The 60,948-nt window shown below is 35.0% G+C and overlaps 9 protein-coding genes across 12 annotated transcripts in view; 8 read left to right on the forward strand and 1 right to left on the reverse strand.

Annotated features, from left to right (window-relative positions):
- LOC119071297 (glutathione S-transferase-like) overlaps positions 1–519 on the forward strand; it is a 9,356-nt gene extending 8,837 nt beyond the window's left edge. For both annotated transcript variants that reach the window (XM_037176171.1, XM_037176172.1), the window contains exon 6: positions 260–519. In XM_037176171.1, coding sequence (XP_037032066.1) covers positions 260–427 — 168 coding nt within the window. In that variant the 3' untranslated portion in view covers positions 428–519. The remainder of the gene's footprint in view (positions 1–259) is intronic.
- Positions 520–6,781: 6,262 nt separating this feature from the next.
- Positions 6,782–7,680, forward strand: LOC119071315 (glutathione S-transferase-like). Its single transcript, XM_037176198.1, has 3 exons — positions 6,782–7,040; positions 7,107–7,274; positions 7,339–7,680. Exons 1-3 carry the CDS (start codon positions 6,905–6,907, stop codon positions 7,647–7,649), a joined length of 615 nt encoding a protein of 204 aa, XP_037032093.1. The 5' UTR covers positions 6,782–6,904; the 3' UTR covers positions 7,650–7,680.
- A 3,797-nt stretch (positions 7,681–11,477) lies between these two features.
- On the forward strand, positions 11,478–12,370 carry LOC119071313 (glutathione S-transferase-like). Its single transcript, XM_037176193.1, has 3 exons — positions 11,478–11,725; positions 11,789–11,956; positions 12,019–12,370. The coding sequence occupies exons 1-3, from the start codon at positions 11,575–11,577 to the stop codon at positions 12,327–12,329; spliced, it is 630 nt and encodes a 209-aa protein (XP_037032088.1). The 5' UTR covers positions 11,478–11,574; the 3' UTR covers positions 12,330–12,370.
- A 3,390-nt stretch (positions 12,371–15,760) lies between these two features.
- LOC119071414 lies at positions 15,761–20,529 on the forward strand. Its single transcript, XM_037176291.1, has 9 exons — positions 15,761–16,081; positions 16,143–16,310; positions 16,371–16,513; positions 16,572–16,732; positions 18,689–18,886; positions 19,703–19,800; positions 19,870–20,037; positions 20,096–20,238; positions 20,309–20,529. Exons 1-9 carry the CDS (start codon positions 15,931–15,933, stop codon positions 20,474–20,476), a joined length of 1,398 nt encoding a protein of 465 aa, XP_037032186.1. The 5' UTR covers positions 15,761–15,930; the 3' UTR covers positions 20,477–20,529.
- An 8,341-nt stretch (positions 20,530–28,870) lies between these two features.
- Positions 28,871–29,800, forward strand: LOC119071415 (glutathione S-transferase-like). Its single transcript, XM_037176292.1, has 4 exons — positions 28,871–29,021; positions 29,105–29,272; positions 29,374–29,516; positions 29,642–29,800. The coding sequence occupies exons 1-4, from the start codon at positions 28,871–28,873 to the stop codon at positions 29,798–29,800; spliced, it is 621 nt and encodes a 206-aa protein (XP_037032187.1).
- Positions 29,801–32,188: 2,388 nt separating this feature from the next.
- On the reverse strand, positions 32,189–46,018 carry LOC119071289. 2 transcript variants are annotated; one of them, XM_037176160.1, is made up of 6 exons: positions 45,740–45,951; positions 45,430–45,531; positions 45,109–45,255; positions 44,785–45,043; positions 44,322–44,722; positions 32,189–32,199 (listed from the first exon to the last, which is right to left on the reverse strand). In XM_037176160.1, the coding sequence occupies exons 2-5, from the start codon at positions 45,470–45,472 to the stop codon at positions 44,335–44,337; spliced, it is 837 nt and encodes a 278-aa protein (XP_037032055.1). In that variant the 5' UTR covers positions 45,473–45,531; positions 45,740–45,951; the 3' UTR covers positions 32,189–32,199; positions 44,322–44,334. The 2 variants fall into 2 exon arrangements, with proteins under 2 accessions (XP_037032055.1, XP_037032054.1); XM_037176159.1 differs by lacking the exon at positions 32,189–32,199 and having other exon boundaries at positions 44,220–44,722; positions 45,740–46,018.
- LOC119071333 (peptidyl-prolyl cis-trans isomerase FKBP2-like) lies at positions 35,331–36,257 on the forward strand. Its single transcript, XM_037176218.1, has 3 exons — positions 35,331–35,553; positions 35,606–35,686; positions 36,031–36,257. The coding sequence occupies exons 1-3, from the start codon at positions 35,383–35,385 to the stop codon at positions 36,205–36,207; spliced, it is 429 nt and encodes a 142-aa protein (XP_037032113.1). The 5' UTR covers positions 35,331–35,382; the 3' UTR covers positions 36,208–36,257.
- On the forward strand, positions 37,615–42,269 carry LOC119071312 (glutathione S-transferase-like). Of its 2 annotated transcripts, none has more exons than XM_037176191.1 (5): positions 37,615–37,711; positions 41,291–41,456; positions 41,518–41,685; positions 41,791–41,933; positions 42,059–42,269. In XM_037176191.1, the coding sequence occupies exons 2-5, from the start codon at positions 41,306–41,308 to the stop codon at positions 42,224–42,226; spliced, it is 630 nt and encodes a 209-aa protein (XP_037032086.1). In that variant the 5' UTR covers positions 37,615–37,711; positions 41,291–41,305; the 3' UTR covers positions 42,227–42,269. The 2 variants fall into 2 exon arrangements, with proteins under 2 accessions (XP_037032086.1, XP_037032087.1); XM_037176192.1 differs by lacking the exon at positions 37,615–37,711 and adding an exon at positions 37,738–37,786 and having other exon boundaries at positions 41,289–41,456.
- Positions 46,019–50,987: 4,969 nt separating the features above from the next.
- On the forward strand, positions 50,988–52,245 carry LOC119071320 (uncharacterized protein y4hQ-like). The gene is made up of 3 exons (XM_037176204.1): positions 50,988–51,484; positions 51,555–51,624; positions 51,686–52,245. Exons 1-3 carry the CDS (start codon positions 51,107–51,109, stop codon positions 51,817–51,819), a joined length of 582 nt encoding a protein of 193 aa, XP_037032099.1. The 5' UTR covers positions 50,988–51,106; the 3' UTR covers positions 51,820–52,245.
- Positions 52,246–60,948: the final 8,703 nt, after the last annotated feature.

The following is a 60,948-nucleotide window of genomic DNA, read 5'->3' on the forward strand; positions in this document are numbered from 1 at the left end:
ATAATATAGTTGTGAACGTAATTATTTTGCTATTTTCGTTCACAACCGTTTAACATGAACTTGACGTATTTTTCTGCTATATCCCATATCCACCGTTCATTATCTGCAGACGTGAATGTAGTTTCGTGTGATTGAGTGTTTGTGAGTGTTGCTTTGAAAATAAAATCGTTATTTTATACCCTCTCGTTCATATAACTCAATGTCCCAGATTCGGTTGATTCTTGAATGTTCTAATAATAAAATTGTTTTCTTTCAACAGCTAACCTGGGCCGACGTTTACCTTGCGGGTATCGTAGAATATTTGAACTACATGGTTAAAGGTGATATTTTGGAGAAGTATTCAGGACTTAAAGGGCTTGTACAAAGTGTATATGATTTGGAACCAATCAAAGCATGGTTGGAAAAGCGACCAGTTACTGATGTATAAAAAATTTCTTCTTCCTGTTTCTCTTTAGAGGAAAGAGAGAATTTTTTATTTTATTTTATGGATGCGTATATTTAATAAATGTTTAAAGTTTAGTCGTTGTTTCATTCACCTATTTTCTCTCTCTCTATCTATCTATCTCTCTTCACTTTACTCTCGATCAAATGTTGTCATTAATATATAGTTCTTAACTGTTTTACTACATTTCTGTATAATTTTTGAATTTTTGTCGAATCTGTTACTTCATTTGATGTTAGTTTCAACATAGCAAATCTTTAACTTGATTAGTTTTTACATCGTTTCACTATACTGGCCAGAATTAATTCTTGAATTGTTTTTTCGTCGGTACCGACAACAGATGTTCAATATGTATAGTGTTCAGCAATACAAGGACAACATTCCCAAAAATAAAACCTGCTTATGCACTTTTTCCGTTGAAACAATAAAAATCTTGTCTAGGCAAACTCAAGCAACTTTTGGAGAGTCTGCACCACAATGTCTATGCGAAAGGACGGTATCGGCGCTAGGGCTGAAATTTCAATACCAATGAGTCACTTTAAGTGTTAATGGCCCAAAATTATTATAATTCGTAGAGTAATCGTACCAATCCTCTAACAAGAATGAGTCGTTGGATAAAAATGTTTATGAATGAAAGAGAAATAGGTGTCCGAGTATTATCAGCTTACCCTATAAACAACTTAAATCTGTGGTTTACGCCTGCGACTCAACGAATAAGGTGATCAGTCTAATATCGTCACCAAATATTGACATTTTGACTTACTCATAATAATCAATCGGAAAACCAATTTTAATCAATATTTTGATCATGCACACCTGCGTCACTTAGACAGATAAAGCTACAAAGGAACACCAACTAAGTAAACAAGAGTATCGTTTATTACAAACTTTGCTTCTGTAATTACATAATTGCCTACATGCCTACATTTTTGTTTCAATGTATCCGTTAATATTGACCCAGTCTATTTTTGATAAAGAGATAACTTTTTATTGAAGCACACATCACAAAAGGTGTATAATAATTCCATTAAACAGTGTCGTCTTTTAACAGAATTATGGCAGCTCCTTAGTGGTTAAGTTTGTTTTCGTAACTGGAAATTTCTAAAGTAAATGGAGACACTAAAGAAATTACATTGACCTATTTATTTGTTTACTTACAAAATTATACCCAAACTAGCCACTTTGCTACACTTTTAATAGTCAGTCATATCTCAATAGCTTTATATATCGATCGTTTTAGTTATTTATGTAACAAGAATCGTATGAATGTGTATATTATCGCAGTAGATGTCAGATTGCCAGTCCGAGCCGAAGTCGAGGTTGGCAAGACATCGTGTGCGATAATATACCATCATACGATTTGTGTTGCATACAACAAGAAAATCGCATAAATACCGAAGGTAACCTTAGTGTGACTTCAGTAACACGTGGCTTTTATCGCACTAGTGCATACAACATTGCACACAGGCGGCCTAAGTTACAAATATCATTACTGAATTGCATAAAAATATAAATAGAACTATAGTGGTGACTAGCTACCTACTTTCAAGATTAAACATTTTTCGTTTAGCCCTTGTACGTCACATTGACATATTGGTTTCAATTTATCGTAGAATCGTATCCAGATGAGTAAAAGTATCCGAGGGCTTATTTCCGCTTTTTCACTGACAGAGTATGGTATTTTACTTACCGAGGGAGGTAATGGGTTTTCACCAGTGAGGGGAAAGGCCAATTACTTCACTAGTAAAGTAATACATATTATCGACCTCGATTGAGTAATAGTAGATAAAACAGCAAAGTAAAGGGTTGCGAATGGTAGAAACAAAGCAATTTGCTTGATTCGAGGTAAGATTTTCTTGAAAGCCAATTTTTGCCTCATTCAAAAGTTCAGGTGTGTCTCTTAGGGCATTGAAAATTACGTCTTGAAATGCTAGAAACATACAAAACGAAAAGTTTCAGTCTTCCCATGATTTTATTTGAATTAAACGAAAGATACATGTTATTGTTGTAGAATGGTTGTTTATTTAAAAAAAAAAACGGATCATAATCAACAAAACAATTGTCTACCCAGGGTAGCATGCCTAGGTGAATAAATAATAGCTCGTGTCTTCCTGATCACTATGCGTCGATTGCATCTTGGCACAATAATGATAGAACTCCTGGAATAGGTACGGAACAGCACATAGCCTTAGCTCCTTGCCTTGCACAGGCCGCTCTAAATTCTGCTGGATTCGAAACTGAGGATGTAGGCGGGGTGCAACGTAACTCTGTATAATAAAGAAATGGTTGATAATTATTCTACTACGTTTATATGGTAAAGAAAATTCGTTCATACCTAAAATACCTGTTGACATTGACATACGAATTTAGCACAATGTGAAAAAGTGATGTAATAGTATGTTGTGTTACAAGTATTGTAATGTTGATTTTTTCAGCACTAGACCCAAGTTTTCCTTACGAGCGGAGCGAGTAAGGAAAATTGGGTCGTGTGCTGAAAAAATCTCATTACAATACGTGTAACACATCATGCTTTGTGCCAACCGAGAATTGAAATAGACAAATGCACAAAAATTCAGAATTTTCATTGTAAACAATCACTCTTCGAATTTGATCGATCACGTTGCTTTGCATTTTTTTAAAACGAATGCTGTAATAACTCATACGAATTTCATTTCAACACTGGTTTGAGTGTTGTAATAAGCCATGAAAACGGGTGTTGTAATTTTGGACATTTCAATCTAGTTATCGATATTGAAATCCGTCGTATTTCAATTCTCGGTGGCACAAAATGTGTTTTCCAAATCAATATATAAAATATTACCTAAAACGCCTAATAGAGAGATAGAAAATCATTGCCACTTTTTCTAAGCAAAAGAAAATATTTAGATTCCAAGTAAAACTAAATATCGTTAAATTATTCGGAACTTGTAGTTCAGATGTTTCTAATGTAACCGGAATCGTATTTAAGGTAATATTTACACTTACCCATTATGCAGCAGGTAGGCTGAGTGTAAAGAAGTCCGGGTTGGCATAGTGGTTCACCTATACAAAAGAAAGGATAAATTCACTTTAATTAAATCTTGTGAAGCATAGTCAACACTTGTAATGAATACAACGTTAAAAACTGCCAAGGCTGTAAACTTTGGGGAGTCCCCAAAGTTTACAGTCTTGATTTTTTCTTCATTGTATTTTATTGTTTCAAAATTTGCAAAAAAGGTAATTTTTGACAACTTTTACAATGATAAAAAGCTTCAACTTTTCGAAATAAGTTTGACCAAAAACTTTAAAAATGTTCTCCATCCGGCACGTCTAGATCAAAACTACTTACCATAATTAATTATTTGAGAATGGTCGAATATAGACCGAAGCAGAAATATTTGAAATAAAATAAATTTTTTCAGACAATTTAAATTTGGTGGCTTTAATTAACTTTATACAATAACTAAATCTTGGCTGGAAATAGTTGATTCGTGGAAAATTACTTCTTACCTTGTGCGTTGGAGGTGACGGCGAACATTCCAATCAAGAAAATTGCTGATAAGATTTTCATCACTTGTACTTCGATTTCACTGTATTATTATTACAATCTGCTTATATTCTGATCAACCGTTGGAAAAGTTGCTCTATTTATATCAGTGCCACGCAATATTGGTAACATAAAATAATATTTGTTTCAAAGCACATGTTCACATGAAGACACCTATATTGGAACGAGGGGATGGCCAGGAGCATAATTATGGTATGCTTTCTATATTCTCTACTCTACCAAAATGACTATGAAATAGTCCCATATCACCCGCGTATCTGTATCAGCGTGACCTCCCCAAAGTTTACAGCCTTGAGTAAAAACGTCAAAAGAAGCAAAGTTGACGTTTTCGTGTTAGTGGTTTCATTTAAAATGCAGAAAATGCGACTATATAAATATTGCATGTAAAACAGTAAGAGATAGAGAGCTAAATCCGAAATATAACTCATATATACATTATTTTCACGACCTTGTAAACGTCAGACACGATACCAGCTGTCAGACATGTCGAAAAATATAGGCTACATCGCCGAATGGAACGCACTCACTAGCCGTGGGGTAAACCAAGGTTCTGAAAGAACAGGTTAAGACACGTCTGAGTTGATCACGAAGGCGGTGACAGACAAATTTTGACAAATAGATGCTTTTTCTTGAACACATTCACTACAGATTGTTTGAAATGTCAACTTGATAAAAACAATTTTTTTTCTTCAAGTTGACATTTCAAACAATCTGTAATGAGTGTGTTCAAGAAAATATATCTATTTGTCAAAATTTGTGTGTCAACCGCCTTCGTGGGTGTCTTAACCTGTTCTTTCAGAACCTTGGGGTAAACAAGCATTTGACTACGTGAGTGCGACGAAAAAGCATGACATATATTTTGATATATTTCTGTTGCTTCGCACTCACTCAGTCATAACCTCAACGCTTTTCCAAACATTTTCCAAACAAGATTGTTTGGTGATGTTGTCTGTGGATGACTATTGACATTTCGATGTTGCACTTGGAAGATACCTATTGAACGAACGATTTTCATGTAAAAACCAGGGAATCGGACAGTTCACGTCAATTAATTGAGGTTAAGGACTACTTGACGAAAAATTAAGTGTGGTTACGATGACGAGTACCGTATAATGAAAATGATATGGGATATCGAATACTTTTCGTTACTACTGTTTCTGAAATTGGCAATAGCAATTTCTTATTAGCAAAAAAATACTCATATCCTCAGAGTCTTTAACGCCTCTCACAAAATGTCTAACACAACTGACATTAATGATACATATTCCACATTACAATCTGAAAATAAAATCGTAAGCCCCCCAATTATCATGTGATCGTGGTGTAATATTTAATGTTCTGTATTGCGTAAATTTGGTACGTAAATTGTAGCAGAAATAAATAAAAGTTGGCCATGTAAATGCGTAAAAAATTAGTTAATAGGGGTATTCCCGACCTGAGATTTAACTTAATGAGGAATTTCGCACCGACGCGCAATCACTCAGAAAGTGACATTTTCCTTACAGGTTTGTTCCAAGTAACTGTCAACACGAATTTTGACTGGCCGAACGAACACGATTTCATCCATAGAGATCGGTTTTCATATAAATGTTGATAGATCATGTCTCTGTCTCTATGGATGAAACCTGACAGGAATTTGACAATTCCTATGGCCTTAGTACAGACCTATAAAAAATATGTCATTTTGTGTATCATTGTGAATAACTCCGACGCGAGATTCCCAGCAGCATAGCTCTGCTACTAGCATGAACATAAGAAATATTTGGAGGCTAATGCTATCTTAATAGGCGTTGCATTTCTTTCGTAAAGACAGGAGTCATGATTTGTTAGTGTGAATAAAAACGAACAGCACATGCAATCGTACACGCATACATCTTTGAAATTTGAAGGCTAACTTCATGCTAAAGGGACAATAAAATTACCTGTGCCACAAAATCGTACATTTTTATCCTGATGAACCATTTTACCTTTTTTCAAATTGAATGCTTAATATAATTGGCCCCCACAGTCAAAACCGAACTTCTATGCCTCTGTGAATATAATCTGTTTACCATTAAAATTTATCGTGTTCACTTATCTGAATGACATAATTCACATAGAATATTCCAGAAATGAACTCATTTTAACTTATTAATCGAAATCGATGTTCTGTTGTGGAAAATGTGCCCGGTCATCGTTAGAAGCAGGTAAATAACTTTTGTTTTCCCTCCATACAAAACAAATATTATAACAACACGAAACACGAAAGAGCTTATGATGCATCACCCACACCAATGTACACCTTGTGTTGAGAGTAATAGGAAAAACTGACCAAACGCTTGTTCATACTATATGTTATGCTTAATTTCTGCATCTGCAATGGTGTTTAAATTATTTTTTTTCTCCTGTTGAATGACAATGATTTGCCATTAGTTGCATATCGAATTCGACAAAATACAAATAAAATAAATAATTGAAAATTTGGATCGCATCATAGACATCTTATAAATATTTTTGTAAAAATTGCGCTGGAAAAAATAAATTCGATAATATTTATCGCTTCAAGTGTATGTCAGGTCTGCCAATAAGCAAGAAAAACCTAAAAATATTACCTATTTGAAGCCTAACACCTAACACATACATATTTACTCAATATCGTCTAAAATTAAAGTCATTCTATGTTAAACTCAAACTATAGGTACCTTCTAGAAGGAAGGCTTGAATAGTGCTATAGAGCTATATAGCGAGTATATACATTGTACACACCGCGATGTAAGAATCATGAAGAGAGTATATAATAAAAATGAAACGATTGTTCCCAGCAGTTGATTACAATACGTCGACATTGTCGGTCTCATAAACAACAGATTGTTTCATAAGTGGTTCGTTCTGAGAAATATTTTCTTAAAAATTGTGTTAATAAAATCGAAGTAAAAATGTCTCCTACTTACAAGTTGTACTATTTTAATATCAGAGCATTAGCCGAACCTATTCGGTATGCGTTAGCCTATGGTGGCATAACATATGAAGATGTTCGAGTGGAAAGAGAAGATTGGCCGAAACTGAAGCCGAGTAGGTTCAAAATACTCATTTTTAGTTAATGCAATGGGTCAGTAAAGCAAAATTCAATTGATATAGCAATGCCAATGGGACAAATGCCAGTCCTAGAGGTAGATGGCAAACGAGTGCATCAGAGCATTGCAATTTTGAGATATGTGGCCAAGATTGTTGGTTTAGCCGGTGCGGACGATTGGGAAAATCTACAAATCGACAGTGCTGTTGATACAATCAATGATTTGCGGCAAAGTAAATGTGATTCAAATTATTTGTTGTTCTCTTAGCTTGACTGTGCTTTAATATTGTTTCATAGAAATGGCTGCCGTTCATTTCGAAGCTGACGAGGCTGTTAAACTAAAGAAAAGGGAAACACTCCTTAACGAAACGGTTCCATTTTATCTGGGTAAACTGGAGGAGCTTGCTGTGAATAACAATGGTCATTTGGCAGCGTCGAAGTTAACCTGGGCTGATCTATTCTTCGCTTCACTGTTGGAACTGTTCAAAATTTGGACTGGACCGGACGTTTTAGCCAAATACCCGAACTTGGCTAAGACAGCCGAAAATGTTTACAATCTGGATTCTATTAAGGATTGGATCAAAAGACGACCAGTTACTGAGATGTAAACGAGGAAAAAATAAATTTAATTTAAATTCATTTGTTTCGTTTCGAATGGGAGGATTGAGAGATAGCATCAAAATCAAATCTCTTTATTCAGTTCCACTTCAGAAGTGTTGATTAATTATACCACGTAATACTTGCAAAGTCATGGTTGTTATTTTGTTCGTACAGTGAAAAATTACATCATTTTTTTTGGATAAAGAATACTCTCCCAAAGACGGTTTTAATGGTATAGAAAGTAGGTGTGTAGGTATGTTTTAACCGAAATATACACGCACATAATCTGTATATGCTCAGCTCACCATCACTTTGTTGAGAGATAAAAAAAATACAAAGAAACATTTATCATCCATTGCACTCAATCAAGTTTCGAAAAAGCCGGTTGTAAACAAGACTGAAAATGTTGAATGTTTATTTTCAGCGAAAAGATATTAGAAAGAATTTCAACCGAACAAAGCTGAAAACGTATCACCAAATTGAATTATTAACATGAAAATGTCGCTAGTTGAATATTTTGAATCAATGACTGAATTACACAAGCCAGGAAACACTAGCAAAAACAAGAAATGAGATCGTTTAGGTCTATAGAAGACGTCTGTATTGTTCTGGATTTATTGAATCATAACTATTTTATGTCTAAATCGGTTTAACTAAACACACAATTTGATATTGTTATCAGATAATACGTGTTTATGAATCGATAAACGGCTAGGGCTTATCATAAGTCAAATCGAAAAAAATTGGTCAAAATTCGTCCTACAAAGCGTACAGTGCTGAGCGAAGTGATTTCAATTTAACAAAAAAATAAACCAAGATTCATACGAAAATTTTCTTCAATTTGTAGTATGAACTCGTATACAATAGTTTTCGTCGGCTCTTATAGTGTATAATCTATACACTACACAATGTACATAACTCGTAATCTACATCATGCAATAATGTTCAAATTATTATTGATTTTTTCCTGTTGAATGATTTGCCATGGAAACTATAAAATTGAAAAATTACCAACAAATTGTGACTGTTGAATATTTGAAAAATGAGAATGGAAAACGCATCATGAAAATCCCACTTAAAGAAACGTGTTTTTAGTAAATCAATGAGAAACAGGTATGGTCAATGTCCCGCTACATCTTGAACAAACTCGCAAATTATTTCAGATTTGCATAAATTAAAATTTTCATCATAAATTCAGATCAGATCAAAAAATATCCGATCACATCACAGATCAAAATAATTCAGATTCATATTATCTGTTTCGAGTTCTAGACCTATTTTATCTTTCATGTTGTTACCAAAGTCCACGGTGGCGCTACAGTTTTGAAACAAAAAAAAACGGCTTTCGTCCTTAGAAATTAGAAAAATTGTAGTTACATCAATTCATATGCTGTCCCCTTGGTAAGATGTGGTAATAACATTATGCCCACACGTTAGTAAGCGGGCGTGGCGCAAGTCCACTACCAAAAATGTTTAAATGGTCCTTCGGCTCCAATGGCCCCTAATCTAGAATAGCTGGAATCTAGGAATCTATACGAGTTCAACGAGCTATTACACGTCACTGCAGCTTCAAAATTGGCCCAGATATTGAACTTCGAAATATTGATGTTTGTATGAAAATGAGCAAAATTTCGAATTTTCAGATAATGCAAATCGCCTAACGGTAGTTAGTTAAAAGAAAAAATGGAATTTTCAAAAGCTGGAAAAAACCCATATCTTGGAAGCTCAAGCTCTCCAAAGTCTCCATACAAATGCCATATAAAAGCCAATTTGTATATGTGTGTGTGTTGTATATTTTGTTGCATGATATGGATGGTAATGTGGTGAACACACCTGTTGTTTTAGGATTTGTTTCTTGTTGGAAATTACTGGAATCATTAAGTTTAAACTTCCACTAGGTTGGTTGCTAAATTTTGGGATGACAACTTATTCCTCCGGCACTTCCCAACTTCCATCGGATTTTTTGATGGATTTGGGTTATTATCGATATAAGTGAGGTGTTCCAAGGTTGGTTCCTAAATTTTGGGATGACAACTGATTCCTCTGGCAATTCCCAACTTTCATCGGATTTTATCATGGATTTGAGTTATTTTCGCCATGAGCGAGGTGTTCCAAGGTTGGTTCCTAAATTTTGGAATGACAGATGATTTCTCTGGCACTACCTAACTTCCATCGGATTTTTCGATGGAGTTGGGTTAGTTTCGACATGAGTAAGGTATTCCAAGGTTGGTTCGTAAATTTTGGGATGACAGATGATACCTCTGGCACTACCTAGCTTCGGTTTTTTGATGTATTTGGGTTATTTTCGATATAAGTGAAGTGTTTGGAAGTTGGTTCCTAAATTTTGGGATGACAGATGATACCTCTGGCACTACCTAACTTCGGTTTTTTGATGTATTTGGGTTATTTTCGATATAAGTGAAGTGTTTGGAAGTTGGTTCCTAAATTTTGGGATGACAGATGTTTCCTCTGGCACTAGCTAACTTCAATCGGATTTTTCGATAAATTTGAGTTATTTCCGACATGAGTGAGGTATTCCAAAGATTGGTTTTTGGGATTCAGGCTCATTTCTCTAGAATTTTTGAACTTCCACAAATTTTTTTTGATGCTGTCGAAATGACATACTTACATACTTACTATACGCAAGTCCTTTATCTTACTTACAAAATAACTGATATCGCTGAGGGTAACGCATTCAACAAAAAATTGACCCAAAAAATTTGTGAAAATTTTTTTTACAAAAAGTTTGCTTCACAAGTGGCAGGTGATACGGTTTTCTTACGTTTCAATTCTTACAGTACATTTTTTTAACCATTTTCCTAACAATAGTTTCCTCAACATCTGCCACTTGTTACGCAAATTTATTTTTGTAAAATTTTCTTTCACAAAATTTTTGTGTCAATTATTTGTTGAATGTGTAAGTAATAAGATAAAGGACTTGCGTCACATTTACCCTTTAGAGATGTCGAGGGTTCACTGTAACAGACAGGTACTGCTGAAAAAAAATCGATAAATTTGCTTCAATTTATTTTCTTTGTAGCTGTAAATCAGCAAAAACAGTTAGAAAAATATTTTAATTTGGAGCCTCACACGTGAACACAACGTGGCTAAAATCAAAGTGATTTTGACAAAACGATTATGTTAAACTAAAGGTAGGTACTCTAGAAGAAAAATAAATAAAATTTATTCGATTTTACTTTGATATCGATAATTTATAATTAATTAGCTGAAAATAAATTAAATTCGTTTTACGTTCCCACAGTACGGAAAACAAAATTGCACTAATAACAGTACCTACTTTATTTCAATCTGTGACACAGATTCTGTGTATAAATTTTGGGAATCAATTTGTAGGATGTTCGTAAATCGTTTATTAATTAATCAAACACAATTTTTTTTCAGAAACTCAGTGGTCGTCAGCATCGCTTACTTTCACCCAAAATTCCTGATTTCGCGTCTCAACCGGGTCAGAGTTTATATGTCTTAAAAAAATATGTAGAGTAATAGATAGAAATGTTAAAAAAATGAGTTTTTGCTTGAAGTTGATACGAAGCATGTAAAGTATATTTTCCTACAGCTTTTAATGAAACATTGAATCCTAAATATCGAATTGCAGCATGATGACATTGCAAGCAGTAATGCATGATTTGGGGATTATACACAGTAGCGATTAATGTATGATTTATCCACACGTCCACAAGCAAATGAGGAGACATAAACAAAAATTTTTGGTTTTTAATTAATTATAATTTTATTCATCTTTTTGGATTTTAATTAATATTAATACTCTCTTAAGAGAGTATATAAGAAAAATTAAGCGATTGTCGATTCAGTTGATAAGAATACCTCGACAAAGTCGGTCTCGGAAACACCAAGTTGTTTGTGCTGTGAAACATTTCCTGTTAACCTGTATTAGCAATTAACCGATTTAAAATGTCTGGTCCATCGAGCAATCCCAGTTACAAGCTGTACTATTTTAACTCCAGAGCATTAGCCGAGCCAATTCGGTATTTGTTTGCCTATGGTGGGATAGCATATGAAGATGTTCGAGTGGAAAGGGAAGACTGGTCGAAAGTGAAGCCGAGTAGGTTCAAAATTAACTTTTAGTTAATGTAATGGTTCAGTGAAAAAAATTTAATTGATATAGCAATGCCAATGGGACAAATGCCAGTCCTAGAGATAGATGGAAAACGAGTCTATCAAAGTATTGCAATTTCACGATATTTGGCCAAACAACTTGGTTTAACTGGCGCAAACGATTGGGAAAATCTACAAATCGATAGTGCTGTTGATACAGTTAATGATTTACGGAAATGTAATGTGATTCAAATTATATGTTGCCTTAGTTTCACTGAACTTTAATTTTAATTTTCATAGTTATGGCTGCCGCCCATTTCGAAGCTGATGAAGCTATTAAACAAAAGAAAAAGGAGACGCTCCTTAACGAAACGGTTCCATTTTATCTGAGTAAATTGGAAGCACTTGCAGAGGAAAACAATGGTCATTTAGCTGTGTCGAAGTTAACCTGGGCTGACGTGTACTTTGTTTCAATGATAGAACTGTTCAAAGTTTGGATTGGACCGGAATTATTAGCCAACCACCCGAACTTGACGAAAACAGTCGAAAATTTTCAAAATTTGGATTCTATTAGGGATTGGATAGAAAGACGACCAGTTTCTGAGATGTGAACGTTTATGTTGCTGAAATTAATAAACATTTAATTTACGTTGCTTTGTTTCGCTTTGAATGAAAATATTGAGTGGTCTTATGGGTTTGGACACAGCTCTACTACTAGCATGAACACAAGAAATATTTGGAGGCAGGAGGCGTGAAGACAGGAGTCATGATTTGTTAGTGTGAATAAAAACGCACAACACATGCATGTAATCGTACACGCAGGCTATTTTGACGTTGATATAATGAGTGTTCGAGCTAGAAGGGAAAAGGGGAACTGGTTGACACGTTATGTTATTTTTATTGGAAAATGATGGACATGTAAAAGTCCCGAAAAACGGTGGACGTAATTTATGGACAGCTTCTTACAAATGCTCAACATACCTTCGTCGAGACATAATACAAAGTTGCAAGCAGCTATCAACCATTTCTACCAAACAATCTTCGAAACGAGCCGTCAGAACAGTCGGAGCGTTTGCTGCGACTGAGCCCCGTACAAACCCGTACATCTATTGCGCACGTGACCCTACTTCGTCCGTCGCCCTACTCTTACCGTAAGCCTATTGCGCCCGTAAACGTCGTAAATTCTTATGCAATGTGTACGTCTTAAAAATTGCGCATAGCGCAATTACGAAGCCCCGTACGACGTTCCTTTCAAAAGTAACACAAACTACACTTCCCACTGATCAGTGATTTTGGAATTATCATTTTCACCTATTTATATTGATTTTACAAAAATCCAAAATGGCGGCCGACGGCCATTTTGTTAGGAGGTGGAAAGTACAACGGCTGCTTTACATTCGTTAGTACCTTTCAAACAAAAAAAAATTCATGAAATTCGGTTAAATTTTACTCGAGATATTAACAAAAAACACCACCTTCACTGTACGGCCGAGTAGCCACATATAAGCTCACTCCAAGAGACCTAGCTCACGCTCCGGTAAACCGAATTTCATAAACTTTTTTTTCCCTGATTGGTACGGTCAATACCTATCTAATAAATCAAAATCCATCTAAATCCGTTCAAATTTGACTAACCTACAAGCAAAAACGGATTGCCGCCCTGTACCTAGTTCACACCAAGGGGTCTAACTCACGAGTCGGTCATCCAATTTCCATAAACTTTTTTTTTTGGATAGGTATTGCAAATACCTTTCATTTGATGTATCACTTACAAGTGTAGCCTTTAAATGGCCAGAGACATCTTTGGAAAACGTTAAAGCACTTATGGGGCCCCAGCTCTGGAGGGGTCGACCCAAAATCGCCCATCTTCGAACTTAGCCTCACTATTTCAACTACCTTTCAGGGGAAAAAAAAATTTTGAAATCGGATTTGATTTACTCAAGATATCGACGTGACAGACGGACAGACGGACAGACAAAATTTTTATTGCGGATTCGTTATCTATGAACATAGGCAAACACTTTGCCCTTACCGTCTGCTTCGAATTCCATCAATTACACACGGCATCGTAATCCTATAAGCCCCTTCGTACTTCGTACGGGGCTAAAAAGCCGGTTCATTATAAATGAAATACTAAAATGTGAAATAAAATGTTAAAGAAATTCAACCAAACGAAACTGATACGCTGCCCTAAATTGAATTATTAACTAAAACTTTCGCTAGATGCGTATATTTGCTGCACACCTGCACTACAGAGTTTCACAGTTCTAGTAGCATAAAAATCTATTGCAATGATGCTACCAAAACTGTAAAGTTGTATCTCGAAACAAAGTCCGAGATCCGAGACAACGTCCTGTACTACAACGTATAAAATACTATTATTTGATATCTGATTTATATGTCTGATAATTTGCTAACTCTACTGCAAAGCACATAAAGATAATTCACAAAAATATTTTTCTGCAGAAATCTCTCGAAAGTGTTAATAATATATTGGAAGTTAAAGATTCAATACTACTCGACGCTGCAGAATCATGTACCATCTGTACAGTAGTAAGGTATTTCAGATTTTTATAATTTCTAAGACCTTATATAACACTCAGAGTTTTGATTGTCATTACACTCTAAATTTCGACCACAGGAACATTTTTGCAAAGGGGGAAGCAACAATGGAAAATCTTGTCCCACCATTCGACTATTCGTTAATTATTCACCCATTATTTTCCCTTCATTTGCTGACATTTCTCTTTTTTCGCCCGAGTCTGTCCCACAAAAATCGTACGAGGACAGTAATTTTTAATAATTTTCCATCTTTAAACTTCTTTTTTTGATAGCCCGAAATTATTAAGATTCGAAAAGAATTTTCCTCAAGTGTATTCAAACTTTTTAGAAAGCTTTTTAATTTTGTTCCTTACATCGTTCAATTAAACAAATTTTTGTTATATACTTTACCTCAGGTTCATACAATAACTGATACTTTACCAACCAACATCGAGCTGGAAGAGGTGCCAGCGACTTGTACCACATTTCTATCGGTATTTTATTATTTTTTATCTGTACTTCTTTTATCGGTAGTTTATTATTTTTTATCGGTAAAATTGAATTTTTCTATCGGTCGAATATAAATATCCCATACTTTACCCGCTTAAATTAAACACAATCCGCAATGGAAAAAGTTATGAACGTTAATCTAAGCGGTTCTTCCTAAAAAGTTCAAATAAAGCTGCAAAAAGAGTCTATAAAGTTGAAGCATTATAATTTGATCGATTCTATTCATTTTTAAATAATTGTAGTTTTTCAAGAAATCATTTCGAAAACATTACAGTATAAAAGCTTACACATGCGCATTAGAGCTGTTTACTCGCGGTATACCTGCGGGTAATCCGTTCAAATGCACGTGTCTAAGCTCTTATACTGTAATGTTTTCGAAATGATTTCTTCGAAAACTAAAATTATTTAAAAATGAATTAAATGAGTAGAATCGATCAAATTATAATGCTCCGACTTTACTTTTTTCAGAATGAAATTTCAGAATGATATTACCGTAACCAAATTTTCATATTCCTTTTATCAGTTTAAGTTTTAAAAGCATTGGATCAGACTAATAAAAAAAACGATTTTCCGAGAACTGTGTATAGTATGTAGCGAATGTGTGACATGAACAAAAGTGAAATTTGTGTATCAGCCTACGCAAAAATAGAGTTTTCCAGAATATTTGTCGATATATAAACTCAATAGTCATTGTGAATTAGACATGAGTATAGTCAGATTGCAAGTCATGCTTTAACACTACAACTACTAACATATGACTATGAAGCCAAATAAACCAGCTGCAGATTTAATTTTATAATCTTCAGTTTCTCGAACCAAACGTTTTCATAAAAATGTATGATTGTATTTAACTAAAGAAAGAGAGACACACACATTCATGGCACCCAGCAAATGTTCTATATCATCATTCTACCATACATAATACGTTCCAAAAAGATAAAATTTAAGCTCTAATATTAAAAATGTTTTTGATTATATGAAAACTTTATTATAGTTATAAAATCGGTATACAAGCACACACAAACTCAGTTGCTTGTTCATGTTCATCAACGTTGGAACATAATAGAATAATAATTCCGTTGGAGTGTTTCATTCTTTGTGTGATATAAAAATAATTCAGTTTTTAGTTCGAAAATTATAATTACCTGCAGTTCTTTCACAATGGCATCACCGTCAGCAAATCCAACATTTAAACTAAGCTATTTCAACATCAAAGGTCTAGGCGAACCCATACGATTTCTCTTTGCGTATGGTGGACAGAATTATGAAGATAACAGAGTGTCCCATGAAGATTGGCCAGCCATAAAATCAAGTACCTTTTTTGTGAAGAAACTTTTGAGTGAATGTTTATTCATAGAAATTTACAACCATAGCAACTCCAATGGGTCAAATGCCTGTCTTGGAAGTGGATGGAAACGTAGTTCACCAAACCGTGGCCATTTTGAGATATTTAGCCAGACGCTTCGGTTTGGCTGGAGGAAGTGATTGGGAATCGCTCTTAATCGACACTGTTGCCGATACGATCACAGACTTCCGACAAAGTATGAACAGTTTTCTTTTTCTTTATCAAATGAGTCTAATAAAAGGCAAACTTATTACAGAGCTTTCAGCACCTTTTTATGAAACAGATGAGGCTGTGAAGGCTAAGAAGAAGGCAAATATCCTTGCTGAAATTGTTCCATTTTTTCTAGGAAAACTGGAAGAAATTGCTAAAGAAAATGACGGTCACTTAGCATTATCCAAGGTATACTTGTAACTATGCCACTTTGTTGAAGATTTTAATAATTTTGTTCTTTCAACAGTTAACTTGGGCTGATTTATACTTTGCCTCATTGCATGATATGTTGGAGTACATGATTCAAAAGAATTTCTTGGAGAAATATCCTTACCTAAGAAAGGTGGTTGATAATGTCTATGCGGTTGACTCAATAAAATCGTGGATTGCAAAGCGACCAGTTTCGGAGTATTAATTTGTATTGTTAAGCGTTAAATGGCAACCCTCAATTGTTTGTTTTAATAAACTAATGCAAATCGAAATACTGTTTTAAATAACTATTATTCCTCGGGAAAAAGGGGAGATTGTATTTTTCGGGTAAGTTGGGACCAGAACATAGCGAGCAATATCCTCGAAAAACGATGTACAACTTTTTTCCATCGTTAACAAAAGCTTTTTCGGTATATGGGCAATTTCAGCTAATAAGTGGAAATTGCTATCAGATTTTTCTCGGTTCGCTCCTGGAGCTTTTTCATGTTCTAAAATGTTATTTAGGTATGAATGCGTTGCATGAAAAACGTTGTGTAATCTCTGATTGAGCGGCCTGCGATCCAAAAATATCAAAGTTTGAAAATAATGTAACGTAGACAACAAACAGTGGAAATTACCATATATATAAATTCCACAGTCGTGTGTAGTGTATAGTCAGAATGCAAGTCATCGTGTTTAATAAATATTTAGTTTAAGCCTACCTTAACACTACAACTACAAACATATGACTATGAATCAGTCATTTGAACCAGTAGCAAATTTTATTTGATAATCGCTAGTTTCACCGACGAAACGTTTTGATGAATATGTATGATTGTGTTTAAGTAATTAGAGAGAGAGAGAGAGAGAGAATTAACGTTGTATATTAACATACATAATACGTTCCAAAAATATTAAATCTAACTTTTTTTAGAGCTATCGGTATCATTTTATGAAACGAATGAGGCTGTTAAGGCTCAAAAAGAAGGCCAATGTTGAAGCTGGAGTTGTTCCACTTTATCTAGGAAAGCCAGAAGAAATCGCTAAAATACTGACGGTCATTTAGTGTTATGGAAGGTGATACAATTTGATGATATATGTCCTTTTGTTGACTATTAACAATTCTGTTCACTCAACATTTAACTTGGGCTGATTTATACTTCGCCTCTTATTGCATAATTATATTGGAGTACATGATTCAAAAGAATTTCTTGCAGAATAATGATATTTCTAAGAAAGGTGGTTGACGCAATTGACTCAATAAAATCGTAGATTGCGAAGCGGAGTGTTAATTTGCATATTAAAGTGTAAAACAGATATCGTCTGTCATCAATAACGACTCTAGGAATAGAGGACAAATATTAACTAACCCGTTCTTGTCGCAGAAAGTATATTCAAAAAAATGAAGTCAAATATTTGAAATTAATCTCTTGAAAATAGTTAGATCAAATGAAGTAATAGATCTGATAGTAGAATTGCTGATATTCTTGCCGGTTGTGAAATGAATTTTGTGCCACCGAGAATTGAAATACGACTCTTTTCAGCACTCATTTTAGTGTTGTAAAGTGACTTATTTCAGCACCCGTTTGATGGGATATTTCAACACTCAAAGCAGTGTTGTTATGGAATTTGTATGAGTTATTACAACATTCGTTTTAGAAAATGCAAAGCAATGTGATCGATCAAATTTGAAGAGTGATTGTTTACCCTGAAAATTATGATTTTTTGGGCATTTGTCTATTTCAATTCTCGGTTGGCGCAAAGCGCACAAAGCTTGATGTGTTACACGTATTGAAATGAGATTTTTCCAGCACACGACCCAATTTTCCTTACTCGCTCCGCTCGTAAGGAAAACTTGTGCTGAAAAAATCAACATTACAATACTTGTAACACAACATACTATTCTCTCCTACAACTCGGAACATGTTTCTTTTCTTAGTATTTTATATAAAATTACAAAATTGAAATATTTCATCATAATGTGAACTTTAATTTTCGTTGCATCGGTTCATTTTCAATATTAATTTCTCAGGAAAATTTGAACTCCCACAACGAGGTATATTTTGAGTTATTTTAGAAAGAAAAAAATTTACCGAAATAACTCACTCTCAGTCAAAAAAACATGTTTCGTTGAGAGAATTTATCAATAGATAAGAATATGTGTGCGGCGTAATACATTCACACATTTTGGAATATTTTGTGTTTAGAAGTCCATATATGGTTCGGAAAAATATTAAAATCAAGAGTCACTGTTCAATATCCCCATTTAACTTTCCTTTTGTTTGGAATAAACAAACGTCCAGTTGAAGTATATAAAAAGAGAATAAATCGGACCGCAGTTTATTTACTGTTTGATTCTCCGGACTCACTAATGTAAGTAGCTAATAATATTGCTAATGTAATTAGTTTGAACATTAAACACAGCATTTGATTGCGTGGTCAATGTAGTGGAAAGTAATTAGTGAATTTAAGAAATATGTCTTATATGTCGTTACTCGTAAATTAGTTGTTGCGAGTTTTTTGTGAACGAGTCGAATGCGAATGGTGTAGTCGCAGAGACCAAAACAATAATTTACAAGCAATTACGTATGTTATAATACAGTCTAGCTGAATATAAAAACGCTGTCTCACTGCTATGAATAATTTTTTACATGCTAACCGTCAACATGACATAATATTATTGAATGTATATAACCAAGTTGGCCTGCTCTGTTTCACAGGGGGGTCCAAAGTTCAGCTGGAGATGGGTTTTCCTGGTCCGGAAGGCTAAAATATTGGACCCGTATTTTTTTTTAGAATTATAAAAATTAATTTAGGCATGGGGAGCGAGGCATTTGTTCATATACACAAATACATTGGTTAGAGGAGAGAAGATATATAGTGTTTGTATAGTGCATATCTTCTTTACTCCTTTATTAACCAACGCACTTCAAGCAAAAGTGCTTCGAATGACAGCTGCCAAATAGACTATTATTTTGTGTGAAAAGTTTATCCAGATTTTTTACAGTACAAAAATTGATTTGATACACTGTCCAGTTTCAGTACTCTATTTAGAGTGCCACTCATGCTGGAAGTGCGTTGAAACAACCAAACGTTTAAACTGAAGATTTGATTAGAATATTTTTTTGAAATCATAGAGACAATGGACTCACCAAAATCGACTTTTAAGCTTCGATATTTCAATTTTAGAGGATTGGCAGAGCCAATTCGCTTTATTTTGGCTTATGTTGGACAAGAGTATGAGGATATTAGGGTACCGCAAGAAGATTGGCCTGCAATTAAACCAAGTAGGAAATTTTGTTTTTTAATGAAGTCATGTAGTTACATGTCGGATAATATTCTTTAAAAAAATATAGCTACACCATTTGGAAATATGCCAATTTTGGAAGTAGACGGTCAAGCTGCGGGACAGAGTATGGCAATTTTAAGGTATTTGGGTAAACGCTTCGGACTTACGGGCTCGAATGCTTGGGAAGAATTGTTGGTGGATGGAGTAGCTGACACTTTTGCTGATTTTCGTCAAAGTAATTTTCTACTTATCAATGAAATCACCGTTTAATATAAAGCGAAATTCGAAATCAGAGTTAATTGCTCCGTGGCAGGAAACCAATGAAGAAGTAAAAGCAAAGAAAAAAGCCACCCTCGAGTCTGAGACGATTCCATTTTATTTGGCGAAATTGGAAAATTGTGCTAAGCAAAATAATGGTCATTTGGCACTGTCGAAGGTATTATCATTATGCTTACAAATATGGTAAATTGTGTGGTCATATTCGTGAATCAATTTTCAATCCACAGTTGACTTATGCTGACTTCTATTTTGCATCGATGATAGAATCGCTGTATGTGATGATAAAACCAGATTTTTTGGACCAATATCCAAATCTAAAAAAAGTTGTCGAGAATGTACGCTCAATCGAATCCATAAAAGCTTGGATTGCTAAGAGGCCAGTGACTGAATTTTAATTTAATTACTTTTAAATCCATGGAACCACAAGATTTAAATAAATGTTTTTTAAACTAAAAAGTCCAATTGGTTTTACAACATCTCTCACCGATTTGAATACGATAAAATTTATTTAAAATTTTCCTGGAGCTATGACAGGCAGAAAATCGATATTAAATAAGTTTCGGTTTTAATTTGTATTTGCTGGAGCATGCAGTACGCTATCGCCTAATTGGTGATTTCTAGTGAGAATATTTACTCGGTATTGGCTTGGCATTTGTTTTGTGTTGACACGCCTCGGTGCAGGCGGAAATGTTGTCAAGTGTTCATATCCAAAATCAGGCGTCCCACTAAATTTCGGACAATTTTATAAAAATTTCGGACATTTCCTGCAAATATTTCGGACAATTTTTTTCCAATTTTTAATAAATCTTAAAAGAAAAAGTCTGTAAGTCCATCCCACTAAAAACCCCTGAGGTTTTATATGAGTTGATCAGGAAATACGTAAGTTGAAGTTCTCTAAACTAGAGAATTTTTTCGAAGTTTACTTTGATGTGACCTGCAGCTGTACTGATCAGAAACCTGAATAGAGATTCTGAAATATTTACGAATAAATCTAACCAGGTTTAAAACGGGATGGGTTTCTTCCTTAATACTTTCAGGCGAAACAGTTTTTACCGCATTGGTTCCGTTAGGTAGAGTTTCCATTCCTCAAATTTTATACGAACATTAAACTTGACACACTGACCTCTCAAACATCAGTCGCATGTATTTCATGGAAGCAATAATAGGGAGATTGCGATTTTTACTTTTCGTTACAAGTTAAAATTATAAGTTGACCCTTCATATACTTTGTATGGAGATGTTACTTATAATTTCTGCTCTCTACGTCAACATTTAAATTTTGATTCCAGATGTTCGATGCGCCGATGAGGCTTTGTAATTGATTTGAAGTAAATCTATCTGGAATTTATACATACTTTCCTACTCTTGCATTAAAAATTCGAAAGCATACTCGCATCTATTGATGTAATTGAAACTGTTCAGTTGTGCCCATACTGAATAAATGCTTTAAAAAGATATTGGAGTCAGCCAATATGTGATGCAGGGGAGTTAAAGCTTCTTATTGAAATATTTGATCGGATAAAAGCTTAATAACTACTTAATTAGGGACAAAGTATTGATGGAATGAAACTGCAATTAAAAGTACTATGAAGAGCGCCGCAGGCGATTTTTTTATTTAGGGGCTTTTATAGTTTCAATATTTAATTCTGATCAAATCTTAAAGAAAATTTCGGACATTTCGGACAATTTCGGACAAATGTGTGAAATTTCGGACATTTCGGACAAGTGGGACGCCTGATTTGATTTCAGAGTTTTGACAAGCAATGATTAATATTATCGAATCTATTACTTGAGTTGATCCAAATATTTTCGACTAACTGAAATAAAATCTTTCACTTGATTTGTTTATTGATTCGCGTGTGCAGATTATGTTTTCTTCCCGGTATCCAAGTCAACATTTCACTGATTTCGCGGTATCCAAAAATGTAAAAGTGACTTTCCGCTACATACATTTCCAGAGGTTTGTGCAGCTATGATTCGATTTCCCGGTATCCTAAAAAAATTTTCAGAAATTTCCCGGTATACTGGATACCACGGATACACATAATTTGGTTTAATAAAAACAAATTACATTTTGATTATTGAAACATCCTTATAACTATATAAAATTTAGGTTACCAATTGTTATTGTTGATATTAACTCTGACTAAACCGTATTACTTTCTCCATATTTGACCATATACCACAATGTTTATAAGTACCACGTAGCTTTAAAATATCAAATGAAAATTGCAAACTCTTCAGTCAACAGTTAAACCATATTCATTTTAATTACATTACCGTTATTATGATGGGAAAAGTTGACTTTATTTAGCGTAATATCCTTTAAAAGGAAAGTTATCACTGAGAAACCAAGCGTTAAATTTGAAAAATAAAACAAACAGAAAATCGGTCAAGAGAAGTAGTGAATGCTAAAAGTGAATAGATCTCTTCAGTTGACAAAACTAATGAAAGTACCTAGTTCAGTTTGACTATTTTGTGTTCTAACTAAATTACAGTCAACCTCACAAAAGTGGATTATTTTTCAAATTCTGAGAAATTCAACATATCATTTTTCGGAACAATTTAGTCATTTCATTGTGCTTAACTTGAAATATAAACATTTCTTGGTTACTTCAAATTGTTCAATTAACTTTTTAGTCAGAATTTACAGTTTATTCGTTTTCGCAACAAAGAATTCAAATATTACCCCATTTCGTGAAGTTTGTTGTTTTTTAGTTAGCACACAAAGTTTGGCATGCGATCAGTGGTCAAAATTTTGATCTACGGGTAATATAAAAGTTTTTTTTGTGCTTGAAGACTGAAATTCGACGGATTTCGACACGCATTGTACGATTGAAAAGTTCAATTTTTCTGTACTTCTCACAGAGAGGTATTTGCGGCCAAGAATAGTTACTTTCCTAACACATGCTAAAATTAGCATAAGTTAGGAACAAAGTTTTTCCTAAACGACGTGAAGAATAAGCGACGAAGTCGCGATATTTCAACACTAGTTAGGAAAAGTACTTTCTCGGACGCTCTCTACGGCCGAAAATGGATTTTCATACATATTTTTCCGGCCGCGATGAAGTGTGAATGCTTTGTTGTTGAAATGGCTGTAGATTGATTTCTATGATAAGGGTGTTGTTTGTGGTTTCGTATCATTTCAGTTTTCAAGCACAAAAATCGTCGTTCGTGAGGAAAGCTGAATTTTTCGGTACTCAGCTCCGCCTCGTTAGGACAAGCTTACGCCTCACCAATGTATTATGTTTTTTCGTGACCTTCCTATCAAAAACTTAAATTTGGTAACACTACGCCTGGCAACGTGTAAAAACAGAAATCAAAACCAACTGAAAATCTGTGGCGATCCACTTGTCAAACGGATTTTAAATAAATAAATGTCAAACGGAATGTACATGAACAAGTGCTTTGCCTTAATCTATTGATTGTAGGTTGCACTTCGATGACATAGCCACTTAAAGGTTCACAAATTGTTTACAAACAAAAACAAAGAAAACTTTTCGAAATCGTCAAATATACTTCAGAAATGAAGTCAAATGAAAGACAACAATGATTATGTGAACATAATTTAATTCAAGTGCAATAATTTTTTCGCGGCAAGTGACGAAAAGTAGGACTTTCCGTTGCCTTTATCGCGAAAAACGTTTTGTCACATCTAGTGCCTAAAAAAGCATTTATCACTCGGTTGTATGAATAACTATTATCATCGAGTTGTAAACAACGTTTTTAGCAATAAAGAGAACGGAAAGTCCTAATTTTCGTCACTTGTTGCGAAAACGTGTTCAAAAGCAACACCCACATATCGTTGGCCTACTTCGACCTTTAAAAAAATTCCACACATTCTTTCTGAAACAGGTTCAAGAAACCCGCCATCCTCGTCTTCACTGGTATTGAATTCCAATCGTTTATTCCTTGTACGAACAAAGTCCGCTTTCCCATCAAATGCTCAGCTCGAGGCATTGAGGTACATTGAATGACAAGGGGCGAAAGTAAAAAAACCCGCGCCGAAGGCAAGGGCCTCAATCGCACAGGTTGAATTTTTTTACTTTTGCCCCGAGTCGTTCATACTATTTTTTTTTATACCAACATCGAAAGTTGATACGTATCGCAAACAGCAGAACAAAATGTTGAAATATGAAGGCATTTAGCCAGAAAATTTAATTATTTAGCCATCACAACAATAACACACACAAAAATTAACAAATAACTAACAAATCATTCAGCAACAAAAAGTATCAACTTCGTATGTTAATTTTCATGCTTCGGGGCCGAAAATGAGGGCAATTTTTCGAATTTTCTCGGGTTTCCGGCCCTCTGCATGAAATAGTTATTTACGTATCTGTTGTGGACGGTATATTTTAGGCAATTTCGCGAGTTGTAGCCCGAACGAAGTGAGGGCGACTAGCGAAAGTGCCTAAAATAAACCGTCCACAACAGATGCGTATACAACTTTTCATGCCGAGGGCCCAAATTACGAGAAAAATTCCGTAATTTTTGCCCAAGGCATGAAAACTCACATGTGCACCTGTTTGGGACGGTTGATTTAAGGCACTTTCGCTTGTAGACCTCACTTCGTTCGGCCTACAATCCGCGAAATTGCCTAAAATCAATCGTCCAAAACAGGTACACAAATGACTATTCAATAAGAGCACTGGAGCACGCTTTATTTCAATTTTGATCGCAGTACACTTATTGACAAGAGTAGACTATTACATTATGTAGTCGACTTTCGCATTATGTATATTGACTTTCGCTTTATGTATTCTTTCTTTCTCCCCGCTCAAACACATAACTTGTATTTTTTTACTTTCGCCCCGAATTTCGAGGGCGAAAGTATCAACTTTCGATGTTGGTATCAAAAAATTGTACATTGAATGACAAGGGGCGAAAGTAAAAAAATTCAACCGTGTGCGAGAGTTGGAGCCCGCGCCGAAGGCAAGGGCTCTAATCGCACAGGTTGAATTTTTTTACTTTTGGCCCGAGTCGTTCATACTATTTTTTTTGATACCAACATTGAAAATTGATACGTATCGCAAACATCGCAACAAAATGTTGAAATAAAAAGGCATTTAGCCAGAAAATGCGGGGGTCCAGGGGGCGGCAGCCCCCTGGTATATGAAAAATTTAATAATTTAGCCATCACAACAATAACACACACAAAAATTAAGATATAACTAACAAATCATTCAGTAACAAAAAGTATCAACTTTGTATGCTAATTTCAATAAGAACACTGGCGCACAGTGTTTTACAATTTTGATCAAAGTATTCTGCATAATATGAGCGGATTTTGTTGACAACTCGACTCATTTCTCTCATTTTCTGTGACGTCAGTCACTTTCGCTGTTCGTTCAGTTGCGTTCGCTCTTCGTTAAGTACTTTCTCCCCGTGGGATGCATTTTTTTACTTTCGCCCCTCATATGCGGGGCGAAAGTATCATTTTTCAATGTTGGTATCAAAAAAATGACTATTTCATGTGTCGGGGCCGAAAATGAGGGAGTTTCGATATTTTTCTAAGTTTTCGACCCCTTACATGAAAAATTTTTTGAGTATCTGTTTTGGACGATTGATTTTAGGCATTTTCGCATGTAGCCCTCACTTCGTTCGGGCAAGCGAAATTGCCTAAAAACAATCGTCCAAAACAGATACACAAATAACTAATGCTTTGTACGAGTTGACCGAAGGTACATGTCGTTGGCACCCCCACCATTTAGTGCTGCGTAAGGATTAGGCCTATCATTTAGTGCTCGTTTAGTGCTGTCGAATGAGCCCTCACTCGAGTTTGGTCTGGTACTATTCAATGTGTGCAGTCACATATCTCAAACTTTTAAACTTTTTTGATTTGTTTGAAATATGTCAGGAATTTAGTGCTTGTTCAGTATTGGCGAATAGTACCACTTATAAGACTTACCAGACTCTCCTATCAGAGAAAAACATAGTTCTAGGCCATAAATATGTCATTGGAATAGGCTGAGAGTGAATGGACTCGCAACATGTTACACGTTAGGTTTATAGTTTAGTGCTCATTTAGTGCTGGCAAATGAGACCAGTCCCGAGTTTGGTGCTGTGTGTTGAGAGAAGTTATCAAACTTTTTGTTAAAAAAGCATGTCGTTTCAGGGGTTTTGGCTCGAAATTTAAAATATTTTAATTTTATATTTGCGGCTCAATAAAGTACGCATTTAGTGCTGGCGAATGAGCCTTCACTCTAGTTTGGTGCTGCCATCTGACCTGAGATATTTAATTTTTCAAGATTACGGTAAAAGTGTAACATCTCAGGTCAGGTGGCAGCACCAAACTCGAGTGAGGGCTCGCTCATTCGCAAGCACTATATGAGTACATTATCGAGCCCAAATTATAAAATTAAAATATTTTTGATTTCGAGCCAAAACTCCCAAAACAACATGCTTTTTTAACAAAATACTTGATAACTTCTCTCAACATGCAGCACCGAACTCGGGACCGGTTTCATTAGCCAGCACTAAATGAGCACTAAATTATAGGCATAGATTCCAATATGTTAAGTACCCATCCTGAGTCCGATGTAAAAAGTGACATATGTCATACTTTCAAATACATTTTTCTCTGGTCCCTGAACAGCACCAAACTCGAGTGAGGGCAAGCACAACAAAGCGAATTCATTGTCAACGATAACAACTCACCATTGTGAAAATGGCGTCGAAGTGCAAATTCGTGCAACGTTTCTATATTGAATGCCGATTACTTGCGGCGAATATTTCCATATTAAGTGCGTTGCCTTTAACAAATCAATGCTAGCTGCTGTCACGAATTCCCCGAACATACATTTGTGTTGCCACAAGTGCAACGATGGCAACAGAAACATTTCATCGGCGATAAATAGCATCAACTAAGCGTTGCACCATTCGTCTTGTTCAATGTCGGAAGAATTGCTTAGATTCCTGAATGGATTACAGTTACTAATGAGTCGGGTCTTTCAGAGCGTAGGAACTACGAAGAGTGATCAGAGCCATGCTAACACACCAGGATTATCTGATCAAAGCCCAGAACGAGAAGAAAGTTTCGAGAGTGCCGATTGTCATACGTTTGTCTCTGGGTCTATCAAAGATGCCCTACAGTTGCACCATCTTCTGTCACATCACATCGAAATTGTCATCAGGACTTGAAAATTGTTGTTATTTCGAATATTGGAAAGGACGTCAATGTAGACTATTTGGCGGACAAACTGAAGTTGGAGAACACCTAAATCTGTGTATCGCTTTTGTTGCCTAGTGCCTAGTTGACTGTGGCCGACATGAGTTTACAAATACAAAAGCATACGCACCACCGGTAAACTAACGTACCCTGTCTGTCAGCCATTTTGGACGTCTAACAGGTATACTTATACGTCCAGCACTCTCAATTTTCCATCAGTGTGTATATACTTCAGCTAAAAAAAATGAGATGATTCGAACATTCTGATAACAGCCAGAGGTTGTATGGTTGTAATATCGTATAAAATGTCTGTGAGAAAACTATTGTTTTCTATAAGTAATTGGAAAAACGTTAGTACTCTACAAGTTAGTTAGTTTCAATTAAGGTTTCGATTTTGAATATTTTCATAGCAAAAGTAGTGAGTTGTCACCATCTGTGGTTTTTCTTTGTTATATATCATTTATATTACGTTGTGTTAATTCTATCAATTTTTGAATAAATATTTCATTGGTTTTTCATCAGTAGGTAGCACCATTGTAGAATTTCCTGGTGTTCATATCGTGCGGGCAACATCACTAAAGGGCGTATCTCTGATATATCAGGAACTACTGAACCGATTTTGAAAAACTCTATTTACCTGAAAGACAGAACAAAGTAATGCATTTTGAGCCCGACATAAATCAATCGACATCGACTGGTTCGGAAGATAATGTAGAAAAACTGAAAAGCATCTAGAGAATACGCCGAAAAATGCCAATTTCACTAATATTTGTGTTGGGCTCAAAATTCATTACTTTTTACTGTCTTTCAGGGGAAAAAAGTTTATTAAAGTCGGTTCACTAGTTCTTGAGATATCGGAGATACGCCCTTTAGTGATGTTCCCTTCGATATATCCCAAATCCTAAATTTTCAAGATTTGACCTAAATTTGATGATGCTTTAGAGAAATGGAACATTTTAAACTGTCACGAACCTTCCTTGAAGTCATGTGACATAATTTCCTAATTAACATTAGATTACACCTGGTTGCTGGTGGAAGATCTCCGAATGTGGAAAAAGAGTGTTTTTCAACCTCATTTTTTGGCCGCTAAATGTGAGCGATGCAGATGAGAGTGGGCTCGTTGGAAAGCTGAGGTCAAATACTTTTGAGGTCATGGCAGGTTTGAGAACATCCATTGATATTATGTTAAAAAAATGTACAACAAAAATTTTCGAAATCCGTGTGAGCTTCAGACAGGTCTGGGCTGGTACTGATGACGGTTTTTGTGAACCTAACATGCTAGTTGTAACGTACATTATCTACTAACATAAAAATCTGTTATGTGGGCAATCACCGGCACTGCAAATGAGGTATCAATGGAAAGCTTAGAACCTTTGGAAGAAATCTTTTACCCTTTTCTCGACAGAACATTTGCGTGTAAAACAAAAACTTTAAAAGTTGAATTAAACAATTATGCATCCAGTTATGTAGCTTATTAAGCAAACAACTAGTCATTTACCAAAGAAGAGACTATAGAAGATTGAAACAATTTGTCCATTACACCACACAACAACATCGAATAGCTAAGAAATTAACCAGCCAATTGTATAACAAACCTATTGTTTCAGTCAACTCCGATATGGCTTTCCCATCAGAAAATCCAAAATTCAAATTAAGCTACTTCAATGTGGGGGCGATAGCTGAACCAATCCGCCTATTGTTTGCATATGGTGGTGTCGATTATGAGGATATTCGAGTAAGCCATGAAGAATGGACAGTGCTTAAGCCGAGTATGATAATATTTCTCTTAGCCTGCATTAGCCTTAGCCTTAGTTTGCATTTATTCATTTTAATTAACAAATTCTAACATAAGCCATGCCAATGGGTCAAATGCCGGTTCTCGAAGTCGATGGAAAACGCGTACATCAAAGCGTTTCGATTGCGCAGTACGTTGCTAAACGAGTTAATTTGTCCGGAGCTAATGATTGGGAAAATTTACTAATTGATGCAGCTGTGGATACTATAAATGACTTTAGAGCGAGTGTGTAACTTTCATTTTACCTGAAAGTATCTTAAAATGGAATTTGTGGAAATGCATTTTTTTTTCTTTTTTTCAATTTGTGTGTCACAATCATCACACAGAAATAGTAGCCGTTCAATATGAACGGGATGAAGCAGTTAAGGAAAAGAAAATGGTTACATTGAATGCAAAAACCATTCCATTTTACTTGACGAAATTAGATGACATTGCTAAGGAAAATAATGGTCATTTGGCTCTTGGAAAGGTACAGATTTCAATTTAATTTTCTTTAAGTATATATTTCAGTTTGCTACGTCAATGCACTTTATTATACATAAGATGTTTTATTGTTGTTTGCTAACGTGTGTGCAATTGTTCAATGCGTTTCACTTGACATGGGCTGACTTCTATTTTGTCGGCATTATTGATTATCTCAACTACATGGTTAAGCTCAATCTACTCGACGCCTATCCGAATTTAAAAGCAGTTGTCGACAACGTCAGTTCTTTGGATGCTGTTAAGACTTATCAATACAAAAGTAAATTGTAACTCTGCATCCGCGTCCTTTCTGGAAAAAGTGGGAACACCGTTTTGTGTCCAAATGTACCGGATTTGAGTAAAAATAATAAATGTTTGTGGCGGGATTATCTACTACGAGAAAACTCAATCGTTTACGAAAATTGGCACAAATTATGAGTTTTCTAGTAGTAGGCTATATACATATCATTACTTGAAGATTAACACTTCTTGACACAAAACGATGATCACATAGAATTGCAGATTGTATCCCGTAAAGCTGCTTCAAATAAAAAATCTCTTAACTCATTAAATGCTTTGAATTTGATTTTTAAAATTGTGAGCACCTCAAATAGTCAGCCGCCCTTCGGGCGACTCTTGATCGTCCAGTATGGCCTTAACCCCATAACCAGTTCTGGTCTCGCATTCCGGTTATAATTGCTAAAAAAAACAACAACTGAGTCACGGTGTGAGTGAACAGCATTATTTTGAAAAGTGATGGACCATCGCTGCTTTTGCATGAAATCATGTGGGGATCTCCACAAGTAGTTTTGACGTAAATTGAAATATTTTACTTGGCAGTTTTTGAAAAAGTTGATATTAAAGGTTGTACCATAGCAACAGTGCGTTGGTAGTACAGTCCCTAAAAGGTATAGTGTTTTGCAGAAAGTTTTTTAATTTTAAACCTCCAGATCTGCCAGATGTGCCATCTAGAACTAACCCCTGATTACGAATCTGCTAATATTTTTTTTTTAAAGTTCGAAAACTCGGCTTTCATCACAACAGAGTAAAATAAATCAGGCAGGAGTACTTGATTTGACTAGGATCTGAATTATCTAATAGCCTTGCATTTTGGGAATAAAATTAATTCATGTCAGCGTTCATTTGAGTTCTTTTCGATACAGTGTATTAGGTCATATATTTGACGTTTCAAAAATGAACCGCTCCTGCCTGGCTCATAGAGTTATACTCTATGGCTAACACATTCGTGGTCGTTATTGCGGTCCTATATTTTTGAAAAATGATTCTGATGGAAAGATATCATCAAGCAAAATAAAATCCAGTATTTGAAAAACTCCCAAACTTTCGCGCTTTTTATCTTAATTTAAAAAATTTTGCGTTAAAGCTCTATGATTTATTTTTCGATGATGCTATTCTTCCTCAGATATGTCAAATATCTTAGACTCTGTCTGCGATTGTTCTTTTTTCTTGAATGCTACGAATACGTTTTGGCTCTAGGTATTCCTAAGGAGTGAAGTAAAATCGCCTGTCAATCATATCATCTGTCATTACTTGTGCCATTTGCTCAGCTGATAACTTATTTTTGGTTTTATCAACGCACTGCTCCTAGCATGAACATAAGAAATATTTGGAGGCTGATGAAGTCACAGTAGGCACTGCGTTTCTTTCGTGAGGTGACTTGTTTTAGTTGTGTGAGTTCAAACACACAATACAATCAATCTTAAAGGGTAGCTCTCATCACAAAAGCCTCCAAATTCGACGTTTGTCAAAGTAGTGTTCATGCTAGGAGCAGTGCGTTGGTTTTATCCAACTATCTTAAAAAACCGTTCAACGATTTTTGTTTTTGTTTTTCAGAGAATCTGGAAATTTATATCATTTTTCGGGCCCACCCTGAAGTATGTTTGGGAAAGAAAGTATCATCTTCCACTTAATCGACACCCGAGTTTCTCCTTCAGACTGTACAAAGTTTCAAAAATGAATCGACCTTCTCATTTTTTATAATTAACATTAACACAAAACTGGATCCTGTCAGCCCTGTCAGCTCACTAGAACGTCATTCTACTGGATACACCAGGTCTCGCCAAATTCAGTCCGATTTGTGGCGTGTTACAACTCCAAATTCCGTCACCATTCAACACTTTAAATCAATTGATGGTATTTTAAACGTCAAAATTCGCGTGGAAGTCCTGAAACGTTCACCTGTAATTCAATGCAAAAATTGTCAGCTATTTTTCCATTCAGCAGCCGGTTGTCATCGTAAGTACCGATGTGTTAAATGCGATAAGGACCATCCACCTTCAGCCTGCCCCCGCAACACGAACAAAAGTCTACCAGTTGTATGTTGCAACTGTCACCAAAATCATTCTGCAAATGACCTTCATCACTGTACGTTTTTCATCAAACACATCAAGCCCATCATTGATAAACGAACAAAGGAGCGGAGCGAATCAGCAACTATCCAAACCAAAACATTCAATTGCAAAGCAGCAGTCAATGCAAGCAAAACGCCTTCTGAAATTAAACGCAATGTCTCTTTCAGCAGCGTTGTTGCCAACAATCAGGTATCCGACACCAAATCCAGCGCAATTAACAATCAAAAATCCAAGAAAGGTTCAAACCAGAAGACAGCATCAGTAACAGACAAATTATCAACCTCCGACCTTAGAAATCTACTTTGGCAGAATATGCAACTAATGTCAGCGCAACACGAACTTTTTCAAAAACTATCATGTCTGGTCGAATAGTGGCCTTCAATATCAATGCTCTGGGTCCACAGCACAAGCAAAAACTACTCATTCACCATCTTAACTACTACAAGCCTGCAATTGCATTTATCACAGAAACGAAGCTAAAACCGCACATTCGAGTTTCAATACCCAATTACCAAGTGTTTCGGTGCGACAGAATGGATAACGCTGGTGGTGGTACGATGGTCGTTTTAGAGAAAAGTATTAACGCCAAACAGGTTCGTGTACAATCAAATTTCTTTGAAACTTGTGTTGTCAAGTGTTTTTCCAATGGTCACCCGATCACACTCATCGCAGCTTATGTTCCAGTCGAGTGCAAAGCGAAGTATCAACACTTCAATGATTTCTTAGATCAATTCGATGGCAGTGTTATAGTTGGTGGAGATCTAAACGCTCGCCACACCCAACTTGGAGACGTCAAATGTAACACCAATGGCATCAACATCTACCCATTACACGCTTCTGGTGATTTTCGAATTATACATGCCAAATATCCAACTTGCCACAGAGCGTCTTCCGGCTCACTGATTGATCACTTTATTGTCAGTTCAGACCTCGCCGATGTTGTTAGTCGCACAGCCGAAAACATCGTCAAATTATCCGATCACACCGGCATTGCAATAGAAACCACCATCAGCTTCGAAGAAAGTCAATCCCAGTCGAAGTACGTTCGAAAGTTATTTGATCAAGCAGATTTCGATGCAATTAATGAGGAAATTGGCAGGAAACTCGACGAGGTTTGTATTCCCACCACGTCAAATATTCAACGAGGCGAAATCGATGCCATGATCAACTGTGTACACGAAATTTTTCAATCCGTTATAGCCAAGCATGTTCCATCGACCTCTTCACAGGCCAGCATTCGAATTTCAAGCCGGTCAATGTGTCTCCTCAAAGAGAAACGACGTTTATGCAGATTACTAAATAGGCGAGTCAACAATCAAAGAGCTCAAGAACAAGAATTAGCTCGTATACATAGCTCAATCAGTCAAATTGGAGTAATGATCAAAAACTCATTACGAGACGACTTCAGTCAATTCTATCATCGGAGACTTAAACAAGTTCGATCAAGCAAGGACGCTTTCAACGTAGTAAGACAATTCTCGCAATACAAGAGAAAACCTGGTTTTATCGACAACATTTTTCTAGACGAAGACAAGCTTGTTTCGGTTTCAAATTCTGACGAAATTGCAAACGAATTCGCTGCCCATTTCTTCCCAATTTCACTGCTGAACACGATTTCTAAGATATATGAAATCATCCTCAAGAGAAGAATTCGAAGACATTTTGTTTGCAATGGTATCTGGACTAACGATCAATTTGGATTCCGTCCCAAGCGATCCGCTCTACACGCGTTAGCCCAGTTCAACGATAACGTTATGGCAGGACTAAACAATGGGAAAATTACAACAGCTGTTCTGCTTGACATCCGAGCTGCTTTCGATACAGTATGGCATAATGGACTGATACACAAATTAATGAATCTTGGGCTGTCTATGCTACTATGCAAAATTGTGCAAAGCTTTCTGGAAAATCGTTCAATGTCGGTCAGAACGAATGGTGTGTTGTCACGTCGACAAAGAATTCCAGCTGGCGTTCCTCAGGGTAGCTGTGTTTCAGATGTGTTGTTTCTCGCTTTCATTAATGACATGCCAACTCATCCAGGTATCAACAAATCACAATTTGCAGACGACTCGCTGTTCTATCGAACACATAAGGATTGTGAGCTCGCATCGAAAACTTTCAATTCATTTCTTCGTCGTATATCCGAATATTTCAAATGCTGGAAGTTGGTTATCTGTGAGAAGAAAAGCCAAATGCTAAATGTCATCGGTCGCTGTACGGACACCTCTCGTCAACTTAGATCCAACGCTAAGAAGATGAACATCAGTATTAACAACAAGAAAATCGAAAACGTTGATTCTATGCGATACTTGGGACAATGGTTCTCAAAGAATGCTTCAGCAAAGTGTCACATTGATAAGGTGATCAACAAGTCTAACATTATATCGAGTAAAATACGGCACCTGCTGCGAAGCAACAAGATTTCATGCAACGTCAAAACAATGTTTTACAAATCGATAATTAGGCCTATCGTATGCTACGCTGCACCAATTTGGGCCAATCCTTCGATCACGTCGTCAGCACAAATGGAACGAATTCGGTTGTCAGAGAGAAAAATCCTTCGATCCACCACAAATACCAAACGCGAACAAGGCAGTTTTTTGTATGCGAATAATTCCACCTTGTATCGCAAAGCGAGAACGGCTAGAGTGGACAAATTTATCACGGATCAAGCATTACATTTCATCAAACGGTGTGCTGATAGTGACGACCCTATTATCAAAAACATAGCTACGTTTCATCATGGGGTGGACCCTAAATACCTGCCGGTTGCCTTCTGGTCCAAATGGGAAACCGATGAATCTATCGGAGACAACAACCATCCGATTACGATTTTCAATAAAAGCCAACGCGGTATACCTCGTCAAGTGTATAGTTTGAACCAGTGAATTTGGTCATTTCTCGAGCTAGTTTTGGGATCTGCGTTTCTCTGGCTAAACTTGAAATTTTCTAATGTTCTAGTTCTTCAAGTTTGCTTATTGCCGTTAAAGCCTGTCTTTTTGATTTAATTTTTGTTTCGGGAGTCCTTTGATGCCAGTTGTTTGTTTTTCTTTCACGCGCGATGCTTTGTAATGAATTTGTCAATGTAAAGCAGTAGGATTTGTATCCGCTATTTTTGTTTTAAGATTTTCCTGTGTTTGTTCTTTTAAACAAATAAAGAAACTTTAAAAAAAAAAAAACAAAACTGGATCCTAACTTAACCTAAAACGACCAGACACGCCTTCATAACGTGAGAGATCAGGATTAGAAATATGCTCTAGGCATCTAGAGTAGAGAATGAGTAGGTTTGTACAGAAATAATTCCAATAGGATCCAATAAAACCCATAAATTTTCCACTAAAATTTGTGAATTCAGTGAATTTTCCATAATTTGCTGCTGTCCACTGTACTACTGTTATTATCTTAAGCATGCTTTATCTTCTATAAGTTTATAAACACCTGTATGTATATTGATCTTCTATTGACCAGAATCTAGTCAGTTGTTCACGTTTCAAAAACGGGATGAAATATTCAATAATCGTAATTTGTTGGATAGCCTTTCTTTGTGCGAATGGCGCGAATGGAGGAAGGATTGATGTAAAACAACCGCCACAACTGAAAGTGGAAATAACGCATCAAGTGGAGTGTTACAAAAAAAGCAAATATGGAGATTTATTGCACATCCACTATAAGGTTTTAATAAATAAATTTTTTTAATGAAAATCTAACTTCCGGGCATTTTAAGGGATACTTGGCTAATGGAACTGAATTCGACAACACCTACAAACGCGGTCATATGGTTATATTTACTATTGGAGCCAATAATGTAAGAACACGTTTCGATAAGCTACAGAGATAATTTCGTAAATATCGTAAATACTCGTAATTATGCGAGGTGAATTGAATGTGAAGTGTTTCACTGTACAGATAAGATTGAATGTTAGGTGCGCTATAGGTCATGATTTTCGTCTCGATGCACCTAATAAATAAGTAGAAGTAGAAGGAAAAGTAGAAGATGGGTAAGCTGAACACTGTGTTACCACCCACCTTCTACCTCCGTCATTTCCTTTATTGAATTTAGTCTACGATTTCTATTATAACGCACATTTCTCAATCGATCATACAAAAATTTAAATTTACGTTGGCTCTGTTGTTTCTTCTTTAAAATAGGTCATCAAGGGCTGGGATCAAGGACTGTTAGGAATGTGCCAAGGTGAAAAACGCCGGCTAGTTGTTCCTCCAGAACTGGCATACGGAGATGAAGGCTTTAGTACATTAGTTCCACCTGGTGAAACGTTAACATTTGATTGTGAACTACTACACATCAACCTAAGAGACGAACTCTGAAGTTGTTGTTTTTCTTATGTAAGAGTCAATAAAGTGATATCTAGCGCGGCTAGGGCGATTTTTTAATGATTTTAAAATGCACTTCTCCGTTTAATACTACTGTTACGTAAAGTGTTTTTATTGGCCAATTTTAATTGCTCAGGTAATGTAACCTTTAAGGGCGGTACTAGACTTACCCAAGTAGAATTAACTCTTACCTTTGCTTTTGTGGATTATTTTGTTAATCTTCAAATGACTTATAATCAAGCAATTTATTGACAGTGAAGGTAAGTGATATTTGTATAGAAACTTGATTCAGCTGTTTGCCAGCTGGAGGAATATTGTAAATGTTAACAGAGTAACAACTACATGTTTCAGAGAGAGTTTCAGAGAGAGAGAGAGAGTTTCAGAGAGAGAGAGAGAGTTTCAGAGAGAGAGAGAGAGAGAGAGAGAAGAGAGAGAGAGAAACAAAAACTCGGGCCAGAAAGCGACTCTGTTATTCTTTTAACATTTACTAGGAATATTCCAGCTGGTTCACTTATACAAACAAAACTGGTTATACGTCTTTATAAGGTTTACTACTACCACGTGCGTGCTTGTAAATGTTCCACCTGTGTTAAGACGTATACGTAGTCATGTTTGTATGAGTGAACCAGCTGAATCAAATCTCTATACAAATATCACTGACGTCCACTGTATGAAGTGTTGTTTCATAATACGCGGGCAATTCTTTTAGTTTATAGAACCACTTTACTAGTTACGATACTTACGCAAAAATTGGTACAATTACGCTACTTATTATGTATTTTATGTGCTAACAACTAAAGGCGAACATTTGTCGTTTCTTCTCTCTTCGTGACGCGAGGATATTTTTCCATCCTCAACACCGATATAACCATTTAGAGTTTGAGGATAAATATATATGCCAGATGTCTATAGACATCATGTAACGTTGTCGTCGTTCTATGCCAATTCAATAATAAATTTATAAGCCTCAACTGTGTTAGTGTATGAGAATATATCATAATTTCGTCAAGATCAAGGTTGTACATACACGCAATGTTTGATTGAATTAACATGAAAATATCTCCGCTCGTGGATACTTCATAAAAAAATCACTCTAAAAAAACGTATATAATTCGTTTGGAGGTTCCATTTATTATTGTGCGTTATACTCAACACGAAAAAATATATAAAAACGCACTATCTATGTTTGAGCCGGCCGGCCGGCACATAAAATTCTCGTACTCATATGTGTGTGTGTGCGACTCTTGAAAACACATAAAATTGTTTTGGCCTTGACGTATAAAATTCTAAATAACTCTAACTATACGCTTCTCACATATATTCTAATATACACTTCAGCTTAAAGGTAAAAATGAGATGAAGCGAACATTCTGGCCGTTATGGGTATGGGTGTAATATCGTATAAAATGTCTGTGAGAAAAATGTTGTTTTCCACAAGTAATTGAAAAAATGTTAGTACTCTGCGATACTTTTAACAAGTTAGTTAGTTTCAATTAAGGTATGGATTTTGATTATTTTGATAGCAGAAGTAGTGAGTTGTCACCATCTGTGGTTTTTCTTTAAATGATATATTACGATGTGTGAATTCTATACATTTTTGAATAAAAATTCCATTGGGTTTCTCTTTATCTCAAACGTTTTTCATCAGTAGGTAGCGCCATTGTAGAATTTCCTGGTGTATATAGATTATAGATGTGAATAGTTTTCACATACAGTCCCTGAATGAAGTTCATTTATTCCTTCTCATATCACATAATTGCAAAATGTTTTCCAACTTAAATGGAATGTACATTTCAAATGCGCTTGTGAATATTTAAACGAATTTAATGAAATGTCAACACTAGACAAATAAAAATGATTAGTGATTCGTTTCGAGTGTTGTTTTTTCAGTCGACATTAGTCTACGTCAAATAGTTATGGGCATGAATTTGTGCATAATTGAATCCAATTCAAATAAAATAATTGCCGTTCCACTGTAAGCGGTGATGTTGATGAATTACTATTTTTATGTGTTTGTACAGTTACGGTTCATCTTGTCCATTAGGTTGAAATAATAATAAAAAAAAGAAGAAATAATCATTTTTGACCTTTCCTAGCTGATCTTTTAATTAACTGACGTCCGTTGAAATTATAAAAATATTTACCAAATCGATTTCTATTTGTGTTTGTGTAGCTAATGGACGTTTACTAATGAAGGGTAGTCATGAACGGATATAATGTCGAATAGAAAATGAATTGGATGTTTTCTTGACCTTTCGGTAGTGTTGTATTTGTTGGAGTAATGAGGAAATCATTTCGATTGTATTTGTGTACTGATTTTCCGTGGAAAGTTTCAACAATTTTTCACATATCTCATTCTTATAAATCTATGGTCTACACTCTTCACATTATACACCTACACTACATTCATTTTTATCGTAGTACGTGTTTCTGTAGATTCATTGTAAGATAGTTTTTAAAGCATCGCGTAAAGTTTGATGTAAGATCTTTTCACTTATTTGATTTTAAATATTTTCGGTTTTTTTATATAACATATAAGAGAACACTAGACAAACAAAGTTCATTGTTTATTTTGCAATGTTGTCGAAAACAGATGAATTATATTACCGTTTCTAAAACAAACGGATTTAAAGAAATTTGAGTTCGTCTAGAAGTTTATTGCTGCGGGAATCTTAATTTTAGAAATTGTAAAGAATGAACACGGCCTTGACGAAGTCAGACCGATTTTTTCCCCGGGGTTGATTTATGTATGAGTGAAATGGGAAAGTTATGGGTTTTTTTTATACATTTTTGCGGCACAAGAGAGGAGGGATCTGGATATGAGGTACCATGAATTCATTATGTAGCTTAGGTAGAGTAGAAACGGAGTAAGGACAGTTTAAAAAAAATGTTTTTTTGTTCAACGAAGCAAAAAAAAGTGGAAATTTCCTTTCGAAAGCGCAGCGAGGGCGACAAGACACCCGAGAAAATTAAATTTGCTTCTTTTTACGGAGGTCAACACAACGCTTTTCACAACAAAAACTTTCGAAGTTTCAGTTGAGGTGAGAAAATTAATATTTTCCCAACTCAGTGACGAAAAGTAAAACTTTCGTTGCCTTTTTTGAGAAAAACGTTGTATACAACTCGGTGATACATGATTTTTTAGGCACACGATGTGTATTGTTACACATCTAGTGCCTAAAAAAGCATTTATCACTCGGTTGTATTAATTACTATTTCTTGCCTGAGTCGAAAAAGAATCTATTTATGTCCAGAAATTCGGACAATCAGTACTTGGAAGAGGATATGGAAAATTTTAATGACATTTTTTAGTTTTTAGCGTCTAACTCTGGTATCAGCATACGTATACGTATACTATACAATGTTGACACACTATATTTGCCTCAAACAAAATACATTACTTATCTTATCACAAAATGGTTATCAGATAATTTAATTAGGAAACAGGTGGTGTGATACCTTAAAATTATAATCGACGAACCCTATGTTGAGCACAGTCTAAGAAATGATTGCGTATAGTTGTAGGCTTTTTATTATCACTTTGACATGTTGAAAACAATGCTGTAAGCGTACATCATATAATGACGTATGAGTAAGGACAGATAAAATATTTATTGAATTTATTTTACGAATAGAAATCGATACTTTGCTAAGTATAATCAAAACCCAATTTTCGAATAAAGTTACCGAAATTTCCTTTCGATTTGGGGATGAAATAGGGAATGAATGGAGACAACGTTGATGGAGAACATAAATTATTATTGATCCAAGAAACATTTGAGGTTGACATAACATGCTTGGTGACGGAACGCAGAAGAGTTTAAAATAGCGAATCTTCTATAACCTCTCGGTCGCCGACGAAGAAAAAAACAATGAGTTCTGTCTAAAGGTAAAGGTGGTCACATTTTTTAAGACTCAGAACAGGTCATGTATCCCTTGATCTCAACATGATTTTCAGGTCGAACTGAAAATAATTGAATCTGAACTGACCTGACCAGAAATTACTTGAAATCTGAAAATCCGTAATATTCAGATAAAGTAGGTCAAACTTCAGGTATAACTTGACCTGATTTACCTGATTTTCAAGTCAGATAAGTTTTTTTAATTCAGGTTTAGTTCTAATCAGATTCAGATAATCTGAGCTTCAGATTTCAGACTACATTTTTTATCGATTTTATGGCCCACAAATGCAGTGACCAGTATTCCTGAACTTTTCCTGAACTGCATTTTAGCATGAAATTGTATGCTGTTCCATTTGTATGATGACCATACCTTCGTAATATATTTTCAGTGTACTAATGTGATTAAAATCAATGAAATGAACGATTACGTTGGAATCTGGTGAAAAAAAAACTTTGATTCAAACAGGTAAAAGATTGGACCTCTATCCCCGGTTATATGCTTGCCACCTGTGAAATTATTGTTCAAAAACTACTCCTCAGTTCCAATAGCATGAAGTCACCCTCTACGAATAAAACAAGAAAATAAATCAACCATCAATGAAAGCTAATAAATCAACTGTTGCACAATGCAATTTTCCTTTCATAAAATAGAAATTTCGTCGGAAGTAAAAATATATAAATCGTAGGACAAAATAATATTACAAGTTACTGTAAAAGCAACTGTTGAAAATTTTTTGTTTTGACTATTACGGATTTTGCTGCTAAAAGCAAAAAGGGAAAATTGCAATTTTGCACTTCTATCTATGAGTTGAATGAAACAATTACGCAACCAGTTATTTAGCTTATTTTACATGTATCGAATTCGTCATTTACCAAACAAGAGAGACGATAGAAGATTTTGTTCTCTTGCGGTCAGAAAATCCTGTCTTGCTCAAATCCGGTTTTTTGCTTTTTCTGGTCACCAGACAACAAAGCACTGTACTGTCTTGCATTCGCCTCACCTCGCCGTCGGCTCGAAATACGACTTTCCCACACCCCTGAACAAAAAATGTCCCAGCAAGACAGTAATGTATTATTCTTTGATTCAACCAAGTTATGTTGTCCATGACTAACACCACACATCTAATAGCTAAGAAATTAACCAGCCAATTGTATAACAAACTCGATTATTTCAGTGAACAACTTCCGCAATGGCTTTCCCATCGGAAAATCCAAAATTCAAATTAAGCTACTTCAATGTGAAAGCGTTAGCTGAACCAATCCGTCTATTGTTTGCATATGGTGGTGTCGATTATGAGGATATTCGAGTAAGCCAAGAAGAATGGGCAGTGCTTAAGCCAAGTATGATAATATTTCTCTTAGTTTGCATTTATTCATTTTAATTAACAAATTCTCACATAAGCCATGCCAATGGGTCAAATGCCTGTTCTTGAAGTCGATGGACAACGCGTACATCAAAGCGTATCGATGGCGCGGTACGTTGCTAAACGAGTTAATTTGTCCGGAGCTAATGATTGGGAAAATTTACTGATTGACACAGCTGTGGACACTGTAAATGATTTCAGAGCGAGTACGTAACATTCGATTTATCCGAAAGTATCTTAAAATGGAATTTCTGGCAAATAAATTGCATTTTTTTCCTTTTTCTATTTGTGTGACATCACACACACCACAGAAATAGCAACCGTTCAATATGAACCGGATGAAGCAGTTAAGGAAAAGAAAAGAGTTACATTGAATGCAGAAACCATTCCATTTTACTTGACGAAATTAGATGCCATTGCTAAGGAAAATAATGGTCATTTGGCTCTTGGAAAGGTACAGATTTCAATTTAATTTACTTTAAGTATATATTTCAGTTTGCTACGTCAATGCACTTTATTATACATAAGATGTTTTATTGTTGTTTGCTAACGTGTGTGCAATTGTTCAATTCGTTTCAGTTGACATGGGCTGACTTCTATCTTACCGGCATTATTGATTATCTCAACTACATGGTTAAGTTCGATCTACTCGCCGCGTATCCGAATTTAAAAGCAGTTGTCGAGAACGTCAATGCTTTGGATGCTGTTAAAGCGTGGGTTGCCAAACGACCGGTTACAGACTTGTAAATTGTATCCCATAAAGCTAATTCAAATAAAAATCTATGATTGAGTGTTGCGTTTCTCATTTTGGTAAGATGTCTCAAAGGAACGCGATGAAGATGTAGATGATAGATAACATTCCGCAGAGACGGACTGGCTAACAAGCTCCTTGTTGGGAACTTTTTATTTTGCCAACTGTGGCGTTTGCAACCCCACAAGGCAATACACAAAGTTCCAAACAATTTTTATTTTTAAGGCTCGGAATAGGTTGGGCTTAGGTCGACAAATGATCTGAAAATCGAAAACCTGACCTGACCTGAAATGTGCGTCGTACGTGACCTGTTTTAAATGTGGACTGATCTGAGCTGACTTGTTTCAAATTTAACTTGACCTAACCTGACCTGTTTCAGCTTTAACCTGAAATGACCTAATTCAATTTGCATATTCTTTTTGATTTTTGTTGCCACGTACTTCTAAAATTATGGTTTTCGTCTCGTAGTTTCGTGCAGTTTATTTGTATGTTAAAAGTTACACGTTTGTCAAAAGTTGTAGTAGAAATTGGTAAAATTGGTTCAGACTTTCAGGTCAAAATCTATCAAATCAGGTTCAGGTCGAATCAGGTTTTCCGAGAAATCAGGTTTCAGGTTGACCTGACCTGTTCCGAGCCTTACTTATTTTACTCACTACGCCCCGAGGAAATGAGTTCATACCGGAGGCTTAGTGAGCAAAATTGTTTTTTTTTTTAATTTTAAACTGCCCTTCGGGCGACGCCCGATCGCCTAGTTCGGATCTGACATTCCGGCTAAAATGAATTTAAAAAAAACAACAACTGAGCATCATGAACAAGAACACAAAATCGAAAACCGTTCAAAGCAATTCAAAATATACAACCAAACGTTGAATTAAAATAACGACCCCGAAAACGACTTGGTATATTTGCAACTTAAAATAAATTGCAGTAATTTACCAGATAACAGAAAAGCATATTTTGTGTCAGTGGTACGAGATGATTGGTTAACAAATTTGAATCACGTAAATTTCATTATTACATCTAAATACTTTTTCGAATTTCTTTTTTTTTCATGTTTTCACCATTTTACGTATATATAAAAAACGCATTGAGGTAAGAATAACCAACGGAAATTGTACATCAAAAATAGATATTGGCAACCCTCTTCCGTAGAAGAGACTAGAAATCCATATCGTAAAGATACCCTTGCCCGAAAAAAACCCCTTAAAGTTTATGATCCATTCAGAGTAAGAACTTTTAAAATTTCTGTTTGTATATCTACAATCGAATAAAGAAAAGCAATTTCAAAACTTTCCAAATGATGGTCAAATATTATCTAACTGTATCGTCCCGGAAGTACACTCCGTTTCGGTTCGAAAGGAAAGCACCTTCAACAAGCCAATTAATATTCATTTATTGATACCTTATGTGCCTTGAAGTGTAAAACAATTGGTTGTTACTTTAAAAGGAAACACGATGAGAACAAAAAAAAAATTGGGAAGAAGAAGAACAATTCAGGAAACCACCAATCAATGGATGAAATGGAGGAACCATGTAAACGTGCAAACGAGCATTTTTGGTGAAAATATCAAAGAAAATATTGATTTATTTATTATTGTTATTACCATCCAATGTAGCGTGGTATACACACACACACCGCAACCGCAAAAAATGTGTGTAACAAGAAAAACCTATATCGAAAATGAAAACTTGAAAGGAAAATCAAATCCCATTGCACGTGGTTTGAATATACATTGCCGGTATAAAAGCGTACAATACGAATATATAGATATTCTCTCACCTTGGGTAATAGGCGATATGGTCGTTTGGATACATTTTTCATGATAGAAAACCTAATTTTCAATATGGGACATTTATTAGTAATGCCACAAGCTCGCATTGCCTTTCGCCCAAATTATGATTGAATTTTGTGGTTACACGAACAGATTCTCATTTCAGGTTTGATGAACGTAGAATAATTCGATCAGTCAATTGATAAATGAAACGGCCGTGTACGTAGGATTTACAAATGTGACAAAAAACCAAATTTATTTCGAAAGTTCAATAATTATCAGATTGCTAACTAGATCATAAACAGAAGAGGGCACTTACCTCTACAAATTATTCAAGTGACAACTTCTTCACTTTCATCATCATCCGATTCAGGAGTCGAATCAGCCTTAAAATGCTGGATCATTTCATCAGCCTCAGCAGAACTATAGCCGTGCGATTTAAAAAATTCAGCCAAATGTTGTTTGTGGACTTCGGCAGCGTAATGATAATGTGCGTTCACAACTTTCCCCATCATACAAGCAATCTTCTTAGCAATAGCATAGAACCAGTTAAACCATCCGCCTGCAAATTGCCAAGGCGTAACCAACATACTTGAATTGATTACATTTAGAAGTTCAACGACAGTTTTGTTATTTAAATCTTCAACCACCGGACGCATCATTTCGGGTGCAGATTTCGGTTGCAATGCGGAACCCGATACAACGGCTCTGAATGTCATTCTGTTGTATGTTGAATTTCATTACAATCAAGTGAAGGAAACGTTGCGAAATTTTTAAGTTACCCGTATCGCTCGAAATGTTGTTGGTTCTCATTCCACCAAGTTCCTGGTACCGTTTCCATTTCGCAGTGGGTAATGACAAGAACAACCGGAACATTTTTCATACAAAGTCCGTCGACGAATAGGTTGTAATTTTTGTTCAAACTTTTCTTGATTCTTCCCTTTTGTATAACAAAGATCAACAGAGCTACGCCATGGTGTAAGCTTTGAAGCAAATGCATCAATTCTTTGATTGCCAAATCTGGTCTCACTGTTCCGCTCACTAAAAACAATGAAAACGATGAGTCAAAAACGAGATTTCAGTTTCCAAAATTTCAATCAGCTTACTTCCTTCAGAGAGACCAACAGTATCGTACACATTGAAATTTGGAGTCGCGTATTCTTGAAAATTGAACGTACAGCCGACAGCTTTGTCTGAGACATTGGCTCTCTCTTGTCCAAGTAAAAGATTCACAAGAGAACTCTTTCCACTTCCTAAGCAAATTGATTTTTAAATCGAATGTTTTCAATTCAACCTTTTACGGATGGCAATATCATCTTTTATTGACAAAATCATCAAAGTCATGATGTAGAAGATTGTTTCGCTTTGGATATGTTTGCCGTCTGTGAAAGGTTGACATATAATTCCATGTTTGAAACTTTATTTACCAGATTCGCCGAAAATAATAACGTTTCTGTTACTTTTATTCATAATTCAGCACAACCACTGGCTGGTTAGAGATAGCACAAATACGGGCCGTGATAATTCACCTAGAATAATTTAGAAATTTGGAAATGATTTAGTCGAAGGATCTATTTTTGAGTCAGAGAAAATAGAAACCAGGTCAAAATAAACACGTCAGAAGCCGGTTGAAATTGTAAGGTGAGATCAATTTTTAATGAATATAAAGGTCAAGTAAGTGCGAGCTTCATATATTGATTGAAGCTTGATCACTGGAATCTCCATCTAAAATCTTACCGAAAACTGCAAATTAATAATAATAATAATTCCTAAAGCACTATTGAGCACACACGCCAGGTGAAATAACAAGAAAATATTATAACTTATTCCGCAAGTCAAAGTTTAAACCTGACTTCACAAATTTTAATAAAAATGTTTTCGAACTGATGATTAACTTAAAATGAGTACAAAATATGTTCCTCGATTGCGTGAATGCTGCAGTCAGAATAACCATGCACACATTGGACAAAAAAAAATCATTTCAAACGAAGTTTGTTGCAAATTAAATCTCCACAAGATCTCGAGGGTTGTCCATTAGTAAAATGTAAACCAATATCTCACCAACGAAGGACAAGTTATTCGAGTTCTCAGTGCTTTGAACTTAGTGTTCCAATTTCCCAATTTGAAAAGAAAACATTTGGTCGAAAATAGATTCTTAATATAGATTAGGCTTATTAGCTTCATCATGCTTGAAACATGGATAGTACGTTTTTCGACGCATGTGGCATGTAAAGTACTATTGTCTCGACTATTGCTCATCGAGGGAAAAAAATTGGAAATTCTAACTCACACGAGAAATTGAATATTCCTACTTTTTCCGATGTGAAAACAACGTTTTTCACAGCAAAGACTTTTGAAGTTTCAACTGAGGTGAGAAAATGACTATTTTGTAATTTCTCGCCTCTGTCTCGAACTGGAAACATCTCAAACTCTAAAAAAGCCCTTTAGCTAATAACTATTATCAACGCACTTCAAGCAAAAGAGATCATAGTCGACAGCTGCCAAATAGAGTATTATTTTGTATGAAATGATTCTTTACAGTGTTTTACAATTGTTTGACACACTGTCAAGTTTCAGTAACCTATTTAGAGTACCACTCATGCTTGAAGTGCGTTGCTATTATGTTTCAAGGGGATAATGATTTTTGATGTATGTTTTGCAGTGTGTGCATACTTACATAACTACGGATTATGAGAATGCAGACACGTTTATGTGTAATAATTGATCTCATTAACGCAGTTCAAGCATGAGTAATAGTAGTGATGAAAAAGTAGTTGTATGAAAAAAAGATCCACTCTCTCATTAACTGTGTCAAAATTGGTATGACACTCCGTTCAGTATCAGTACATTTAGTGTACTAATCATGATTGAAGTGTGTTGATCTTATGTAAATTTTTTTCATCGTTTCGTTTTCATTGAGGAGATTTATGGAAACAATAGATCAGTGTCAAATAACGGTTTCTTCTATCAAATGAGTTGTCAATTTCACAAAGCTAACCTCAAACAATGACAGCTCCATATACATGTTTGTAACATTGTGGTCAGCTTTGTGAAAATGACAGCTAATTTGACATCTCAAACGACATTGACAATGATCTATAGTGTAAAGACTAGATGTATCCAGACTATAACAAAAATCAACCAATTCACGCCGTAAGTGCGGTCGAAATTCAAAATGGAAAGTGCGGAGGTCTTTTTAACGTAGCGTCACTTTAAATTCAAATTTTAGGCACACTTACGGCGTGAATTACAATTGAAAAGCGTATAATAAATAATAGATTCCGTATCTATGGGAGAAAGGACAACAGTGTGCTTCACCCTCAAATTCACATAGGTACGTTATTTTACTCATAGGCTATTTTGGCTGCATAAAATTATATCCAATTTATCTTCCTAGTGAAACACTACAGTGAGAAAAGACTCATTAGTTTCAGCATACGCTTACCGTTAGCTAGATCTCGTTATTTTTTTAATTGTTTCTGTCAATTACAAATGACGGATCGTTTTAAAACGTTTTCCGGTGTTGTCAACTGTTGCAAACTAATATTGCAAAATGTCGTTGAGTGAATGGGTTCTACCCATATATGCATTTACTGAATTATACATCCTAGCGAAAAAGCAATATTTCCTTAAACAGAAGATGCCGTTCCAAGTCGTACCACAGAAACACGTGAAACGTAAAACTTTCATTTCCGGCAATAATAATATGCCAATCAATCATTTATTTTGTTTAACGTTAGATATGCTTCGGTGAAAGAATCGGATAAATAATAAAAAGAAGTTACGTAAACGAAGCATCGATTTAAAAGTACATTAATCATGATGGATGCGGAAAACACGTCGACCCACAAAGTCTACAGTTCGGTTCTAAGGAGACGGTCATTTCTTGTGAATTCCTCCGTACCAGGCGGAAAACAAATATATATTTTTACACCATGTATTTCATCAGTAAAACTATATATATCGATGTACATCTAGAACCGGTAACGTTGGAATTGAGAACAAAAGACATGTTGTTCCGTTGGGTGAAATGATTCATCATTTTTCCGTGTAAAAATCTAATGGTATTATACAGCCAGCTAACGCTTCCACTTTATATATGATTAAAACAAAGCTTGTAATGATGAATAAAATGTGTTGTCGTCACATTGATTGTCATCTCATCTAGGGGGATCATTCGTTTGGGGACGAAAAACAACCACATCAAATATACATAGAGCAATTAGATGGGGGAGCAAAAAATATATGTTCGCTGTCTGAAGTTTTGTGACATTCATTATATCGAAGCGTGGAGATTGTAATTTTTCATTGAAAGAAAAACTTTTTGTTGCGGTAAAACAGGAAAGAATAAAAGAAGAAAATAATCTTTATGAAGATTTGATGGTTAATTGAAATATAATTCATGAATGGATTTGCACACACACCCAAATCACCCAAATATACAGAAGCGAAGTGAAATGTGAAATAAATGAAAAATTGACCTTGGGGTTCGTTGCGTGACGGTCCGTGCCCACAATCTATTGTATATATTTGGTGAAAAATCTTTCTATTTCCATAATTCGAAATATATTTTAAATACGAAGGGACACCCGACTACTAAATAGTACATACTAAAATGCTATTCGCACAATGACCTATTAGTATTAGACTGGCCATCCATACAAAAATTTTGTTTTCTATTTAGTCCAAAGTGCAAATGCCAACAGTATACTTTATCCAGCGCTTGTGGTACACTCTGACTTAGCAGGCTCTTGAAACATTCTGTTCATCTTTCCATGCACTGTCCCGACTCTCCTAATACCACATCATCTTTGTATCATTGCACAATTAGTGCTGTTGACTGCAAGGCTATAGACTGTTGGAAAGGTCACGCAGACCTCCATTTTATTAGATACGCGGGACACACAAAACAGAATTCACCTGCTATGAAATAGACCGTGTGAAGTATAAATAACGTATTTTTAATTGATGTAAGTTATTATTCTGTAGAACAAACGTGTAAACAGAATATCTGAAAAATGTCTGCTTGATTTTATATCTCACTTTAAAAGCTCAAGCTGTAATTTGAATGAGACTAAAAGGATATCTCGATCCATTCTATTTTTTCATTTTCTCAATAATTTCTATAAAAAATGTAAATATTTTTTTTCAATGGTATTCACAGTAAATCCTCTTTTTATTGAAATGTGAAACTTTTTTGTCAAAATCGCACACAGTCTATTGTCAAACTTGAAATCCACTATGTTATCATCAAGTGTGGTGTGTCACCCCGAATTGGCAACGGATTATTAGAATATTAGAATATCTATGAGTCAGTCTTATATAGAAAGCGAATGAGTGCGTACAATTTTATTTTGTTCGGCTATTTTTTATATGGCTGAAAAGAATACATTTTACTGACGCGGCGCGGTCAGTTTCAATTTTCTTTAACGAAACTTGCAATCTATGACAAGAAATTAATTGAACCAACTCGACCAACTCCTCATTTTAATCAACATTAGAAAAAATAGATCTCCTCGGTTTGTGCAAGGCGTGGTGAATTTTTTGTATGAAACGTGGTGTTTGACGATTTTTTGTGCAAAGTAATCATTGCAAACCTTACAAAAGCGGAATAATATTTAAATTACTGACAAATGCAGCAACAAATTCTAGACATTCTTTCGAACAATTCAATGCTTTTATTTTCCTTGACTTCAAATAAGCGTTTCACAGGTTACTAAAAGTGTTTTATCTACTGTAAGTTGAAAAAATTCATAATTTTCAGCATGAATCTAGTTAGCAAAGACAAAGATAAAGAATGACGTTTCAGGTCTATGACGCTCAGTAAATAAATTTGTGAAACTATTTATGTTTCAGGCATGTAGTATACGTTGAATAAATTGGTTTATTGAGTCTATATCTCTATTTCAATAGATCATTGAAATGAAAAATCAAAAAGAAAATGTTGACATTGGCGCTGGCGATTAGTTTCGACGGTCAAACCATGAACTTTCATCACAACCCATTACGGCAGTTTAATTGAAGTATGTGAATATTTCCATATCTTTTTTTTCCTAATGTCATTGCAAAATTATTATTAATAATGGTATTATTGGTATCAAAATACTACTCTATTTGATGTGTAAAAACCTCTATTACCCTGCTAGGTGCTTTGGTTTATATGCTTTATGCATATAACCAATATAGCAACTTATACGCAGTAACAGTAGATAAAATCTTGTTGCTAACACGTTACTAGATGGGGTCTTGCGCTCCGCTCGTATCGGCAAACTCACATCTAGTGCGCAAAACAAGCCCATTTACTAACTAGTCTAGTTGGCAAAATAGCTATAATTCAATTTTCCACCAAATATTTCAAAAACTACCCCTCTTTGCGAAGTTGGCTGTGTTTTATTTGCACACAAATTTTGGCATGCGATCGCACCGATAGCACTGACAGTTAGGCATGGGCGATAATGAAAATGATTATCGATAATTATCAATTATCGATAATCGATAATTATCGACTTTTTTTTATCGAAAATTATCAAAAAAATATCGAAAATCGATAATTATTGATATTTTGATAATTATCAAGATATCGATAATTCGATATATCGATATTTCGGTCCGAAAATCCGATATTTATCGATATATTCCGATATATCGGTATATTATCATGAATTTTCAGATAAATATCAAAATATCGATATTTCGATAATTATCGAATTTCGATATTTTGATAATTATCGATAATTATTAAATTATCGATAACGATATGATTAATCGATTATCGATAATTATTAAATTATCGATAACGATATGATTAATCGATTATCGATAATTTCTTTCGATTGATATTATCGATAATTTTGAACGCCTCCCATCCCTACTGACAGTGGTCAACCGACGAGATCTATTATTTCTCGAAAGAACCATTCGCACTATTTACTTTGATAGTAAAGTCTCAATATTTAGTTTTACCAAAGGCTCTATATAAAGGTATAGAGCCTTTGGTTTTACACGTTTTATTGTTTCGATTCGTCCTAACACCTTGTTTGTGCGTTGAGCGTTGACGTGTGTCCAGTTAATTTAATTAAATATTTATTTAATTAATCTCAAATAATGGCTGCATCTACGGATGAACAGACAATTTTCGAATTGAAAGTTGCCTTAAAATACACCAAGCCGCCAATATGGCGTCGAATACAAGTGCCGGCAAATTGTTCCTTCTTCGATTTGCATGTGGCAATTCAAGATTTATTTCAATGGTCGGATGAACATTTGCACAAATTTGAAATGGTCAAACCCAAACGTGACGTGTTCGCAATGCTAATGTCTGGTGATTTTGAACTTGATGAGTATATTGGCATTCCGGATCGATCAATGGAACATGACTTCAACATTATTCCCGAAAAGGAAACCAAAATTCGTGATCAATTCGCTCTAGACGAAGCCAACAAGAACAAGTGTGTTTACACCTACGATTTTGGATCTGAATGGGTGAGTATACGGATGATGTTCAAGTTGAAAGCTAACAAAATGTATTTTGACCGAATTGTCTTCGCTTTAGCGACACGATATTCTCTTGGAACGTATAGTGCCGGCTGTTCCAAATGTTTTGTATCCAAGATGTATCGCGGGTAAATTTTAATTAGAAAATCCATTTCGAACACTTTCCGATTTTGTTTGATATCAATTTAGGTCGACGACAATCGCCACCGGAATATCCTTCGGATGACTGGCCATACCCCAATGAACCACCGTTCTCTCCAGGCGATATAAAATTTCGAGATCCGCAAGTTGTGTGGATCGATTATCCGTACAAATGCTTCTGATTTGGAAATGCTGAAATTTTCCATTTTTTTTTGTAATTTTACCGTCGTCATCGATTTATTTTAATTTTTTACGATACTTAGAATTTAGTGTCTCTCTCTGTTCTTGATTTGGTGACAAGAATATATTCAGTTAATATGAAATAATTAAATCGAAAGTCTTCACGTTTTCATTGTCTTGTTCAAAGTGGTTGTTCACATAATATTAGGGAAAGGATTTCGGTATAAACGATTTCGGTAGTACCGGTAATACCGGGATCCCGATTGCCGGTTTCAGAGCTAACGATACCGGTTTTTACTGAAAAAATAAATTTTCAAAAATCGATAAATATTCACATGAAATGATACGAAAATTCAAGCATATTTGGTTTCAAAATCAAAATTGCTAGATATAAGCAAAATTTGTGTCTGCATGACGTACAATACAATTAAAGAAGACCATAAATAAAGCACGATTTTGTCTCTAACCTAATTGTCGTAGTCGTTATAATGGAACCAAGTAAATCGGAGAACGTTTTAATTCTTAAAGAAGCAAAAAGTCATTGGATGAAGTTGTAGCTACGTTGGTGGCGAAAGACGGTCTGACGTTCAACGTTTTCGAAAAATCTGAAGAACTGCGCGAATCGTTGAAAGCTCGGGGCTACATTCTTCCGAAGACTGCCAAATCATTCAAAAAGTTGACAATCGACTGCTCTAAAAAATTTCGTCAACATCAGAAGCAAGTTATAAAGGGTTTGGTAGCGAAAAGCGAAAGATTTTGTACGATGTTTGACGAGTGGACGTCACTAAGGAATAGAAGATATATCAATCTCATTCTTCACGGGAAGAATTCCGAATCTTGGTATAATACGCATCCGAAAGTCATTAACATGAGAAAAGTGTTTGGAATTGGTCGGAAATACGACGTTGAGTGTGAGCGAGCGTTATCGGCTGCTGGTTACTTTTGCAGTAAACTACGATCAAGATTAAATGACGACATAATCGATCATTTATGTTCATTACGTAGTTTCTTTCAAAACAAAAAATAAATTTACAAAATTCATAAGAAGCAACAACAATAAGTTAAACTAAATTTTAAACATTTTTTTTTGAAATCCAAGAATCTAAATTTGATTAATAAAATCAGAAAATCATTTTTTTTTATTTAAAAGCGAAAAAAGGCTGCAACCAGTAAAGAACGATCTTTTCAAAAACAAATATTTACAATAAATACAAATCATCAACTCTGATACGTCCCAAAGTCCCCAAAATGCAACTAGCATTTCTCCGTCAGAAAATCAGAAAATTGTGCATTATTAAATTTTGGATTTTTAAACAAAAAAACCGGTAATACCGATATTACAGTGTCCGGTATTACCGAAAACCGGAATCGCCAAAAGCCTTCCGGTTTCCTTTCCCTACATAATATGTGGTCCAACTTCGAGGGACCAAATAGGGTCTTATTGGGGTTTGGAAGCATCTACGACTAATTATGTGAAGTTGAAATGTTTAAGTGCTTATATCGAATCGAAGACGCTACCAAACTTCCGTAAGCTCTAGTTTTCCTGAAAGTACATAAAATTACCTTTCTAATGACATCCCACACCACCATGTTTCGTGTACCTCGAAGTGTACGTTTTCAGTCTTTTTTCGGTTGAAAACTTCAACTGCACGTGTCTCAGTGTAGATGAATTTTAAACCCAATAAGATCCTATTTGCCCCGGAAGTATATGCAATTACCTTTCTAATGACACCCCGCACGACCCTGTACGGCTCGTGTAACTGCAGAAATTTTTGTAAGAAAAGTGCTGGTTTTCGGTTTTTTTTTGTTGACCAGCCACAAAAGCTTCGAAGAATTTTTTTTGAAAGTGGTTTTGGCTTCTGGGGTCGAATACCTTACTGGGCATATATAAACAATTCCAATAGAAAATGCGTCCGATTTCGGTCTTCTGTTTTTCAGAAGAATCCCTCTATAGAAATTCTGAACGACTTCAGATGTATGAACTTTAAAAATTTGAAAATCTGATTTTCATTCAGTAGCTTACCACTCTCGGCTCCACGGCAACGTTTTTGTTGAGGTATAAAGGGATGATCTAACTGTCAATAAACGCTGAGAGACATTTGCACACTGAATAGATTGTATAATGAGCTAGGTAGAAATTGTTGATTAATAAATCATACATCGGTCACATATTAATCTTCTGTAAACGGGAAGCGTTGCGCCATTAATTACGGGTGAATTACATGTGACATGTATCGAGAGAACGGAAGTGTCTAAGTATAAAACTTTAAAAAGAGCTCTTAGTGCACCTAGTGTGAGCTATTTTTTGTCGTAATAAAATCTGGTACTTAGTTTAATAAACGTATCGTTTTATGCCAATTTATAATACTTTGGCTTCTCATTAACATTTTATAAGATGTTTGATCCTATTGAATTTATCCTTTGACCAAATACCACTAGAATGTCAATAAACGACGTCACTTTTTCGCCAGTACATTTAAATCATCAATGACTCGAAAAATATCCTTTGTATTGAGTCAACTGCGTCTATTGGGGGTCGGTCATACATTTGACTTCATAAAGGTGCGTTGTTCTTGGGTTATCGAAGATTTAAAGTTGCTGACACCACTCAAAAAGTAGGCAGAACATTCCCTAAGCGTTTGGTTCGACTTTGAGATGTTCCAATAGCCGGAGTATTATAGAATGACTATTCGCGCAATGTGCGAATACTACTTACCATAATGTATGATATGTATATATATATGAGGACGAATGTTTCTATCGAAATTCCTTACACAGTCTAATTTTACTGTTAGAAAATTTTAATTTTTTTATTCATTCCACAACCGTGAGAATAACATTACGACGCGACATACTTATGAGTATGTACGGTAACGTCTAAATGTTAAGGCGTGAATTAGATTGAAATGTCGGTTCATCCCAGTATCCAGTTTCGTGTCTTGTTCATCATTGGATTTCGCATTTTGAAGAAAAAATCAGCTCAAACATCTACGAAAGTTATCCTAGGGTTTATAGCTGTGATAGTTGCATGTTACATGTTAAGTTCATTTTCGAAAAGTCTGTTTTTCGCAGACGAATGAATCACTTTTGTTCATTAAATTTTGTACTTTGAATAGTTATTTTCCTAACGAATGCTAAAACGTATTTTTAGCGAATGAGAGGTTTCCAGGAGGCGAGTCCCGATATTTTAACATTAGTTAGGAAAATGATTGTCTGACAGGGCTTGTTTTAGAGAATTTTGATCCGAAAAGAAATAGAAGAATTTTTCGAAATAAGCGCTGCATTCTGTAGCTTTTTCTACATGGAACATCTCATTTTATAACAAGGAAAATATTTTGTGTGGATATTTACAAACATTACACTTAGATCGTAAGCTCTCCGAGGAGTGTGGGTGTCGGTTATATTTTAGTTTGTGTGTAGCTGTGTGTAAATATCTGTTTTTAGTCAAATAAATTTATTATTAAATTGACAAAAAACGTGTGGCAAAGCACATCTGCAATCGCAATGTGATATTAAAACTTTCCTTCTTTTTCGGCATACATAAAACTACCTTTTGTCCAAGTTTACAACTTTGTTTCACTCACCATATCCACTAGCTAAATCGTTTTCTGTATAATAAAATCGAGATTATGCGGATTAACAACAATTTTTATCTTTTCGAACAACTTCCCAACAAAATTATACATTTTGCATAGACAAACAGATCATCGAAAATAAATGCAGTTTAACATGAAATTTGAAACGGAGAGAAAATTTTTGCAGAAAAGAACGTTTTCCATAATACGAATATTATGTATTAATGTGATCATGAAACCGTAGGAAGAGTCGCCTTGGAATTGTGAAAAACGTCTATATTTATATTCAATAATACACAGCATAAACTATGTTGTGAGTTGAGGATAAGCACTTTACAAGTTTACATTTTGATATTCTGCAAACCAGATTTACATTTTTATTTGGAAATAAATTTCAACCAAATAAATAAAACATTTATCTGGGCTCAGAGTCAATATATACGACTAAAAAATATAAAAAGGGGGACACAGATTCACTCACAAGCAACATTAAATCAATTTATAAATTTTAACACATCATCGTGCCAGACTCTTTCTGTATTCTGTTTTACAAACACAAATGTTTTGGGTGCCCAAAAAAATATAAAATGAAAAATCACGACGGTCTAAAACAAATCGAACAAAAGTTTTCATATAATTCACCGAATATACGTCCTCGTGTATTTATATCCTCTCGGGCCATTTGTTAATGAAAAGTGCTGAACATTTTACATCTGCGAATTTTTTTTTCAACAATAATTGAACAAATTTTTTGAATATTTCTGAAATTCATTTATAATAATTCTCCAGGCGTGGACGATTTATTTTTAACACTAAAACAATCATCACCATAAAAAATAGGAAACTGAATTTGTTACTGGTGTTGTATTTTTACAATGCGCTCATAACGACAAGCTCTAAAACGATTTGAAAAATCAGTTGATGTGGCAAAACTAACAAAACAGGACTCTAATGTCATACGACACCTTTTTCCGTTCTTTTATCACAAAACGGGCTTGCATTGGGTATCTGACCATATATTGTAGAAGTTTTAAAACATTATAACTCTAAAGTTCGAAACAGGTCAGGTTTACCTGAAATCTGAACCTGTCAATCAATTTTGACTTGACCTAAATCCTAAATCCTAAATCTACCTGAAACATGACAGGTATACCTGAAAATTTGTATGAAAATTCCAGATCAACCTGAAACCTGCGACCTGACAGGTTTCAGAACTTCAGGTTACAGTCAGGTTTCTTCGAAATAAAAACCTGACCTGATCTGAAGTTTAAGTAATTTTTTTAACCTCGGTCGACCGATTCCGAGCCTTAAGCTCTACTATGTCCACATCTACGAAAAATAAGTCTATTTTTGAGATACAGTGTGTTCAAACTAAATTCGAACACCGTAAGATTTTTAGAGTTTCTAAAGTCATTAATGTCAAATAGCAAAAATGCGTCCGTTTCAGCCTTTTTCTCAGGCGCACTTTTTATTTTGAATTTGAATTTTTCATCTTTTTCAATTTTTCGTTGTTTTGCTACAGAAAGTGTTCAATTTTAGGTTTTATTATTTTATTTTATAATTTGGAGGCTCAATACTGTAATTTACGTCCGGGCAAATAAAAGAATCAATAGAAATAAGTAACTTTTTTTAAAAGTTTTATCAGATTTTTGTCGTATAGTGGCCGACTTTTAATTTTTTGGTATAGTGGCCGCGCGACTTTCAATTTTGTGGACTATTTCGATTCAGCTGTTTGACAGTCTGGTCCATGTAAACAGGGAAAGTCAGTTAATTTTATAATCAGTTGTAGATGAAAGTAGCAACAGTGGTTTGTTTATTATCGTTAACAATACGACTAAAGATAGTGTATTCGTTGTTTTTAGAAGATATTTTTTTGCATGGAAAATATGTTTCGCATGGAAAACATATTTCAGATGGGAAACATATTTCAGATAGAAAACATGTTTCACATAGGAAACATATTTCAGATATTAAACAAATTTCAGATGGAAAGAATGTTTCAAATTGAAAACATGTTCCAAATGGAGAACATGTTTCAAACGGAAAACATTTTTCTGATAGTAAACATATTTCCAATAGAAAAATATTTTAGGTAGAAAACATGTTTCAGATAAGAACATGTTTTAGATAAGGAACATGTTTCAGGCAAGGAACATGTTTCAGATAAGGAACGTGTTTCAGACAAGGAACATGTTTAAGATAAGAACATGTTTAAGATAAGGAACATGTTTCAGATAAGGAACATGTTTCAGATAAGTAACATGTTCCAAATGGAAAACATTAAAATGTCAAACATTTTTCAGATATAAAACATGTTTCAGATTCGAAACATGCTTCTGATGGGAAACATATTTCAGATAGAAAACATGTTTCAAATGGGAAACATGGTTCAGATAAGAAATGTGTTTCGTATGGAAAAACATGTTCTGTGTGGAAAACATTGTCGAAATAGTATATTATCAGACGGAGAAAAAGTGCGCACTTTTTTGGTCCTAGGTATGAAAAGTTTTGTTTTTGACCCAGGTGGTGAAAACGTCCGAAAATGACATGAGTGGGTACGAAAATTGATGTCACTGGAAACGAAAAGTGATGCCACTGTAACGAAAAGTAGAAGAAAAGGTGAGAGAAAAAGTTGTTGTTTTGGCTCTCTACCTGGTGAGGGAATGTGAAGTTTTTTTCCGCCTGAATGAAAACTTTTTTCTAATTTGAGCTGAATATTGGAACTTCATAAAGTACTTCATAAAACTTCGAACAGTTCTTTTTGTCTCTTTTACACATGTTTTTTCTTACAAATTACGGCATATTGGCTCTTCCTTTTCCTTTGAATTTCGATGAATCTAGAGCTTTTGTTTCATAACCCAGCTTTAGGCATTTCGTCAGAAAATTTTCGAATGTTTGTATTAACCTTTACGAAGATTTTTTTATGCGATATTCCAAAGTATTAGCATCTAAATTATTCTAATAAGACTTTCCTCTTCGTCTAAAATGATTTTAGTTTTAGTTGAAACAAATGTCAGAGTTTACCGCCATTGATAAACTTACCTTTCGCGATTAAATTTAATTCAAGAAACTTCTAAGCTAGGCTCAATAGAAGCCACACACACTGAACGGTCCTTTATAGTCCGTAGAATAAGAATGTGTGTTCTTAGTATTGAATCGACAATTGTGTCGTAAATTCTTTGAATTACCAAATCTGAAAAATTTTAATCAGTAGGGTAAAGGTTAGTCGTGCTTCTATACATTGACGCTGCCTTGTAACGTGTGTATAACCTTGAAAATGTCAATAAATGTTAGTTACCGAAGAACTATACTAATACTATTCATCTATGAAAAATTTACGACAAAAATCTGATAAAACTTCAAAATAAGTTATTTATATTAATTCTGTTATTCGCACAGTCTCAAATTAGAGTATCGAACCTCCAAATTATAAAATAAAATATTAAAACCGGAAATTAAACACTTTGCGTAGCAAAACAAAAAAAAAATTAAAATGACGAAAAATTCAAATTCAAAATAAAAAGTGCGCCTGCGAGAAAGTGTGAAACGGACGCATCTTCTGTTATAGGCCGATGCCATGAAATCGATGACTTTTAAAACTCTAAAATATCTCAAATGTGTTCCGAAATAAAAAAAACGGACTGTACTTTCCAAAATTTCCATTTTCGAATTTCAGTGGGACTGTAACAACTGTAACTGAATACAAGCCCCTAATGTTCTGCTCACTAACATTACACTCCCTGTTAACCAGCAATATCAGAGCGTTAGTTACTGAGCTAGCGTTGGTTAACACGTTGGATATTGTATTTTGGTGAGCCTTGGATTTCTTTTTAAAGGAAAGTTCCGCAGCAGCAACTTCTTCGCCTTGATAATTTCTCAATCAAGTTATGTGTTATTTTTTATCGAAAATTGCTTTCATTCAATCTTTAACATGGATGTAGACAGTCAACATTCAGGATGTGAACAATTTGAGACGTGCACTGTTTTGCAATAGCCGAATTCACGAAAAATTTACTCGAATCATTGTATTCGTGGTCTAACTGTAACAACCAGAACTGCAGGTGAACGCAGCTGTAATGTGGAATCAATTATATCAATACCGATCCTCGTGTGCCCGTTTGAAATAAGACTGTGGAGACCGACTCCTGTAAATATTATCAAAAGATTATTGCATCTGAACTGAATTTTATATATTCTTTTAAGTTCGTTTCTCAAATCTTACACTATTGAGATAAATTAAATAGTTTATTTACTTCAGTGGCATGCACTCAATGTTATTAAAAGATTGAAACGGAAAATCAGTCGGGATTAGATCCATTTCAATTTTAAATTATAAATGTTAAACAGAAACAGATAAATATAAACAGAAACAGATAAATAATCTTCTTATGTTCTTCTTACTATAATTTTTTTTGTTCGAATCAAGGATTGAAATTTTAAATGAAACTTGAGGGAAATGTTCGCACCAGCCCTTCACCTCACACTACTTAACGAGTATTACTCACTATAGTGTTTCACTGTTTCAACTTTGTAATATTATTTCTAATTAAATTTAAATACAAGCAGAAAGAGCTTGGTTGAAAAGTTTTCAAAAATAAATTTATTTTAAGCATCTTTTTACAGGGGAAAAAACTATAAGGTAAACATAAAATTTCCAGGAATACCTTCCTGAAACGGTCTGTGGTGGAAATTTAATTTATTTTACTGATGAATAAAAAAGCAATTTCACCGTCTTGTTTACACAAAATTCAATATTGGCTGAAAACAAACAAGTAGAAAAAAAAAATTTGGGGCTAAGTGTTTTAATTATGGTTTATCAATCTCGTAAATTTCGTTTATATTTGCGGAACAAAATCTAATTTGAAGTCCAATATCATCATCGCTTAACAAATAAAGAGCTAGATTTTTCAATTAGGGAATTCTGTTGGATGAGAACTATGTACACAATTTTATGAGTGTTAGCAACACATTCAGACATGAGTAGTACTCTAAATAGACAGTATGTGTAAAAAACCATTTCATACAAATTAGTACTCTATTTACAGTTGTCGACTACGGGCACTTTTGCTTGAAATGCGTTGATGTAAGAACTGATTCAGCATGAAAATTCGAAAATTATTTGCTTTGACTTTTCTGTTTGAAATAATTTTAATGCTACGAGTATTCGTGCATATCAGTAACCATACCACTGTTCCTAGCATTTACTCTCGTATGACAAACGTCAAGAGGCCTGCAAATTTTGATGCATGTACATTGTACACTTTCATGTGTTGTGTGTTTTAACTCATAACCGTCAGCCTCCAAATATTTTCTAAGCTATTACTAGGAGCAGGGCTATACAGTAGCCCACAAGAGCATTTTTCTGAACCCATGTAGATATTGATGAGAGGATTCTAAAACGATTTGAAAACTTTGAGAAAACCTTCCGCAGCACCATATCACAGTTTTTGGTACATGGGTTACGTAGACGAATTATCACCAGGGAAACATTCATGCTGTGGACGCGATATAGAGCTCTAATGAAAGAGAAAAGATCAAAGTTTTTTCTTGCAAACA

Source organism: Bradysia coprophila (assembly GCF_014529535.1).
Source record: "Bradysia coprophila strain Holo2 chromosome IV unlocalized genomic scaffold, BU_Bcop_v1 contig_144, whole genome shotgun sequence".
Taxonomy (NCBI): domain Eukaryota; kingdom Metazoa; phylum Arthropoda; class Insecta; order Diptera; family Sciaridae; genus Bradysia; species Bradysia coprophila.

Coding starts and splice junctions, on each gene's coding strand:
- LOC119071315 (XM_037176198.1), top strand. CDS start 6,905: ATGTCTCCTACTTACAAGTTGTACTATTTTAATATCAGAGCATTAGCC. Junction 7,041..7,106: donor TTGGCCGAAACTGAAGCCGA/GTAGGTTCAAAA, acceptor CAATTGATATAG/CAATGCCAATGGGACAAATG. Junction 7,275..7,338: donor AATCAATGATTTGCGGCAAA/GTAAATGTGATT, acceptor ATTGTTTCATAG/AAATGGCTGCCGTTCATTTC.
- LOC119071313 (XM_037176193.1), top strand. CDS start 11,575: ATGTCTGGTCCATCGAGCAATCCCAGTTACAAGCTGTACTATTTTAAC. Junction 11,726..11,788: donor CTGGTCGAAAGTGAAGCCGA/GTAGGTTCAAAA, acceptor TAATTGATATAG/CAATGCCAATGGGACAAATG. Junction 11,957..12,018: donor AGTTAATGATTTACGGAAAT/GTAATGTGATTC, acceptor TAATTTTCATAG/TTATGGCTGCCGCCCATTTC.
- LOC119071414 (XM_037176291.1), top strand. CDS start 15,931: ATGGCATCACCGTCAGCAAATCCAACATTTAAACTAAGCTATTTCAAC. Junction 16,311..16,370: donor GATCACAGACTTCCGACAAA/GTATGAACAGTT, acceptor AACTTATTACAG/AGCTTTCAGCACCTTTTTAT. Junction 20,038..20,095: donor TTTTGCTGATTTTCGTCAAA/GTAATTTTCTAC, acceptor ATTCGAAATCAG/AGTTAATTGCTCCGTGGCAG.
- LOC119071415 (XM_037176292.1), top strand. CDS start 28,871: ATGGCTTTCCCATCAGAAAATCCAAAATTCAAATTAAGCTACTTCAAT. Junction 29,022..29,104: donor ATGGACAGTGCTTAAGCCGA/GTATGATAATAT, acceptor TTCTAACATAAG/CCATGCCAATGGGTCAAATG. Junction 29,517..29,641: donor GTCATTTGGCTCTTGGAAAG/GTACAGATTTCA, acceptor AATGCGTTTCAC/TTGACATGGGCTGACTTCTA.
- LOC119071333 (XM_037176218.1), top strand. CDS start 35,383: ATGAAATATTCAATAATCGTAATTTGTTGGATAGCCTTTCTTTGTGCG. Junction 35,554..35,605: donor TATTGCACATCCACTATAAG/GTTTTAATAAAT, acceptor GGGCATTTTAAG/GGATACTTGGCTAATGGAAC. Junction 35,687..36,030: donor TTACTATTGGAGCCAATAAT/GTAAGAACACGT, acceptor TCTTTAAAATAG/GTCATCAAGGGCTGGGATCA.
- LOC119071312 (XM_037176191.1), top strand. CDS start 41,306: ATGGCTTTCCCATCGGAAAATCCAAAATTCAAATTAAGCTACTTCAAT. Junction 41,457..41,517: donor ATGGGCAGTGCTTAAGCCAA/GTATGATAATAT, acceptor TTCTCACATAAG/CCATGCCAATGGGTCAAATG. Junction 41,686..41,790: donor TGTAAATGATTTCAGAGCGA/GTACGTAACATT, acceptor CACACACCACAG/AAATAGCAACCGTTCAATAT.
- LOC119071289 (XM_037176160.1), bottom strand. CDS start 45,472: ATGAATAAAAGTAACAGAAACGTTATTATTTTCGGCGAATCTG. Junction 45,256..45,429: donor TATTATTTTCGGCGAATCTG/GTAAATAAAGTT, acceptor CAATTTGCTTAG/GAAGTGGAAAGAGTTCTCTT. Junction 45,044..45,108: donor TGTTGGTCTCTCTGAAGGAA/GTAAGCTGATTG, acceptor CATTGTTTTTAG/TGAGCGGAACAGTGAGACCA.
- LOC119071320 (XM_037176204.1), top strand. CDS start 51,107: ATGGCTGCATCTACGGATGAACAGACAATTTTCGAATTGAAAGTTGCC. Junction 51,485..51,554: donor ACGATTTTGGATCTGAATGG/GTGAGTATACGG, acceptor TCTTCGCTTTAG/CGACACGATATTCTCTTGGA. Junction 51,625..51,685: donor GTATCCAAGATGTATCGCGG/GTAAATTTTAAT, acceptor ATATCAATTTAG/GTCGACGACAATCGCCACCG.